Source organism: Ascaphus truei, unplaced genomic scaffold (assembly GCF_040206685.1).
Source record: "Ascaphus truei isolate aAscTru1 unplaced genomic scaffold, aAscTru1.hap1 HAP1_SCAFFOLD_758, whole genome shotgun sequence".
NCBI lineage: Eukaryota > Metazoa > Chordata > Amphibia > Anura > Ascaphidae > Ascaphus > Ascaphus truei.
The window spans coordinates 54,711-126,483 of record NW_027457093.1 but is presented as its reverse complement, the minus strand read 5'-3'; the positions used below and the strand labels follow the sequence as shown (position 1 = coordinate 126,483).

At 49.5% G+C, this 71,773-nt stretch overlaps 1 protein-coding gene and 1 long non-coding RNA gene across 2 annotated transcripts; both read right to left on the bottom strand.

Annotated features, from left to right (window-relative positions):
- Window positions 1-25,918: 25,918 nt before the first annotated feature.
- On the bottom strand, window positions 25,919-42,046 carry LOC142486158 (uncharacterized). The gene is made up of 5 exons (XM_075584816.1): window positions 41,675-42,046; window positions 40,616-40,684; window positions 30,509-30,562; window positions 28,229-28,282; window positions 25,919-27,349 (listed from the first exon to the last, which is right to left on the bottom strand). Exons 1-5 carry the CDS (start codon window positions 41,687-41,689, stop codon window positions 26,774-26,776), a joined length of 768 nt encoding a protein of 255 aa, XP_075440931.1. The 5' UTR covers window positions 41,690-42,046; the 3' UTR covers window positions 25,919-26,773.
- Window positions 42,047-42,238: 192 nt separating this feature from the next.
- Window positions 42,239-54,601, bottom strand: LOC142486156 (uncharacterized). Its single transcript, XR_012798826.1, has 3 exons — window positions 54,103-54,601; window positions 53,550-53,703; window positions 42,239-42,804 (listed from the first exon to the last, which is right to left on the bottom strand). It is a non-coding gene; the product is annotated as an uncharacterized LOC142486156 (long non-coding RNA).
- Between the last annotated feature and the right edge of the window lie 17,172 nt (window positions 54,602-71,773).

Genomic DNA, 71,773 nt, shown 5'->3' with positions numbered 1-71,773 from the left:
GAGTATGATTTCCCAGAGGTATTCATCTCATCTGCTGAGGAACCTAGAGCGTCATATTCAGAAAAGGAGACACTGTGTGTAGTGTAATCATTATCAGTTGTGTCCGAATCAACCGATTTATCACTTAGTTTTGTATTGGATTTCTTGAGAATAGATTTAGCCTGTTTCTTTGGTGTCTGTTTCCTAGGGACGTTTTTAGCATTTTTTCTTTGTTGTTGTGGTTTATGCCAAATATAAATTTGCTTACGCTCATAATCGAGCTGATCACGTTCAAACTTGTTTTGTTTGGTTTGCATTATATTTTTCTCAAATTTGTTAATGTTACTGGCTAATTTGTCATCTATAGAATGGGAACAAGTCCCAACGGGGTGCTACAGAAACTCTTCTGTGGATGGTGTAGATTTATAATGTACTGTGTCAATCAAATTGTCAGGTAAGGACGGAAAATAATCATTCCTCCAAAGGTTAATGTCCCGTGGCACTATATACTGTGGTATATGTACGTTGATAATGTTCACACATGGAATATACACAGGGGATAAAGGAGGGGGGCTGGCAATCTTCCCTGGTAGCAATTGTGAGCGTACCTAGTAACTATATACTGGAATCCCTTTCCCTCCTTCTATGTAATCCTCCTGCTCCGTGTAACTAACAAAAATTCTCAGATACACACTGGCCACTTGGAATGAACAAAGAACCATAAATGATATGAGTCAAATACTCACTGGATCACCCTGCATCCGTCCTGCTTGGCGTGCGTCGCTCCCAAAGTAAGAAAAAGCTAACGAAGGAGTCTGGAACAAGCACTGCAAAGAATCCGGGCTGGAGGCAGGTTAAAAATGAGCTAATTTAGGCGCTTGCGCGACGGGAACGGAGATGGAGGTCTGAACTGAGAGCTCCGTAACCCGCCGGCAAGAATTATATAAATTTTGATCGCAAAACTCAATTTAGCCGCAGCAAATTAACAGCAAGCAATATCGGAATACCCACAGCATAAAATTCCATGGCGGCCACACGAAAAAAATCAAAACAGAAGGTAGATGTCCGCACTTACTTCGTGGGGGCTAAAAAACCTAGGGAAACAGACAGTATGGCGGCATCAGACTCTGACTCCGCACCGGAGATAGAGGTAGGGACGGATGACCCGACAGGCGCTATGAAGCGGGAGATAGCGCAGCTTCTCTCCGATTTGAAAACCTTTTTCAGAGGAGAGGCGGAACACCTGCGGAAAGACATTTTAAATATCGGAAACCGCACGAATGACCTCGAGGAAAAAATGGAGGAATCCACAAGAAGCCAAAAAGAGACAGACTCCAGGGTCACCATACTGGAACGGAAAGTGGCAGAATTGGAAGAACGCCACGAGGATAGCGAGAACCGTGACAGAAGGAACAACCTCAGGGTGAGGGGGATCCCTGAAGAGATACAAGACCCTGAAGCAATGCTAAATAGGTGGATGACTTCCATCATGCCAGGAAAGACAGAGGCAGAATTGGTCATGGACCGGTGCCACCGAGCACTGAGGGCACGTCCCTTGCCTAACAATCCCCCCCGGGATGTAATCCTACGTTTACACCACTTCACCACAAAAGCGGAAATCTGCAAAATCACCAGGGCCACCCCTACAGTGAAATTCGAGGGAGTAGAGATGGCCATTTATCAGGACATTTCCCCGATCACGTTATCCAGACGCCAGGCCCTCCAACCGGTCACCAGAATTTTACGAGACAAAAACGTAAAATACAGATGGGCCTTTCCCTTCGCCCTGATTGTGATGCAGCATGGACGGTCTCATGTCCTCAAACATATATCGGACGGCCAGGAGTTCCTGAAAAGACTGGACATACCGAACATGCTGCAGATCGAACCCCCAGTAGAACGCCCCCCAAGGCAGGCAGATTGGGAGAAGGTGGGCCCCCCGGCCGGCCATCGGCAGGATAAAGCGAGACCTTCAAGACCTGGCTGGAAAAGGAGTCCCCTGACTGTTTTCTAGTTTCTGCAGAACTAGGCGTTACTGTTATCACCCCGGTTGTTCCACAAATAAAGAGACTATCACCCTTACTATAAGCTGCCTGACGACTACGGGCTCCGGTGTTACCCTCTAGCCCCCCCCGATGGTTCGGGCCCAAGCGGTAAAGTCCCTGCTGAAACACACGGAAAATCTGGGGAAAAAAAGACTAAGGGAAGAGAGACTCCATATACTTACCAAAATGGCGTCCCAGCAAGATCCGCGGGAAGAGCTGAGGAAGAAGCGCCAATTCAGAATGGCGGATGCAGTTTGGGCGCGAAAGCTGGGAGCTCCGGGCAGCTCCACCCCCGAGACACACCTCCTTCTTCAGCTGCGCGCAGGCGGTTATGCGCACTGGATCCGGCGGATGTCAGGAGGCGGCCCTTCGCTGAGCCCCGTCGCAGGGGAACTGACGTCAGAGACAGCGCCTACCAGGAAGAAGAGACAGCCGTCTGATGCGGCAGATCGAAGGAGGCAGATGAAAGACACGCCGAGCAGAGAGGGGGGTCTCAGCAAAGGGGTGCGCGCATTCCCCGGCTGAGGAGCAGAGGGGACACCTTAATGAGAATCATAGCATAGATAATACACAGTAGTCATGAATAGTCAGACAGCTACATAGGCTAAGATCAGGAGATAATCTCTAGTTAGTTAACCAATTATACAGTTGAGTTTGTATTTTAGAAGATTAAGGAATATTGTTATCATAAGGCAATGTTAACACTGCCGGCGGGGGGGGCTGGTGATTGCCTTTATCCCCACCCGTTGGCATGTGCCCCTGGGGCTGGTCTGCGGCCTTAAGCTGCAACCCGGTCAAAGTCCTGGGAACCCGTGATCTGGTACACATCCCAAAGTCCAGGACAGAAAAAGAAGAGTATCCAGAGTACTGGCGGATTTCCCAGGCAGCAAACCACAGGTCAGCTAGGACCAAGGTGGTTTCACCTGTACTTGTTACAGGATTATATGTTCCCTGTCATTTCCTTTTGTGTTTTCCCACCCCTTCCACAGGTACCCCACCAGGAGGCCGTACGACGACAAGAGGTCAGCAACACAGCAACTGGCAGTCGCAGAAAATCCAAGGCACGGGTAGGAGGCAAAAGCACCGCACCCACAGAGACTGACTACACACACAAGCATGGCTCTAAGGTTCCTATCACAAAATGTTAAGGGTTTCAATTCCCCCCAAAAACGCAGAATCGACTTTGCAGAATTCAAGCGTAGGAAAATTGATGTTCTGTTTCTTCAAGAGACGCATTATTGCTCTAATAAAAACCCAGGGTTTATAGACAAAAACTTTAGAAGGTTTTACCTCGCCTCAGCCAAAGAAAAGAAAAAAGGAGTTGCCATTTTACTCCATAACAAAGTCCCGTTTGAACTGGAAAAAATAAAACGTGATCCAGGAGGCAGATATATAATACTGGTGGGCCAGATACAACAATGTAGAATCACGCTGGCATGTATGTATGCCCCATGTGAACACGACCCTCAGTTCTTTGAGGGATTTTTTCTCAAACTCAAACAATGGGCTGTGGGCAATATAATACTGGCAGGGGACTTCAATAAGGTCCTGGACCCGTGAATAGATAGATCCCCGAGACAGGAAAAAACAAGACAAATAGGGGCAACAGCTCTTATAGAAGGGTTACGAAGAGGATGCCTGGTAGACATCTGGCGGGAACAACACCCGGGCGAGCGCACTTATACTTTTTACTCACACCCACACGACAGTTATAGTAGACTGGACCACTTTTTTGCATCGAGCAGAATGGTCCCACAAATTACCGAAACTCTAATCCATGACATCTCATGGTCGGACCATGCATCGATCGAGCTACGATGCACGCAAATTAGGCCAGTCAGCCCAGGGGCAAACTGGAAACTTAACGAATCCCTGATCAAGATCCCTGAATTAGCCCAGACAGTTAAAGATCCGATCAGGCAATTCTTTGTTACGAATACAGGCACAGTGGATTCCCATATAACACTGTGGGAGGCCCATAAGGCCACGATGAGAGGAACGCTGATTAGCCTAGCAGCAAGACAGAAAAAACAGAGGGAAATAAAATTGACACAGCTATATAAGAGGTTACATGAGCTCTCTATACTACATAGCCGATCAGGTAGAGGGGACATTCTTAAGGAGTTGAAGGATGTAAGGATAGAACTTAACCTCCTCCTCACATCCCAGGCTGAGAGAGACATGAGTTGGACTAAGAGGAAATTCTTTGAAAAAGCCAACAAACCGGATACCATGCTAGCTAACAGGATCAGGAATAGGCAACCGAGTTATAACATACAGGCCATTAAAACTAAATCGGGGGAGATGTCCTCCAACCCTAAACGTATAGTGGAAGAGTTTAGACTTTTTTATGAACAGCTCTATAATGGGGAGAAGGTAACACACAACCCTAAAACGAACAATTTATTACAGTCCTTCTTAAAGGAGGCATCCCTTCCTAGGCTGAACAGATTGGAGCGCGAGGCAATCCAGACTGATTTCACTCTGGAGGAACTGACCGCGGTCATTAAGAATCTGAAACCCTCTAAGGCCCCAGGACCCGACGGGTTCTCGAATTTATATTACAAAAAATTTGTCGGGGTTCTGGCAGCGCCCTTGCTCAAGTTATTTAACGGAGTTTTGGCGGGGGAGCCCTTTTCGGAACAGATGCTCCAGGCGTCGATATCTATAATTCATAAGAAGGACAAAGATCCCACAAACTGTCAAAGCTATAGGCCGATCTCCTTAATCAATTCGGATGTTAAGATATACTCCAAATTACTGGCCAATAGATTGAGCGGGATCCTGCCAAGGCTTATCCACCCGGACCAGGTTGGCTTTATTAGAGATAGACAAGCGGCCGACAACACTAGAAGGATAATCGATATAATTAACTACATCAATGCCAACGGGGTCCGCGGAATAGTGTTAAGTTTAGACGCAGAGAAGGCCTTCGACAGGATTGATTGGCCATACATGGAGTCCACGCTTGGAGCATTTGGGTTCGGAGGTAAAATCTTAGGGGCAATAAAAGCATTATATACAACTCCGACTGCCAGGGTGGTACACCAGGGTTTTCCATCAGAGTTGTTTAAAATTAAAAGCGGGACCAGACAGGGATGCCCGCTCTCGCCCCTGTTGTTCGCCTTATGCGTGGAACCGCTAGCGGCTCACATTCGCCGCAATCCCGATATTTCGGGAATACAAATCCACTCCCAAGAGCATAAAATAGCTCTATATGCAGATGACATCATTCTGTCTCTGACGAAACCGCTTACCTCGCTGCCTAATCTGTTTGCTCTACTGGAAAAATTCAGTAGCATCTCCGGTTTTAAAATAAATCAAGCCAAATCGGAGGCACTAAATCTAAACATCCCAAAGGAAACAGAGAAACTATTGGAAATTAACTTCCAGTTTAAATGGCAGTCCAAGGCCATAAAATATTTAGGGATCTATCTCACCAACCGTAGCTCCAATCTATATCAAGAGAACTATCCGAGATTATTAAGAGCCCTCACGAAGGAATTAAAGGACTGGTCCGAGTACGGTATATCCTGGATTGGCAGAATCTATTGTGTGAAAATGAACCTCCTCCCTAGGATACTGTACCTGTTCCAAACTCTTCCGATACCCGTAGTGCGATCGGACATTAAAGACCTGCAGAATGTAGTTACTAGATTCATTTGGAAAAACAAAACACCGCGGGTAAAAATGTCAATTATGCAAAGACCTAGGGAAACTGGAGGCTTAGCGGTTCCGAGTTTGATGGCATACTATAAAGCGGCACAACTATGCCAAATTACACAATGGCATGGTGATCCAGAGCAAAGGCGCTGGGTGGCACTGGAGCGGGAGGTATGCGCCCCGCTAGAGCTTAAGGACCTAATTTGGTACCCTAAATCTAGATTAAAAGATCTCAGAGATCCGCTGACCTCTGTGCTCAACTCGCTCTCGGTCTGGGATACGGCAAAAAATAATCACTCATTAACCTCAAAACATACCCTGATGACTCCCCTATACGGAAATCCAGACTTTGCTCCAGGGCTGATTGATAAGAACTTCATACGCTGGCAGAGATTGGGGTTGAGGAGATTAAAAGACCTGGAGGGGCGCGACCCGATTAAACCATTTAACCAAATTCAGTCAGAAACAGACCTACCCAACACTGAATTTCTTAGATACCTCCAGGTCCGGGCATTCTATACCAAACACCCAACTAGGCCGCCGCTAACCAATTTTGAGAAGCTCTGTGATCGGGGAACCGATACGCGGGGACTAATTTCTGCTCTTTACAGAGAGGTGGTCAGGGTAGACATTGACAGCTCACATAAAACCAGGTTCATGACACAATGGGAGACGGACTTGACAGGACCACTAGAAGACGATGACTAGACGGCAATCTTCAAGGCTGCGGCCAGTAGCTCGATATGTACGACATTGAAGGAGAACTCATATAAGGTACTGATGAGGTGGTATCTCACCCCAGTTAGATTGGCAAAATTTGTCGCGGGCGCTACCCCGCTCTGTCCCAGACAGTGCGGGGAACGGGGAGATCTGGTGCATATGCTGTGGTCTTGTCCACGACTCATCCCGGTCTGGACACAAATAAGAGATTGGCTACAGAGGATATTTTTAGGCCTCAAAATTCAGCTGGACCCATGGGTGTTCCTGCTGGGTAAGCCCACAGACGAGGTCTCTAGATCGGGCAACAAATTAATAGCACATTTTGCCACGGCAATGAGGTGCGAGACCGCAGCACTGTGGAACCAGAATGCAATTCCATCAATAGACAAAATTCGGAACAGAATTTGGTTCGCCTGCCAGATGGAGAAGTTGACAAGTCTGGTCAACGACACTGGTACAAATTTCCAAAAAGTCTGGTCGCTATGGTTGGCGCAGACAGATATCCCAGGGATGAGCAATGCCGCTGTCTGGCTTTAATAGCGACAGATGGGTTCTCCTTCGAGGTCGGAACAGAAAAGCAGGAAATATGACGCTAAAACTAAGCTTCAAAATAAAATAAGGCGATTTAAACGACCCTCCTCCTAAAATCAAGTCATGAGCAATACAAACACTGATCAATCCGAGTATACAGTGCCATGGAAAGACCAGCGAAGGAAGAGAACAAAGATACCTCCTCAGCGCTACCCTCCCTCCCCCCTCCCTCCACCCCTAGTACCCCTCCCCTCCCCATTTCCCCAACAATGTCGCGTCTACCCCTCCCATGTTTGTCTCGCTGTTGTTTGTCAAGCAAATTATTGAATGGTACAAATATGATACTTGTATGTAATATCTTGGAAAAACCAATAAAAGAAAGTTATAAAAAAAAAAAAAAATGAGCTAATTTATTCAGGCATCAAGCCTCAGGACATACAACAAAACCTGTAGGTTCCTCTGACGCGTTTCTTTCCGAAAGGCACTTTATCTTTGATAAGAAACTTGTCAGAGGAACCTACCGGTTTTGTTGTATGTCCTGAGGCTTGATGCCTGAATAAATTAGCTCTATTTTAACCCGCCTCCCGCCCGGATTCTTTGCAGTGCTTGTTCCAGCCTCCTTCGTTTGCTAATTTATCATCTAATTCCTTGAATTGATCCACGTCAATAAAGTCCTGCAATTTGGTTTGTAATTCTTTAACTTGTTTGAAAGCTAGATGTTTCTCTTTCATTCTGTGTTGTATGATTAAATCAATCAATTTGAAGGAACATTGGTCCAAGATCTGACTCCATTGTGCCTCAAATTCCCTGTCTTCAAATCCAAAGGTTGGTGCTTTAGTCATTCTCAACTCCCTTTTTTCCTGTTCATGCTGTCAACCAATCCTCTGCAGTGTTCTTACCTGGTATTTTAATTACCCAGTTATGTCACGTGGATCCTTTAAAAATGGCGGCGGTACCGGCACCCGATGCCCCATACCAGGGCCTGTAACTCGGGAAGCAGGGGGTCCCTGAGGCTGAAATCAAAGCGGTTCAGCTCAGGAGACCCCCTGCTCTTGCACATTATTAATAAAAATTACATTAAAGCAGCTTCATTACAATAGCAGATATCTGCTACGGTATGGTATTTAAAAACATTTTTTTATTTGTGTTTTAATACTAGTGTAGATGTGCAGGGGGTCTCCGGAGCAGACCCGCATTGATTTCAGGTCCGGGGACCCCCTGCTTCCCGAGATACAGGCCCCGTTATGGGGTGCCGGTATCTCCTATGCATTTGATTCCCACTGTCACATGACATGGGGCATTTAAATGCATAGGAGATCCCGGCACCCCATAACGGGGTCTGTATCTTGGGAAGCAGGGGGTCCCCGGACCTGAAATCAATGCGGTTCTGCTCCGGAGACCCTCTGCTCACCTATACTATTAATAAAATGTCAAAAAATGACGACGACATTTGCGCAGGGAGAGACAACTCTCTATCTCTCTGCAGCAGATAGAACCCACCGGGTGAGCTCCTTTCGGAGGGCAGATCCCATTGCCGCCGGCTACTCGCCATTTTTGCAAATGTTGCAATCAACAGTATTCAGGCCTTTCTGCATACCCTGATAGCAACGCTGCCAAAAATGGCGATTTAAAAACCCTGGTGATTTTTTTCTATCAGCCTTTACTGAATGACGCCCTTGGTTGGAGACTTTAGCCATAGAAACCCAATGCATGCAAAATATCTCCTATGGGAAGACCGGTTGACCACTACCAGTATGGTGGTCATTCCCTTAGATGGTGGCAATTACACTATGAAATCCATCACTAAGTGGGTCCAGGGGTGGTCAGGGAAAGGCAGGGATTGGGGAAGGCCAGAAGGAAGTGCTCTGGGTACCTTGGTTCTGCACGCAGAAAGTGCAAGCAGTCATGAACTGCTTAATATCCTTATTTATCTCAAGCCACCAGAAGGTGCGCTCTAGGAAGTTGGAAGTCTTCCTCTCACCTCGATGTCTCAAAATCTTTGAGCAGTGTCCCCAATGAAGAATCCTCATGATAGAGTAGAGGAAAAAAGAGCTTAGGGAGGCACACAAATGCTCACAGGGTTGTTGCGTGATAGAGGAGATGATGCGTGCCTGAGGGTTAATGGGTCATTTGTTAGTCTCCTCTTCTCCATCTGCCAGACATTGTGTAGAGAGAGCATCGGCCTTGATGTTCTTTGAACCTGGATGATAGGAAATGTGATGGGAGATGTTGTGCCCTCCAATAGATGTTGCCATTCCTCCAAGGCCATCTTGATTGCCAGAAGTTCTCTGTTCCAGATAATTCTTTTCAGCCTGATTTTTTTCCAAGAAAGCACACAGGGGTAACCTGCCATGGAATTCACTCTTTTGAGAAAGAACCTCATTAGACCCAAAGTCATAGGTGTCTACCTCTAGAATTAAAGCCTTTGAAGGATCTGGGTTAACCAAAATGGGTGCTGTGGAGAAGATTGTCTTTAGTGTCTGAAAGGCAGTGAGAGCCATTGAAAAGGATTTGCCCCCTTCGTGAGAGCCATGATGCGAGCAGTATCCTGAGAGAAGTTTCCAGATGAACCAGAGATAGTAATTCTCAAAGCCCTAGAATCTTTGAATGGGTTTTAGGGTGGTTGGAGTAGGCCATTCAAGGACAGGAGATACTTTGCAGGATTCATTTCCAAGCCGTCAGAGGAAATAATTTACCCCAGAAGAAAATCTTCAATTGATCAGAGGCACTTTTGTAACTTGGCAAATTTATGATGGAATACTTTGTGATTGAAGGACTGAAATACCACCGTGGCATTACATAAGTCGGCGGGCTTGACTAGGTACTCCTAGTGCCCATCCCTGGTGTTGAAGTCCATCTTCCATTTGTCACCCTCCTATATATATGAATTGGGTTGTAGGCTCCGCGGAGGTCAAGCTTCATGAACAGTGTAGCTCTTCTAAGTCGATCAAACAATTTGTGAATCAGGGGAAGATTATACCATATTTTGAGGGTGATTTTTATCACAAGAACCATTAGTAGCGCCTCAAGGCTAGTTGAAAGAGTTTGCAGAAACGTGGCGATCATAGTCAATTGCTGGTCCTGAAGAGACATACGCTTCTCTTGATCTCCCAGTAAACAGCCTTGATATGAAATGGTGCCCCTTACCTCAGCGAGGTCCACAGGACTTGGGGCTGACTCATGATTAAAGAGAATATCCAAGTCACAAGCCATGGTTGGGATCACGGTTCCAAGATCAGTGCAGGGTACAGCAGCGTAGTCGGGGTTTCAAGGTCAGGGCAGGAGAGAGGCAAACAGAGTCCAAGTACAGGCAGGGGTTCAGCAAATGTTCAGGACAGGCAAATCAGAAGAAGGATAACCAACGGTGTCCAAGAGCATAAATGATCAGACATTGGCTGCATGGAAATTGCTTCCTCATAGAGGCCAGGAACAGGTGCAGCTGATAACAACCTCCATCCAGGTTTAGGGCAGAATGAAGCCACTTCGGCCATCTACGCGGGGATGGTAAAATGACCTCAGATGTCTGTCATCTTGGTGGAGGCAAAAAAGGATGTGTTGGAGCTGAAGGGAAATGGCCGCAATGGCAAAACCTGACAGAACCAGGGCTAGAGTGGAACAGGAACGCATCCAGAACATCATTCCAGCACTTATTTTAGCAGCGTTCCAGCATTTCTGCAGCCACTCTGCCTCCTTTCCCTCAGCCCTACCTGGGGTACGTAGCTGCAGAGCCTGTCAGTGACCTACCGACAGCAGAGGGAGCCTGCCCTGGCAGTCTAAGCCTGCAAGTAAGGCCCAGGCAGAAGTTGGGGCCAATTTCTGGTATCGGCTGCCTGGGCACTGGGAAGCTCCGCACCTGGGGAACGTTGGCGCGGAGCTTCCCAGACTGTGCCCAGGCGGTGATGGAGGAGGGCCCACTCAGGCAGGCGATGCAGGGAGTTGCGCCTGACTTCCGGCTGGGCCCAGCTTGCAGGGTTAGACTGCCGGTTGTGCCCCTACTGCATCCGGGTAGGTCACTGACAAGCTGCGTACCTATGTTACCGAAGTAGGGCCTGGGGAAAGGAGACAGAGTGGCTGTTGAACTGTTGGAAAGCTGCCCCGGTTGCTAAAATAAGTGCCAGAATGATGTTCCTTCTCCAATCTAGCCCTGGTTCTTCCTAACATCGTATGTGCACTAAAAGCCATTGAGGTTAGCACAGGAATTTAACCTGACGTTAATTAATGTCTTACCTAAAGGTGGCTTCAGAGAGAGAGAAACTTGAGCAAGTCCCTTTATCTCCCTGTGCCTCAGGCAGCAACATTTGATTGTAAGGTTTTCACTACAGGTACTCGTGTCTGTAAAATTCTGTGGTGGGATAGGAGGATTATTGGTGAAAATTCTCTAGCCAACAACATGTCCTCAGTTGTCTACCCTCAAAAAATGCAAACAAATTCATGGTTATACTGTGAAAATATCAGCCATTGACCTCTGCATTGAGGGTCTATTTGAGGGATGTTGGGGGATCTATATGAGGGGTGTTGTGCGGTCTAATCAAGAGGTTAATGCCTGATCAATCACAGCTCTAGAACCCCTGATTACCAACATATTACTTACTGTATCTCTGTATCCTCTTCGGGATCCACGAGTTCGAAGTCGCCAACTGGGGTTGATGGCGTTTCCACGGGCTGCATAAGAAACGTGGGTCCTGTGAGCCACGACGTATTCTGCAGTTACGCTGCGGGTACTGATCTTGTGGCATGGTCTGCAGGATTTTGGTCTGTGGGCACATGGTGCCATTGTTCTGATCGGGTTGACTTCCTGATTCTTTCTACGCAGTTGGCCACGTATACGTAGAATCTTCTTTTCTTGTTACATATGTAACCTAGTACCACCTTGCTATCTGTGTAGAATTTGACAGCATCTGGTTTGCAGTCCATCTCATTTTCGATGAGTTCTGCCAGTTCTACCGCTAACACTGCACCACATAGCTCTAGTCTGGGTATGGTGTGGTCGGGTTGTGGCGCCAGCTTAGCCTTGCCAAGGATGAACCTGATATGGTAACTTCCACCCACGTCCGTGGTTTTTAGGTAGGTCACCGCTGCTATGGCCTTTGTGGAGGCATCTGAGAACACGCAAAGCTCTTTGCTGTGTGCAGCGGTGAGAGATATGGGCGAGTAGGGGCGTGGGATCTGAAGTTGCTCAAGGGTCTTTGTAGACGGACGTTCACAGAGGTACACACTTGGAGTCGTTTATAATGTGAAATTATAATAAGGCTTTATTGTGCCTTTTCCTTTTCATCAGGAAAGTATCCAAACACAGGGGGGGGGGGAACAAAGCTTCTATCCACCTGGGAGTATTTCTAGTGAACTCCTATGCAATTAATTCACATCTCCGTTAGTTAAGCAATTCTCCCCACCCCAAACACATAGCATGCAATAAGCAGATATAAGCAGTCTTTTAAGAATGAAAGTCTTATCTGTTCCTTGTGGTTTGGAGGAAAAAATCTTCACTGTCCCTGCTTCAGCTCCCTTGTCTCCAGGGTTGGTCAGCATACAGGTTTAGAAGTTTTCCCTGTGTCTTGAAAGCAGCTCTGCTATCTTTTTGGCAGAGCTCAAGACAAGTGTGTCTCCAAGTTCAGCTCAGGTGTCAGCTAAAGAGTCCTCACTTCCTGTATCAAAAGACAGGCTTTCTAAGCCATCTAATCAGGCAGGCAGGTGGTGTTTTGTTAATTGACTAAGAGCAGTTAACCACCACACTGCTGGATTAGAGGCACATTACCTGAACAGGGATAAGTCCCCTGTTACAGTCTTCAAGGAATACTTCCACGTTTCCCACTCTTTCCGTTTTTCTGGAGGTAGTGGGGTGTCCCAGTCCTGCTTCTCGAAGGACATTTCTCTGAGAAGAGACTTCCCTTGTATAGTGACAGGAGCTACAAATCCTAGCGGATCGTAAAGACTGTTAACAGTGGATAGGATTCCGCGTCGTGTGCAGGGTTTTTCCTCGATGGCTACCTGGAACGTAAATGTGTCTGTTTTAAGATTCCAGCTTATCCCCTGGCTCAGCTGTATGGGAGGCGTGTCGGTCCCCAGATCCAAATTTTGAGATCATTTGCGTGATCATCCGGTGGAACGCCTTCATCACTATGGCACTATTGGAAGCTATTTTGTGCAATCTTAGGTTGGCGTTTGCTAACATCTTTTGTGTCCTTTTGAGTAGGTCTATGGCTTCTTCTTCGGTGGGGACTGATTTCAATCCGTCATCCACATAAAATTCTCTTTCGACAAAGTTCCTCGCGTCTTTCCCGAACTCTGCTTCTCCGTCTTGAGCCGTTCTTCTGAGGCCGTAGGCAGCCACCGCAGGTGATGGGCTGTTACCGAAGACATGTGCTTTCATGCGGTACTCCATGATTTCTTTATCTTCCATTGATGGCGCCTGTCTGTCATCGTCTTTTGTTGTCTGGAACGCTGTAAACCCTAGGTCATCAGTGTATTTGTTTGTCACAAGCGCATCTCCATATTTCTTTTTGGTCTCGAGCTTCTCATGGACCTGGAAGTGGTTCGGACAGGGTTTGAAGTGGGATGCACGACCGTTCTCCAACAAGTTTGTTCATAGGGTGTCTACGTTGTCGGGTCCGCGTATCCTGCCTATGCATACTTCTCCCACTACCATCCATCCTAGATCGAGCCTTTGAGCGCTTGGGGCGTTGTGGTCCCCATTTCACTGTTCAAGGATCTTGTGTGCCCTCATGATGTCCCTGCCAAGTAGCAGCATGATCTGGGCACCTTTGCTAGTGGTGGGATACGATCGGCAATAGCTTTGAGATGGGGGTGGTGTCGCACCACGTCTGGTGTGGGGATTTCGCTCCTATCTACCGCCATGTGATTGCACTCGATGAGTGTGGGAAGGGGCATTTTCACTTTGCCGTCTATTGAGCATATGGTGTATCCATTCACTCTCCTCCCTGTAGTTTCCATTCGCCCTGAGCACGTTCTGAGAGTGTAAGGAGAGGCGCTGTCTTGTATGTTGAACATGTCAAAGAATTCTGACCTGACCAGCGATCGGTTGCTCTGGTCGTCGATGATAGCATACATCCTTTTAGCTCGTTGGGGTTGTCCCTCTGGGTGCACTGCTACAAGACATATTTTAGAGCAAGATCTACCGTCGCTTATTTCCCCACATACCTCTGTGCATTTGGACACTACCGACGTCGTGGGCGGTGTATCTCCCTCTTCTTCCTCCCTGCCCTGCTTTGTCGTAGGGTTAGGAGCCTTGCTAGATTTGGGTTTCATAGTCTCTGGGTGTAAAGCGGCTATGTGCCTGTCGCTATTGCACTCTGTGCATTTCATAGCTCCTTTGCAGTCCTTGAATAGATGAGCTGTGGATGCACCACATTTGAAGCAAGCTCCCCATTCCCTGAGTAAGTTCTTTCGCTCCTCTATGGGCTTCATTCTGAATCCGATACACTTGTTAAGCGGATGCGGCCTTTTGTGTATAGGAAATTCTTTGTTAAGGTCTCTTGGTTTCTTGTTCTTGACGGCTGCCTGATCGGGACTCACGTGGGTCGTAGGGGACCCGTCCGTCCTGTGGACCGAGATGGGTGTTCTGGCATTCTTGTATCTCGCTGCTCACCTTTCATTCCTCGGGTGGCTGGCACTGGATGTGGTCTGTGCACCTAAGATGCTTCATCATTTCTCGTCCTTGCTGCTTCGCGAAAGAAGCTTAAGAAGACTGAAAATGGGGGGTAGGCGACGTGCTTCTCCCTTTTGTATTTGGAGCCTTGTGAAATCCACCTTTCTTGGAGGTTGAAGGGTAGCTTCTCCAAGATGGGTCTCACTCCACGAGCTGAGTCTAGGATGTTGTGACCTGTTAAGGAATGGTATTTTCTTGCAAACTCCAGCTCTTGCAGCAGGTCCCGAGTTCTCGTAACTTCGAGTAGTCTCTAGCTGTGATCTTGGGAAAGCTGTCGACTCTTTTGAAGAGCGAATCCTTGACTGCTTCGGGGCTACTGTAGCAGTCTTCTAGCCTTTCCCATACTAGGTCAAGACCTACTTGGGGGTGGTTCGCATTTGCTGCCCCGAGTCTCTTCGCGTGTTCCATGGATTCTTTTCCCAGCCATTTGGCTAGCAGTCTGAGTTCTTCCCTAGCTGAGACGCCTAGGCTCTTGATTGCATCCTTGAATGCGAACTTCCACATACGGTAGTTCTCGGGACGGTCGTCAAAGTTGGTAAGTCCTGTTTGCACCAGGTCACACCGGATCATGTACTTGGCCATGTCTGTCAGGCCTGAGGCATCGGCGTGTTGGTCACGTTCTGAAGTAGTTGCTGGGAGGGTCCATGCGGTCGCCTCTTTCTTGGCGTGGTCGCGTGATGACTGCTGATCAGTGTGAGGGGCTGTGTTTTCCCGTGTGGGTGTACCTGGATTGCGAGCCTGATGTAGTGCATCCGTGTGCGCGCTGGCGTGTGGATCACTGTTGCGGCTGTGACTGTCCCAGGTAGCGTGTTCCCTTAAAGGAACAGCATCTTCTCCACGTGGACCTAGCAAGTCTTCGGTGTTGGTGGTATCGCTCCCGTCGTGTTGAGATGGTGTGCTGGTGTTTACACTGAAGAGGCTCCTTACGTAGTCTTCAGTGCGTTTGGCTGGATCCTGTGAGGCTATCCGTCTGTACGGTTGCTCCCCGCCATCCTGTTGCGCGGCTGCTTCTAAGACTTCGGCTTGGGTTATGGCGGCAGCAGCTTCCCTTTCTTGATTTAGGGCCTCTAGGTTGACGTCCACCTCTGTCTTTTTCCGTGCAGCGGTGGCAGTGGCTGCAGCGGCGGTGGCAGCAGCTGTCTGCTCCTCCTCTTCTATGCGGGCCCTTTCTAGTTTCATGGCTGCCTCTTTCTGAGCATATGCGGCCCTGGCACGTGCGGCCTCTGCGGTGGCTCGGTGGCATTTACGCTTGCGCTAGACACGTGATATTGCACTGATCTTGCTGACCTTGACGAGTGTCTGGATGTTATTTATTTATTTATAAAATATTTTACCAGGAAGTAATACATTGAGAGTTACCTCTCGTTTTCAAGTATGTCCTGGGCACAGAGTTAAGACAAATAATACATGTTTACAAATACAGTTACATAATGAGCAGGGTATACATTATATACAAGACATTGCATGCACAGTTAAAGATAATTCTTATTATGGGCATATGAAACAGTTACAGACCACATTAAAATGTGTGACAGCCTTAGATTTGAAAGAACTTAAACTGGTGGTGGATGTAAGAGTCTCCGATAGATTGTTCCACTTTTGGGGTGCACGGTAAGAGAAGGAGGAACGGCCGGATACTTTGTTGAGCCTTGGGACCATGAACAGTCTTTTGGAGTCTGATCTCAGATGATAAGTGCTGCATGTGGTAGGGGTGAGGAGCTTGTTCAGATAGCTGGGTAGCTTGCCCAAAAAGAATTTGAAGGCAAGACAGGAAAGGTGAACTTTGCGCCTAGACTCGAGTGATGACCAATCTAGTTCTTTGAGCATTTCACAGTGACGGTGTGTTATAGTTGCATTGGAGAACAAAACGACAAATTGAGTTGTAGAGGGTGTCAAGTTTGCTAAGGTGGGTTTGAGGTGCCGAGCCATATACAGGACTACAGTATGTCTCCATAGTCAATAATTGGCATTAGCATCTGCTGTGCAATACGTTTTCTGACCAGGAGACTTAGGGAGGATTTGTTCCTGTAGAGTACCCCTAGTTTGGCATACGACTTGGTTGTCAGGGTATTAATGTGCATCCCGAATGTTAAGTGGTAGTCAAACCATATGCCCAGGTATTTAAAACTAGTAACATGAGTTAGGGTGGTGTTAGTGTTGGTTGTAATCTGGAGCTCAGTCACTGGAAGCTTTACAAATTTAGTCTTGGTTCCAAACACCATTGTTACAGTCTTGTCAGTGTTTAAAAACAGTTTGTTTTGGGAAATCCAGTTTTCGAGTCTGAAAAAGTCTGACTCAAGTATGTATTGAAGGTCAGAGAGGCTATGGCTGTGTGCATATAGGATTGTGTCATCTGCATACATGTGTATTGAGGCTTCCTGACAAACTGTGGGAAGATCATTGATGAACACTGAGAAGAGTAGGGGCCCCAGAACAGAGCCTTGCGGGACACCACAGGTGATAGCCAGGGGGTTGGTTAGCGCCAGAGATGGACACATGTTGGGATCTACTTGATAGGTAGGACTGAAACCAGTTTAAAGCATGCTTCCCTATTCCAGAGCTCTGGAGTTTGTTAAGCAGGATAGCATGATCAACAGTATCAAAAGCCTTTGCAAAATCTAGGAATACTGCACCAGTGAGTTGACCCCGTTCCATTTCACACTGGATTTCATTGCAAACTTTTAGCAGGGTAGTTACGGTGGAGTGTTTGGGGCGAAAGCCAGATTGGAATTGGCTAGGAAAATTTGTCTTGTTATAGTAATCGCTTAATTGGGAGTGGACACATTTTTCCATGACTTTGGATAGGATTGGGAGAAGGGAGATTGGTCTGTAGTTTGAGACAGTGTTTTTGTCCCCACTTTTGAAGACTGGGACAACTCTGACAGCTTTCCAGGTCTTAGGGATATGGCCAGCAGACAGGATAACGTTGAATATGGAAGCAATTGGTTTGGCAACTACTGGGGCTCCAAGTCTTAGGAACCTAGATTGTAGTAAGTCAGGTCCACATTACTGCTCAGTTTTAATTTGAGAAGCGCTTGTGTAATCTCCTCTTCGGATACTGGGCCAAATTGAAAATTGTGGGCAATGTTGGGAGGGGGTGGGGCTATAGGGGTACTCCGAGGATGAGATTCAGGTTTATGGTTTGGGTTGCGTTTTGCTAATAAGTTAGTAGCACACCCCACAAAGTAATCATTGAATGCATTTACAATGTCGGTGGGGTTTGTCAGAGTAATATCGCCCTTAGTGATATTACTTGGCTGTTGGTGGTTAGAAGGCTGGAATATGTTGTTGATAACCTTCCAGAAGTTAGCTGGGTTTGATGTGTTCTGGAGGAGATTGTCACAGTAATATTGTGCTTTTGCGTGCCTTGTTTGCCTTGTGCACACGTTCCGCAGGCATCTGTAGTGATTGAGATCCTTGGTAGTGCTAGTTATTTTGTGGCTTTTTCACAAGGCATCCCTGAACTGGTAGAGTGTTATAAGGTCAGGTGTAACCCATGGAAGGTGGGCACCCCGTACCCTTATTCTGCGTAGTGGAGCATGGGTATCACAGAGTTTTAAGAACTCGGATTGTAAATAGTCGAGCGCAGAATCAGGATGTGCTGGAGCGCTACGATGCGGTCTCCAGGAGAAGCACTTTTCTCTCGCTTTGGGCGTCCTTGATGGTGGTCTGCAGCAAGCCGTCGCGCTCCAGGTCGGTTCCCTCCTGCTGGTCACGTTCGCTGAGGCTTTCTTCCGTGTTGATTCTTTCAGGTAGGCGAGATATGTTTGTGACAGCATTTGGTAGCGTTTGTGACTTGACCTTAATTGTGCTATCGCTTGCCTAATCTGTCTCTCCTGATCGCTAGTACTTGCAACGTTACATATTTCACAACCAGTGTCCTCCCAGGCCTTCTCTAACTTTTCGCGGTGTGCGTCAATGTCAGTTTCGTACTTTTTGTGGGCCTTTTGTGTCAGTGTGACTGTCCGTTTAGGCCTTGCATCTGCCTGTGCCTGTTGCAGTTGCGCAGCGGTCTATGTGTCTGAGTGGTCACCCTCCTGCGTGATGTCTGGTGAGGCTCTGAGTTCTGCCATGCTTTAGGTGTGTGTAGGCCTTTAGCCACTGCGTGTGGCGTGCGGTCTTTTACCTGCATCAGCGATGGGTGACTGTCTCAGATGATGCAGAGCAGTGTCCTGCCGCATTCAGTGTAGGGGTAGCTGTACTCACAGATGTCCGGTGGCTCTGACCCGTGTCCTGCCGGGTGTCCGATGGCGTGGCCCTTGGTGGCGCTAACAGGGGGATGTGCGCAGGGGTAGGTGAGATGGTAGCTCCTCACTACAGAGCTGGGCAGAGGGTGAACTCAAACAGAAAAAGGCAAACAAAGTTCTGTGTGCTATGAACTGTCTGTCTGCACAGCTGCTGCCTTGTGTGCAAAGTTGGTTGCTGGCTGTGTGCAGTGTAAGCTGACAGCTGTACTGCTGCAGGCTGTGTGCAGTGCAAGCTGATTGTTGATAGTAAGGCTGCTGCTTGTCAGTCTGCAGAGACTGCTCTGTGTAAGCATAAAGTCTTTGAGTAGCAGCTCCTGTATGTGTCTGTAAGGCACACGGTCCTCCTTTTCACTATTCTGAGACCAGTCACGTTTAGTATGAAAAGCCCAGATAGTTTCAACTCGTTCCTGTTACAAGCACAACAAGTACTTTGTCTTTTCTTCACTTTATTGGGGAAAGCAGAGATTCCCCAAGGTACTTGTGGATGATGGTGTTGTGGGAGAATGTCTCTATGGTGAGTGTGCTTGATAGTGGGGAAAGGAGAAAAGGATGAGGCCTTGCCAGTAGAGAGCATAACAGAAGGTACTCACTCAGCCAATGTAGAAGGTAAAAGGAAGTGAGAGCGAATCTGGGTAGCAGGATAGTCTGGGGACAGACCATCTGTGAGCAAGGCAGAGGGGGAGAGCAGACTAGCCCATTCTGAAAGAAAGGCTGAGGTTGCTATAGCAACTCACTGACTATGTCTATATAAACAACATGTGTATCAAAATGTTGTCTTTTACACATGCAGCAAGCTTCTGGGACAGGGAAAATAACAGGCAGCTAACTAGGGAGAAATGAATCCCATAAGCTGCAAAGGGAGACAGAGGAATATGGAATCTAGTTCCAGGACAATGGTCACCCTACGCCTTGCGCATCTGCTTGGGAAATGGGGCCACTGCCAGGACCGCATTGAACATCCGAAGGAGACAATTGCTCAAAGAACTTCTTATAATAGAGATTCGAGAAGCCATCCGGCCCCGGAGCCTTGGATGGTTTCAGCTTGTCGACTACCCGTGACAATTCTTCTATTGTAAAGCTTGCTCCCAGTACCTCCCTATCCTAACTGCCTAATCTTGGCAGCTTGGAGCTTTCCAGGAACTCCCTTAGAGCTCTTTTTGTTCTAGAATTGTGTGCCACTTTTACTCCATTGCAGCCCTTGTACCCTCCCCCCCCCTGCCTAAGTGAGATTGGGGGGTCTGCTTCTCTAACTACTTCACTAGTTGTTGGGCTGTACCAATTGGTAAACAGGAGGGCTGAGTGCTCCACGATGTTGTGGGCAGAAACAGGACAGGATCACAGGTTACTTTTGTTCTTGCTTGGTGCAGCACCTCCAGTCAGCATGGATCCTCTGTGAAGGCAGGGGATGGTCCATGCAGACACCTCTTCTTCTTTAAGCAGACAGTAAATCACACTCCATTATATTTTCTTGGTATTTATTGCATGCAGATTTCATAAAAGAGCCATTACATTCTTCCCTTCCAGCTGTGCCCTGACTCAGGCTTTAGGCCCAGGTCAGGCCTGTTGGACCTCTCCTCACATCTCCTTATGAGATGGGGGCAGATGTTGCTCACTCCACAGAGGGAGGAGAGAAAATGACAAAAGCCCAGAATTTAGGAAAGTACCATTATTTATATCCTTTGGGGAGTGGCTGTAACTCTGACTCATAACAAACCAGATCTGGATACTGATAGGCCCTCACATCCAGTGTGTGGTCCAATCAGTACCCACCCCTCAGGTTGGCACTCTCTTGCTGTTGCTAAGGCCCGCCCTTGGATACTCTGTTACAATCCAAGGATTCAAAACCACACAAGGCCTTAGGAAGGAATTATCCCCTCCACTTCCAGCACCTAACAGGGCTTACATTGGTACGGCCCAGGAAAAGACATAGCGCCCAGGAGGCTATGCTATACCATCATATAGATCTTCATAACATTTTTTAAAATTCCTCCACTATTAGTTTTGGGTTGGCCGTGGTAGATCCTGATTTGCGCTCACTTTCAGAATCGGAGCCTGCGTTCCGTGACTCTGAACTTCCCGCCTTAGCCATCTCCGATCTATTAAAATAATCCGTTAGTACCGGGGTCCCCCTTTTGGCCTGTTTGGATGTTCCTATGGTTGCCGCCGCTGTCGGATTTGCGATATTTATCTGCCGCTTTAGATTCTTTTTACTGCCGGTGGGGGCGGAGCCCAAGTTTTAGGCAACTATTTCCCTTGCCGACGCGCATGCGCTCCCCTTAGAACATTTTTAAAAGAGCAAAGTTATTCAATATTGCAGGTGACTGCTGTGTCACTCCTCTGAAGACGAGCCACTTTAATAAAACTGCAATTTGGTTTTCAGGCGTGGGCGTTGCCTAGTGGCAAAGGTATGTATAGCTGCTTTTGAATGTTACTATTTTGCTTCAGCAGCATCTTGTTTAGGATCAGGCTGTTTTTTTTTTTTTAAATTTTATGTTTGTTTATTTATTTTCCTGGGGAAGCTGTGCCTTTAATTCAAACTGGTGGTGGCCATCTTGGATCCGGCTGAAACGCAGGTTGGAACGCACAGAGCAAGACAGCTCAGTCAATCAGCTGCTCTGCTCTGTCCCCCTCCTCACAGCGGGGGCGCAGGAAGGCGGCGCAGGAAGGCGGCGCAGGAAGGCGGAGGGGGGTGTGGGCAGGGCTGAAGGTAAGCCCGGGCACACAGCTCCCTCTCTGTCACAGGGCAATGGCGGCCATTATAGATGCCACACAGCCGAACCAGAGCCTCGCACCACCACCGCACATACCGTTTACAGTCCAGCCCTTAGATGGGAGGCAAGTCTGAAAGCCCCGGTGGCGCAGATAGCCGTAGACCGCTCCGCCTATAGCCGCTAGCTCTTATCTTCTTTATTGGTGCCCAGTGTGTTAGGAGGTACTGGGAGCTCGGTGGTGCCGCAATGTCACTGCCTTTTTCGCCACTCACTTTTATTCTGCTCCCGTGGTGTTCGCCTCCTAGGTCATCCGACCCGTGGGTGATCCGGCAGGGGGGCACGAATAGCCCGCGATCGCAAGCAAGTCTGCTTCTGGGATTCTTGGCATATAATAATTATTATTTTTTCTGAGTTTGGACTAGTATTACTCAGTCAATGTTTATCTTAGGGAGCTTCAGCCAAACCCGACTATCCCTGTCAGGCTCCAAACCACGCCCCTCCACTCTTTCTTAAATCTGTCTCAGCGTTTCCCCTACTGAAATCCCTCTCCTGGCTTCCTATCAAATCCCGTATCTCACACTCAATTCTCCTCCTCACTTTTAAAGCTTTACTCTTCTGCCCCTCCTTACATCTCAGCCCTATTTTCTTGCTATGCACCATCCCGACACTTGCATTGTACCCCCTTTCTATCTAAAGCTCTCTCCCTCCTTAAACCTTTCTCACTGCCCCACACCTCTGGAATGACCTTTAAAACCCACCTTAAGACACACTTGCTTAAAGAAGCATGTGAGTAGCACCGTGGATAATACTAAACACATGATACATAAAGCTTGGCCCCCTGCAGATGCACTTACCAGAATGCCCTCCTACTGTCTCTGTAAATTCTTCCTACCAATTAGATTGTAAGCTCTTCGGAGCTCCTCTTCCGAAATATTACTTTTTGTATGAAGCACTTATTCCCATCATTTGCTATTTGTATTATTTGTTATTTACGGTATATGATTGTCACGTGTATTATTACTGTGAAGCGCTATGCACATTAATGGCGCTATATAAATAAAGACCTACATACATACAAGTCTGGTTATCAGGCATCTCAATGTTAGAACAGAAGGATTGTTGGGTGGGGACAGAAATCAGGTCTCTTCGGCTCAAAGCATGCTGGGAGCTGTAGTCTTAGCACCTCCTCCCAGCATGCACACATTTATTGGGGCAGTGTTAGGTGCTCAGGAGGAGATATGACACATAAAAGGAGCAGTTAGGGGAGGAGCTGCTTTGCGCGTTATTATAAAGGGAATATATGAGAGTTTGCACCTGTAACTGCCTCTGTTTCATATTTTCTTTCTGTTAATTACATGAAGGATCAAGGCACAAAACATGATATAAATTTAATAAGAATAGATATGACACGGCCTTCTCCTGCCGGCACCTCTTAGTTTTATTTCCTCTTCTGTTATCAATATTCTGCAGCTTTCTGCCTGTCTGAGAGTCACAGCCCGCAACTATCGTCTGTGCAAGTCTGTATAGTAAAGAGGGAGAGATGACCACGTATCTTGATAATAGTAATTTTGCCCATTACTGTGCTGTATGTGTTTGGTGGTGTGGGGGAGCTGTATTGATGTAAATGTAGGCCATGTTTTTGTTTTTTTAAATACAGGATTGGTACAGCAGGCCAGCGGGGACAACCCAAGGACCCCCAGCCACCCACAGGGACCACCTGAGGAACCACGGGGGACAGCTGCGGGGAAGAACCAGTGGCCCCACAGCTGTGGGGGTCCCAGCCACCCACGGGGCCACCCGAGGGCCCCCCAGACACCCGTGGGAATCACCCCAGGGCCCCGAGACACCCGCAGGGACCACCTGGAGGCCCACAGAGCCTAGCGGGGATAACCCAAGTCCCCCAGACACTGGTGGGCACCCCCAGGGTGAACTGTGGAACCTGCGGAAACCCATCTGGACTACCGGGGCCCCCTGCTGGACTGCGGTATTAATCCTGTGTGTAAAAAAAATAATGGTTTCATGAATATTGTAATGGTTTATTAGGGACCTAGGAGGTGGGTAGTGGGGCTGTTATGTGTATTTTTGTTTATTGTGGGTAGTGGGGGTGGGTGAATGGGGTATTGGTCCCAAGGAAGGGTGTTTAGGCCTACCGGGTGGGGGGTAGCGGGAGGGGTTAACCCCTTCATTACCTTAGCGATATTAACCGCTAAGATAAAGAAGAGGTTAAGTCATCCTGCAACCCCCCCGCAAGGCCTAAACACCCACCCAGGGCCAAATACCACCTTCACCCACCCCCGCTACAATAAGCCTGGCACGGGTGTATAACCCCTTCATTGCCTTGGCAGTAATGAAGTTGCCTGTAAATGCATTTTTTATGCATCAGATTCATGCCGGGGGTCTCTGGTGCTGATATTAATGGATTTCATCTCCGGGACACATGCATTTTATTTTCATCGCTGCTTCACCCCACCTTCTTGCCAACTTTTGTGGCAGGACAATTTGGAGAAGAAACAGCCATTTTAAAGTGGCGATCAGCCGCAATAAGCTGATCAGGGCTTATAGAATTGAGCGTGTTTGAAAAACCGGCGATCAGTGCCAAAAAGTGGCTTATCGCCGCGCGTCTGCCGATTTTTATTTTTTTTTCGGCAAAAAACCCGGTAATTTTTGCTCTTATCGCCAGCTTCTCTGGGCTTACTCGCTGCTTACTGCATTAGGGCCTTAGGGAGGATTTGTTCTTATAAAGTATACCAAGTTTGGCATAGGATTTGGATGTCAGGGTATCAATGTGCAACCCAAATGTTAAATGGGAGTTGAACTATATGCCCAGATATTTCAAACAAGTAACAGGGGCTAGGATGGTATTAGAGTTGGTTTTTATCTGAAGCTCTGTCATTGGAAGCTTTAGCAATTTAGCTCTGGTCCCAAATACCATTGTTACAGTCTTGTCAGTGTTTAAACTCAGTTTGTTTTGGGAAATTCAGTTTCAAGTCTCAAAAAATCAGATTGAAGTATGTGTTCAAGGTCAGAGAGGCGAGGGCTGCGTGCATATAGGATAAGATCTAAGGCCTCTCACAATAACCCGTTAGGAATATTAATTCCTCATCTATCCGACATAAGTATAAAATATACTCTAACCAAGACCCCTAATACAGAGTTACCCACCTTATACGGGAGCAGCTGCCAGACGAGTATAGTAAATATATCTTATTTCTTTTACCACTGGAGGGCAGCGTGGAGTTACAAGGAGTGGCGCCCGTAAGGACGACGTGCCAGTGAGACGGAAGGAGATGCGCGCACACTTTTATGTGAAACGGATATATTTGGGGAGGGATTTAGTAGTCTGAGTGAGAAAATTGATATTTTGTCACAATGGATAAATGTAAAAATTAACCATTTAAAAATGCACAGATTTTATCCACCTTTTGGAAATTGGGGATGTTGCCTAAAAGTCTGAGAATGCCACCCATGGGCTTTAATGAAGCAGCATTTGTGGGCTAAAGGGAACAGCATTATGTATAAAGGTATTTTGGACTCGATATAAATAATTGAAGCCAAAAACTAATATTAAGTAAATTGAGAATGGAAAAATCTTCAGCACAAACGTACAGAATGTGATATTCTGAGAGATCTTCCAGATGTTATCAAATCCCACAATGAATATATAGAAAATGTCTGTATAGAACGAGTCAAACAAGAATATGCCAATAAAACGTTTAATTGGGAGATACAGGGGCGACAATTCAGGTAATTTAGCCGGTCAGCCAGTAGAGCAGGTCAGCCGGTCAGCCGGTAGAGCAGGTCAGCCGGTAGAGCAGGTCAGCCAGTAGAGCAGGTCAGCCGGACAGCCGGTAGAGCAGGTCAGCCGGTCAGCCGGTAGAGCAGGTCAGCCAGTCAGCCAGTGGAGCAGGTCAGCCGGTCAGCCGGTCAGCCAGTGGAGCAGGTCAGCTGGTCAGCTCTGAGATCAGCATTACTTATATCCCCTACACGTTGCCCCCTGCATGTAATGCTGCGGAACAGCCCGCACTGCATATACTGTACATGAGATACTTAACCCTTTCTTTTCGCTCGACTCTAATCTGAATGATTTGCTAATTGGTTTGTAATTAGAGAGATATTTGTAGCAGAATCCCATGTATGTTCTTTTTACACTTTTAGAAACCGTTTTGTGTAATAAAAGATATGACAGATCAGAGGGGCTTCCTGTTTGCACGTGTGTTTTGGCAGAAGTGTATATGTGACCCTATAAACCTGTCTCACACCCGGGCTTGGCAGCGTGACACTAGTGCAGGATCCTGGGGAAGAATCACTGAGCTGTTAGCAATAGATACAACGGATAGAAAAGACACTACACATAGGTTGGATTAAAGAGAATATTTTATTGAAATAATTAATCTCTTTGCTGGTAGGGGCCTGCAGCACATTGCAGAGCGATATAGTAACACGCAGAGCAATGCATTGCAGGCCCCTCCGGCAGCAAAGGGGTGAAGATCAATGCAGGGTGTATAAAGATCTCACTGATAAGTCATGCACAAAGGGCAGTTTGTTGCTGTGATCCAGAGGAAGGCGAAACATAACCCCTGCTGTGCAATGGGGGAAAAAAATTCCTTCCTGACCCCATTAAATGGCGATCGGAGGGTCCCTGGATCACTGCGCAGTGAGATCAGATGGAGCAGCACAGATCAGCGTTATTATACACAGGGGCACACTCAGTATATAGAGATGCGGATGATGGGGCCCTTGTGCCCCTGTGTATAACTCACCTGCTCCCCCATCCCCCTGCATATCTATCCCATTCACCCCCTTTCCTCCCGCATATCTCGCAGGGCCGGCCGTCCATTAGACGGTCGCCTAGCGCGCAAAGGTTTTAGGGGCGCATTAATAATAATTATAATTTTTTACTCTTATTATTTTTTATTTATTTATGGGTTTTTTTAAAATTATTTTTCTTTTTTTTATCCAGTATTTTGGCGCCCTTTTATTTTTATTATGCGTCGCGCTGGGTTGCGGTCGTAGCCCCGATAGCTACGCCACTGTTTATTTTATTATTTTATTTATCTTATTATTATTTTTATACAACTGGGGCGCAAATTTTAAGTTTCACCTAGGGCGCATGAAACCCGTGCACCGGCCCTGCTCCTAGTTCTCTCACCCTCTCATGCCCAATATTCCTATCTCCCTCTAGTACCTGTCCCTCCCGCAGCCTTCCTGATCTTATCTGCCTCTCCTGCTGTTAAACCAACTTCTCAGGGCCCCTAGAATACCCCTGTTTCTATGCCCTGGCCCCTCTGCTACCTGCCCCCGGGATCTTCTCCCGAACCTGTGAAAGGGGAAGCAGCACATCCCTCCACACCTCTCGTATTCCCCTTCGTTGTTGTCCACCTCGTCACCCCACTTGTCGTCCGCCTTGAAGTCCGTCTCGCTTTCCGTCTCGCTGTCCACCTCGCTGTCCGCCTCGCTGTCCGCCTCGCTGTGTGCCTTGTTGTCCGCCTCGCTGTCCGTCTCGCTGTCCGCCTCGCTGTCCATCTCGCTGTCTGCCTCGCTGTCCATCTCGCTGTCCGCCTCACTGTCCGCCTCGCTGTCTGCCTCGCTGTCAGCTTCGCTGTCCGTCTCGCTGTCTGCCTCATAGCCCGTCTCGTAGCCCGCCTCGTTGCCCGCCTTGCAGCCCGCCTCGTAGCCCGCCTCGTTGTCCGCCTCATCGTCTGCCTCGTCGTCTGACTCGTCGTCCGCCTCGTCGTCCGCATCATCGTCCTCTAGGACAAAGGGCACCACCTTTGTGCGTCCGCTGACCTGCAGGAGACATGAAGTGTTTGTAACCAGGGACAGTGATACTCTGTATCGCAAGAGTTCCTGTGACACTTATACCCCCTCCCCAATACCCAATTATACCGCCCTCCACAGGGCCAGTACCTGTTATACGCACCTCCCCAGGCCCAGTACCCAGTTATACACCCCTCCCCAGGCCCAGTACCGTTGTACCCACCTCACCAGGCCCAGTACCCAGTTATACACCCCTCCCAAGGCCCAGTACCCGTTATACCCTACACCCCTACCCAGGCCCAGTACCCGTTATACCCACCTCACCAGGCCCAGTACTCAGTTATACACCCCTCCCCAGGCCCAGTACCCGTAATACCCACCTCACTAGGCCCAGTACCCATTATATACCCCTCCCCAGAACTCCGTTATATGCCCCTCCCCAGGATCCTTTACACAGACCCTCCCAGACGCAGGACCCCCTACGGTGGAGGTGTAATGCCACATGGGTAGTGGAAGGTTTCTCAGAGAAGGTGTCCATGTGTCACAGCTGTATCATCACCTTGGATGAGAAGTCTCCCTACTCTCTGCCTTTCCTATCTCTCTCCAGTCAGTCTCTCTCTCCACCTTTAATCTTATCTCTTTTATTTATCTCTGTCCCTCCTTACTTTTGTTTCTATGGTTTTCTCCACCCCCCCATGTAATAGGGGCACAAACCTCAGATTTGGGGAACACTCCCATCCCATGAGACCCGAGGAAACAGGGACGCACTAACCTTCATTAAAACATCTCCAGCAGGTTCTGTATTATTACACTGTAAAGTGTTGCAGACTTTTCCATAAATAGTGTCCTGTACAACAGCTAATAGCACAGTGTGTGCGACAGATTCACAGCTCCGCCATTCCCATTTACCTCTAAAGCGCGGTTTCTTGATTCTTCCTCGTCGCTGTCCTCATCCTCCCATGCCTGTGATACAGAGGATAGTAATGTGATCACATGTATTCCTCACTCCTATACATGTCCTGGTGCTGTATGGGGGGTTTGACGGTTAAGCCAATTGTCCACAGCACTCAAACAGTAATAATCTTCACAACCCAACGTTGCTTCGCAATGTTAGCAACGCTTCATAGTAATAGACTCCTTCACGGCCCGTTCCCCGACAGGGGGGATAGCCGGGACAGGTGTCCCGAGCCAGGTGTCTGTGGGGGGCCCGGCCGGCGCTGCAAGCTGGGTCTCTAGCCTGTCCAGCTGCCAGTACTCTCGTGGCCAGGTCCCGGATCTCCCTCTGCTGTAGGCCTCTTCTTTCTGTCCCACGCCGAGCTTCCAATGCCGGCGCACCTCTCTGATGTCAGCGTGCCGGAAGTAAGCTTGGCCCAGTTTCCCGCGTGCGCCAGCGTTAAAAGCACATGGGACAGAGAGACCTGCAGCTGCGGGGAGAGCCGGGGCCCGCAGAGAAGACCTGCAGAACTTGCAGGACCAGCCGGGGCCCCTGGAAGGGGGGGGAGAAGGGAGGGAAGGGGGTGAGAAGGGTGAGGAGGGGGGATAAAGGGCGGGGGAGGAGGGGAGGGGAAGAAAGGGGGGGAGGGGGGAAGGAGGGGGCTTTGAAGATGTGCTGCTCAGGGGTTTGGTGCTCTTGCGTCGGGCAAAGTGATGTCTTGAGGTGTACGGCAGGGGAGGTGAACGGGAGGGGCGGCGAACGGGAGGGGGGGTGAGGTGGAGAATGGGTGGGGGGTTGAGGCGGCGAACGGGAGGGGGGGTGAGGTGGCAAACGGGAGGGGGGGTGAGGCGGTGAATAGGAGGGGGGGTGAGGCGGCAAACGGAAGGGGGGGTGAGGCGGTGAACGGGAGGGGGGGTGAGGCGGTGAACAGGAGGGGGGGTGAGGCGGTGAACGGAAGGGATGTTGAAGGGGAGGCGGGGTGAGGCGGTGAACGGGAGGTGTGTCCGCGGTAGGGTTGACGGGGAGGGGTGGTGATGCGTGTGTGGTGGCAGGGTAGATGACCGCGTGCGTCTGCAGTTCCGAGAGGGCGTGCGTCGTGTGAGTAACAGAGGTTGGTGTGTGGGAGGCGCGGTGAAGGTGAGCTGGGTCGACATTAGGGTGTGCGGGCCATAGAGGGTGGCGGAATGGCATTGCTGAGGTGAGGGGAGGTGTGGGTAAGCGGTGAACGTGAGGGGTGCTGGCAGACTACAGAGGAGTGCGTGCGGTACCGAGAGGGCGTGCGTCGTGTGAGTACCAGAGGTTGTGGGGTGGCAGGCGCATTGAACGTGATATGTTCCAGGATCCACAGTAAGGTGTGAGGGACAGAGAGGGTGCCAGCGTGGCATTGGGGATGTGGTACAGAGGAGTGTGTGCGGTCCAGAGAGGGTGTGCGTGTTCGCAAGTGGTGAGGGAGGGAGTGAAGACGCGCTGATCGTGAGGTGTGGGGCCACGTTAGAGAGTACGGTGTGTGGTCCCGAGCGGCATACAAATTGGGTTGAGGTGGTGGTGAGGCGGTGAACAGAGGTGTCCGAAGAGGCGTGCTACCGTGCGGTGTTGGGTGCCGGGGGTGAGTGTTGTGTGAGGGTGGGGTGCAAATGCATAAAATGGCATATAGTTTGTTTCTAAGAAGAAACTGTACCTGAGTATTCGGCAGGGGATGAGCAGTGGGGTTATTTTATTTTCTGATGTGAGAGCAAGCAGTGAGGCGTCAAAATGGCTCCCAAAGCTCAGTGAATCTTGGGAGAGTGTGGCAGTGGTGTAGGTGTGGTGAGCGAAGGCAGCAGGCCAATGAGAGGTGTGCGGGGGCGGGGGTGCCGAGGGACCAATCAGATTGGCCTGAGGCTGAGTGACGGACCAACGGACCAATCTGATTGCCCATAAGCACTGCTAACATACAACGTTTTCAAAAAAATATATATAGATATGTTTGTATCTCACTCTCGCGCTCTCTTGCTCTTGCTCTATCACACACACACACACACACACACACACACACACACACACACACACACACACACACACACACACACACACACACACACACACACACACACACACACCTTTTTTAGGACTCTAGCACTGTAGCACTGAGAGTCTTCGCAAACACATAGAGATACAGCGAGACATGAAGGGACACAAGATACACTCAAAAGGAACATGAAAAATGACACACACCGTGTATGCGGCAGATTCACAGCTCCGCCATTCCTATTTACCTGTGAAGCGCTGTTTCTTGCTTCTTCCTCGTCGCTGTCCTCCTCCTTCCATGCCTGTGATACAGAGGATAGTAATGTGATCACATGTATTCCTCCCTCCTATACAGTACATGTCCTGGTGCTGTATGGGGGTTTTGACGGTTAAGCCAATTGTCCAAAGCACTCAAACAGTAATAATCTTCACAACCCAACGTTGCTTCTCAATGTTAGCAACGCTTCGGAGTAATAGACTCCTGCAAGGCCCGTTCCCCGACAGGGGGGGATAGCCGGGACAGGTGTCCCGGTCCAGGTGTCTGTGGGAGGGCCCGGCCGGTGCTGCAAGCTGGGCCTAACCTCTAGCCTGGCCGTCTGCCAGTCCTCTCGTGGCCGGGTCCCGGATCTCCCTCTGCTGCAGGCCTCTTCTTTCTGTCCCACGCCAAGCTTCCAATGCCGGCGCACATCTCTGATGTCAGCGTGCCGGAAGTAAGCTTGGCCCAGTTTCTCGTGTGCGCCAGCGTTAAAAGCACATGGGACAGAGAGACCTGCAGCTGCAGGGATAGCCGGGGCCCACAGAGAAGACCTGCAGAACTTGCAGGGCCGGCCGGAGCCCCTGCAGACACCGGGCCAGGCCGAACCACCCACAACGTAAGTCTGGTTTTTTTTTAAAGTATTGGGGGGGGGGGGAGTGGGTGTTGTTTTTATATGCATGGGGGGGGGGGGTTATATGTATTGGTGTCTTTTAAATATGCATTGGGCTATTTTTTCTATGCATTGGTTTCTTTTTTTTATTTGCACTGGGGTTTGTTTATATGCACTGGGGTTTGTTTATATGCATTGGGGTTTGTTTATATGCACTGGGGTTTGTTTATATGCACTGGGGTTTGTTTATATGCACTGGGGTTTGTTTATATCGATTGGGGTTTATTTATATGCATTGGGGTTTGTTTATATCGATTGGGGTTTGTTTATACGCATTGTTTTTTTTAAAATGTATTGAGTTTATTTTATAAGCATTGTTTTTTTTGTACACCGAGAGGGTGCATGTGTAGTGAGAATGAGAGGGAGCATATGTCTGTATATAACCATTAATGTGTGTATCTGAGTGAGTGTATGTTACTGTCTGATAGTTTCTATGTTTGTAAAGCATAATGAGAAGTGTGATTGTGTGTGCGCGTATGCAGTGGTTGACAAATCACCAAAAAAGCTACTCGTCACCTAGTACCAAATGTGTGCTGCTTGGGCCAATATTTACTCGCCCGGGGGTTAAATCCACTCGCCCGGGGCGAGCAAATGTATAGGTTTGTCGAACACTGCGCGTATGTATATATATATATATATATATATATATATTGTGACAAACGGCTTACTCCGGGGCTCCGTCGTTTGTCCGGGACTGTTTAGAACACGGTCTTTTAGGGTAGGTTAAATGATGAGGCGTCACGTACTGTTCCTTTAAACAGGCTATGCCTGGTTTATTCAGTCCCAGGCACTGAGACTGCCACAGTGCATACAACAGAAAACAGATCAAAACAAAAGCTGCTCACCTGAGCGATAACTTAACTTAGATATCCCTGACTCAGGGTTGGAAGTGGCTTTTCCACTTCCAACATCAAAACACGGTACTTTTGCAGTCTTACACAAATGAACAGAAAGATTGAACCTGTTTGGGGAAGAGGCTTCTCCCCTCTGTAGTTCAGCAGCCTTCCAGCCTCCTGGCTCTTGTGGGGAGACCAGAGCAAACAGGAAATCAGTCTTTCATACCTGATTCCTAATTAGCATGACAGGTGACAGAAATCAGGCAGCAGACAAACTCTGGTCTGGATCTCTCATCCCTCAGTTCCAGCGCTTGCCAAACTGTGGGATGGAGTGTATGTATTATAAGGCTGCACTCCCAGGCCAAACAGGATAGAAACTGTCTAGTATCCTGGGAGCCCTATATACGGAATTTATTACCATCCCCTGGTTTCTGTCACATATCCTCCCCCCCAGCTCAGACCTCGAGGGATGAGCGACCATGGATATTAGGGAGTGCATCCTTGACAACCCGTCAGCATTGCCATGTTTGTGCCCTGACCTGTGTTCCACAGAAAATTTAAAGGGTTGTAGGCTTAGGAACCACCTGGTCACTCTAGCATTCTTTTCCCTGTTTTGACACATCCAGGTAAGGGGTGCATGATCTGTGACCAACCGGAATTTTCTCCCCAACAGGTAGTATTTGAGCGTCTCTACAGCCCACTTTATTGCGAGACACTCTTTCTCTACTATGGAGTAATTTTTCTCCTGGGGATTTAGTTTCCTACTTAAATAAAGGATGGGGTGCTCCTCACCTTGAGACTCCTGGGAGAGTACCGCCCCCAGCCCTACCTCAGATGCGTCGGTTTGGACTACGAACTCTTTGGAGAAGTCAGGTGTGACCAACACTGGTTGGGCACAGAGAGCTTCTTTCAGGCTTCTAAAGGCCTGTTCGGTTTCGGGGGACCACTTTACCATTAGCGGTCCTCTTGCTTTTGTGAGGTCAGTTAGTGGGGTTGCCTTAGTTGCAAAATTGGGAATAAACCTTCTATAGTACCCAATTAACCCCAAAAAGGTCCTTACTTGTTTTTTTGTAACTGGCCTTGGCCAATTTTGTATCGCCTCCACTTTGAGTGTTTGGGGTTTGAGTAAACCTCTGCCAATAGAATATCCCAGATACTTGGCCTCCTCCAGACCAATAGTGCATTTAGCGGGGTTAGCAGTTAGTCCAGCAGACCGGACTGCGTCAAGCACAGCTTGGACCTTTGGAAGGTGGGATTGCCAATCTTCACTATGGATTACCACATCATCCAGGTAGGCGGCAGCATACCGAGCATGTGGTTTTAAAATTTTATCCATCATTCTTTGGAATGTGGCGGGAGCTCCATGTAAGCCAAAAGGCAGCACCCTATACTGAAAGAGGCCGTCTGGGGTTGAGAAGGCTGTTTTTTCTTTTGCCCTTTCTGTGAGGGGAACCTGCCAGTACCCTTTTGTTAGGTCTAGGGTTGTGAGATATCGGGCTTTGCCCAGTCTCTCTACAAGTTCATCTACCCTGGGCATAGGATAAGTATCAAATTTTGACACCGCGTTTAGTTTCCGGTAGTCATTACAAAACCTTGTTGTACCATCTGGCTTTGGGACTAAGACTATAGGGCTGTTCCACCCACTTTGGGATTCCTCAATTACACCTAGTTTTAGCATTTTTTTAACCTCTAAACTTATAGCCTTTCTTTTGGCCTCTGGGATTCGGTACGGTTTAAGGTTAACTCGGACCCCCGGTTCAGAGACTAGGTCATGTTCAATTACGCTAGTTCTACCTGGCCGTATAGAGAAGATTTCTTTGTTTCTTTTCACTAAATTCTGAACCTCTCGTTTCTGATGAACAGACAGGGTTTCAGCTATGCTAACCTCTGGGTCAGTTTCTTGATTCTCTGACGGACCTGGGGGTACTAGGGTTAACAAGACTTCTCTATCTTTCCAGGGCTTGAGTAGGTTTATATGGTAAATTTGCTCAGGTTTCCTCCTACCTGGCTGTCTTACCTTATAATTTACTTCTCCCACTCTTTCCAAGACCTCATATGGCCCATGCCATTTAGCAAGGAATTTACTCTCCACGGTGGGAACCAGAACTAGTACCCTATCACCTGGAGAAAAAATTGTGACCCTAGCACCCTTATTATATGTATTCCTCTGTGCTTCTTGAGCTTTCTCCATGTGTTCCCTCACTATGGGTAGGACTGCAGCAATGCGGTCCTGCATCTGGGCAACATGCTCTATTACACTTCTGTAAGGGGTAACCTCGTGTTCCCAAGTCTCTTTGGCTATATCCAGTAAGCCCCTTGGGTGTCGGCCATACAATAGTTCAAACGGGGAGAAGCCTGTGGATGATTGGGGAACTTCCCTAATGGCAAATAACAGGTACGGTAACAAACAATCCCAGTTTTTCCCATCTTTATCAACCGCCCGCCGTAACATGCTCTTTAAGGTTTTATTGAACCTTTCCACTAAACCATCTGTTTGTGGATGATAGACTGAGGTTCTGAGATGCTTGATTTTTAGGAGTTTACATAGCTCTTTCGTTACTTGGGACATAAATGGTGTTCCCTGGTCAGATAGAATCTCTTTAGGAATCCCGACCCGGGAAAACAGAACTACTAACTCTTTTGCTATGTTTTTAGCTGAGGTGCTACGTAGGGGAACTGCCTCCGGATATCGGGTGGCATAATCTAATATTACCAATATATGCTGATGTCCCCTAGCAGACTTTATTAGGGGTCCTACTAGATCCATAGCAATCCGGTCAAATGGTACCTCTATTATGGGAAGGGGTACCAATGGGCTGCGGTACGCCTTGAACGGGGCGGTGATCTGACATTCTGGGCATGAGGAACAATAATTCGTAATTTCTGCCAGAACCCCAGGCCAATAGAAGCTTCGAAGAACCTTTTCTTTTGTCTTTTCCACCCCTAGGTGTCCCCCCAATGGATGACTATGTGCGAGGTGTAATACTACGTTACGGAATGTCCGTGGTACCAACAATTGTTTAGTTGTAACTGATTTCCTTTTATCAACCCGATATACTAGGTCGTTCTCTACCTCGAAGTAGGGGTAAGCAAGTGACCTATCTGGTTGGCCAGGAGTACTATTCTGGTCCCGTATATTTCCCCTTGCTACCGCTAATGTGGGGTCCTCCCACTGGGCCTTCTTAAAACTCCCAGGACTGACCTCTATGTCAGCGAGGGTCTTATCCGGTTCTGGGGTGGTAAGTGTCTGCTCAACATCTTGATTTGGGGTATTCCCTACCAAAGTAGTGATGGGGAAGGGAATTTTACAGCACTCCTCCTTTTCCCCCTTCTTATTTGGGCCCTCGTCAACCTCCATTTCTGAAAAAGGGAAAGGATTTGTTTCTTCTAATACTTCATTATGGTCCGCTATTGAACTCTGGGCGCTATTCTGAGCGGGGGACCACATTTTTAGAAAATGGGGAAAGTCGGTCCCTATTAACACATCATGTGCCAGTTTGGGTACAATACCCACCTTGAAATCTAAAGAACCAAACTCTGTTTCAAAAAAAACATCAACAGTGGAATATTCATGATTATCCCCATGTATACAACAAATTGCCACTCTTTGTGAACTGTTTCCCTGTTTCTTCTTAATGGGCAAGAGGTATTCGGACACTAGTGTGACCATGCTCCCAGAGTCAAGAAGTGCCCGAACCCTCTTACCATTAACCTTTACAAATGCCCACAGATGGTTATTCAAGGGGTCCTCTGGGCTAGGGCCCATACATTGGGACAACAGCGAATAAGGTTCCACGCTGTTGCATTGCATGGGCTCATCATTTAGTGGGCAGATTTTTGCTGTGTGGCCCCTCTCATGACAATTTACACATTTAGGTACATAGTCTGTGTCCCACTTAGAGCCTTTTCCCGGCTCCCCATGTTGGCTATTGCCCTTAGTGTGCGAACCACTGTTGCTGGTGCTGCATGAAGGTGGTCGCCGCTCTTCAGCGCCCCTTAACCCCGGTACCCTTTTACCGTCTCTGGAAGAGTCCTGGAACCTCGGGTAGTGGGGTTGCTCCACGACTGTGGGTTGCGGGTGCTCTTCTGCTGCATTGTACCTTTCTACGAGGGCCACAAGCTCATCCGCATTGTGGGGGTCACTCCGACTGACCCAACGGCGTAAGGCAGAGGGAAGTTTCCTCAAGAACTGGTCCATGACCAACCGTTCCACGATGTGGCTGGCTGAGTTGATCTCGGGTTGTAGCCACTTCCGGGCGAGGTGGATGAGGTCATACATCTGGCTTCGGGTGGCTTTATCCATCGTGAAGGACCATGCGTGAAACCTTTGGGCGCGAACAGCCGTGGTTACGCCGAGGCGGGCGAGGATCTCGAACTTCAATTTTGCATAGACGTTAGCTTCGGCTGGCTCTAGATCAAAGTAAGCCTTCTGGGGTTCGCCGCTTAGGAAGGGTGCGATTAGACCAGCCCACTCAGCTTCTGGCCATCCCTCTCTCTGTGCCGTGCGTTCAAACGTGAGAAGATAGGCTTCCACATCATCCGAGGGTCCCATCTTCTGAAGGTAGTGGCTTGCCCTGGTCATTTTCGGTACTGGGGCTGCCGCTGCCAGTGGAAGGTTACTGATAGTCCCCCTCAGGATCTCGAGTTCCTGCTGTAAGCCCTGAGCGAACCGCTGTTGCTCCTCTCTCAGCAAGCGGTTTGTCTCTTGCTGGTTTGCATTCGCGTTTTGCAGGGCTTCATTCGTCTGTTGCTGGTTTGCATTCGCCTGTTGCTGGTTGGCATTCGCCTGTTGCTGGTTGGCATTAATCTCTTGCTGGGCTATTAGCAGCTGTTGATGAGCTGCATTCGTCTGCTGCTGGTTTGCATTAGTTTCTTGCTGGGCTATTAACAGCTGTTGCTGGGTTTCATTCGCGTCTTTCTGGGCAGCGACATTGCGTACCAGCGCACCCACCACGTCTTCCATCTTGTTTGCAGAGGATGAAAAAAACTTTTTTTTTTTTTTTCAAAGTTCTTCAACCCGCAGACCCCCTAGTGCTCTGCCCGCATTCTCCACCATATGTGACAAACGGCTTACTCCGGGGCTCCGTCGTTTGTCCGGGACTGTTTAGAACACGGTCTTTTAGGGTAGGTTAAATGATGAGGCGTCACGTACTGTTCCTTTAAACAGGCTATGCCTGGTTTATTCAGTCCCAGGCACTGAGACTGCCACAGTGCATACAACAGAAAACAGATCAAAACAAAAGCTGCTCACCTGAGCGATAACTTAACTTAGATATCCCTGACTCAGGGTTGGAAGTGGCTTTTCCACTTCCAACATCAAAACACGGTACTTTTGCAGTCTTACACAAATGAACAGAAAGATTGAACCTGTTTGGGGAAGAGGCTTCTCCCCTCTGTAGTTCAGCAGCCTTCCAGCCTCCTGGCTCTTGTGGGGAGACCAGAGCAAACAGGAAATCAGTCTTTCATACCTGATTCCTAATTAGCATGACAGGTGACAGAAATCAGGCAGCAGACAAACTCTGGTCTGGATCTCTCATCCCTCAGTTCCAGCGCTTGCCAAACTGTGGGATGGAGTGTATGTATTATAAGGCTGCACTCCCAGGCCAAACAGGATAGAAACTGTCTAGTATCCTGGGAGCCCTATATACGGAATTTATTACCATCCCCTGGTTTCTGTCACAATATATATATATATATATATATATATATATATATATATATATATATATATATATAATAGTGTGTGTCTGTGCTTCTACAAGAGTATCAATCTGTGTGTATTTTAGTGGGTGTGTGTGAATATAACTGATTGTGCGTTTGTATTTTAGGAGCAGGAACCTGTTGGTACTCCGTTCCTGCAGTTTTTTAGGAGCAGGAACATGTGTGTGTGTATACTGTAGGTGTGAATATATATATATATAGGAACGAAACTCTGTGCCGCTATCTCTCTCTCTCTCGCTCTCTTGCTCTATCACACACACCCCTACCTACACACACACACACACACACACACACACACACACACTTTTTTTTAGGACGCTAGCACTGTAGCAGTGAGAGTCTTAGCAAACACTTAGGGGGCTATGCAATAAGCAGTGATAAATAGTGATAAGTCATTTTAAGAGCGCAAAGTGCTCTTAGAACGTAACGTTACTCCGAGCGCTATTCCCTAAGCCGCGCAAACAGGCCCTTTGCGCTCTAAAACTGACTTTTTCCTGGAAAAAAGTCCAACTTTGCTCGTACGATGAGCTGTTTGCGCTGAATCCTGCCCTTCTGCGGGATTCACTAAGCAACGCAAACTTATTGTACTTATTCTAAACACATGAAACATAAAGCTTGGTCCCCTGCAGACGCACTTACCAGAACTCCCTCCTACTGTCTCTGTACGTTCTGTATGTTACTTTTATGTCTAAAGCACTTATTCCCATGATCTGTTATTTATATTATCTGTTATTTACTTGATTACCACATGTATTACTACTGTGAAGCGCTATGTACATTAATGGCGCTATATAAATAAAGACATACAATACAATACTTGAACGTTGTGCTGAATAAAGCTCACCAGCTAAAGCAGGTGATAAAAAAAGCAGGACTCTGAAAAAATTCTTTGTTTAACTTTTTACAGGCGCAAAACCCGTGGCCGTCCCGGGGTCCCCGCGGGCCTGCGGTACCAATCTTGTGCCTACAAAAATACTAAACATTATCTCTAACTAAATACACCCCCCTAACACATACAGTACAATAATGTGCAAAATAACTATTATCCAGATATGGATAATAGATTATTTGCTCATTATTAAATACTACATTAGCATACCTAAATAAAGTAAATAAAAACAGTAGCCAGCTAATCCAATGAATACAAGCAGTAATAACATCAACAATGAATTAATTAAACCATTTAACCAGAACGCAAACCCATTGAGCTTAGTGCAAAGCCCCCATAGAGATACAGCGAGACATGAAGAGACACAAGATACACTCAAAAGGAACAAGAAAAGTGACAGATCTAGTATAACAAGAGACAGACATACGCAGGGTTAATAAGAAAAGAGACAGTCGGATGCTCACAGAGAAATGATCAGATAGATAACCTGTTTCGGTGACAGAATCAGGACAAGTTCCAATAAAAGCCAGACACACTCCGGGTAACAACGTTTTATTTAAACACCTGGAATCTTGACCCCTCCGCCTGTAGTTTGGGAAAGGCTGAGGTTTTGGTATCTAAGTGTGTGGGGTTCTCTGTGTCTGGAGAGACCCCTAAATGTTCTCTCTGTGTCTAGGGAGACCCCTAAATGTTCTCTCTGTGTCTGGAGAGACCCCTAAATATTCTCTCTGTATCTGGAGAGACCCCTAAATGTTCTCTCTTTATCTGGAGAGACCCCTAAATGTTCTCTCTGTATCTGGAGAGACCCCTAAATGTTCTCTCTGTATCTGGAGAGACCCCTAAATGTTCTCTCTGTGTCTGGGGAGACCCCTAAATGTTCTCTCTGTGTCTGGTGAGATCCCTAAATGTTCTCTCTGTGTCTGGGGAGACCCCTAAATGTTCTCTCTGTGTCTAGTGAGACCCCTAAATGTTCTCTCTGTGTCTTGGTGACCACTAAATGTTCTCTCTGTGTCTGGTGAGACCCCTAAATGTTCTCTCTGTGTCTGGGTGACCCCTAAATATTCCCCAGTGTAACTTGCTTCAAAATAACCCAGAAAAGTAGCATTGAGCCTTCGGTGACCGGGCGCTATGACCAGAGGGACTAGGCTCTCCCTTACCTGTGAGTGTGGACTATGTCCCCACTGGCCTCTCCCTCCCCCCTCCCCTGGCAGTGAGGGTGACACGGCCGGGGGAAGAACCAGGGAGGTTAGAATTAGACAGAGGCGCGGGGTCAGCCTACGCCCTGCCATGAGAGTCCCGCCCACTCTGCCCTTTATTGTGAATATTGGTAAATATGTTGGTTGTACATGTTTAAAATAAAAAAAAGAATAAATAAACAATGAAAATGAATAACAGAAATAAAATAAAAGGTGGTGGGAGTGGCGAGTGGGCGCGGCTTATTAACACGTGTGCGTTCCTGGGGCCCATTCTCGCCAGACGGCCGGGTAGGGGGAGTTACGGCCATTGGATTAGGTACCTTTGGCCTTTACCCAATGAGCGAGCACTCCGGCAGGGGGTTGGCACTTATTAGGTTAATTGAAGTTTTAATAGAAAGCCGCGGCCTCGCATCGCCAGACCTCGTGTTTGTGGTTATTTATGTATTGGTTATGGTGGGGTTTGGGACGCCAAGTGTAGAAGGGAAGAGGGGGGGGGGGGAGGGGGGAGGGGGGTGGTCTCACAGTCTACGAGGTCATGTTTCTATTTTATCAAATGTTTCCCCAGGAAAAAATTCATTGAGTTACCTCTGGTTTTCAGGCATGTCCTGGGGGAGTTATCACAGAGACACAGAAACGTCGCTGAGTTTGGGTTAGTAACTCCCTTAACCTCTCAGCAGGTGAATTCCCCCTTGGCGCTTAACACGTTAAAAACAAGCGTTGCTATTTCTCTGCATGAAGTTGCAGGTAACTGGAAGAGTTACACAGTGACGGCTATTTCATCACTCACCTTCCTCACCCGAAACGGTATTCTTTTCGGTGTTATTTTCGGCTCCTCTTCGCATATCAATTCTTCGATCTGTATGCAGGACAATGCTTTAAGTCAGGGTTGTGCAACCTTTTCCCCCTGCTCCCCCCCTCCTCCCTCCTTACCTTGTCTCCGGCGTTCTGACGTATATATGTGATATCACTTTGCTATGGCAACGCCACATCATGTGACCTCACAGTGTCATTTGACGCCATGTTGCTGTCGCCAGAAGCCGCTGGAGACAAGGAAAGGGAGCTTACAGAGGCCTTACGCGCGATCGCCGGCATTTAATTTAAATGCTGTGGGGAATAGCGAGGGGCCTCTGTAAGCGCCAAGCCCCTCCTCCGCAAGAAAATGTTGCGCCCCTCGATTTGAGCACCCCTGCTTTAAGAGATATTCTGGGACCCTCCAACTCCTCCATTGGACCCTTCCTCATACTGACAGACCTTGCAGAGCTCAGTATTACCTGCTATGATGCCTCTCAAAATACCATGCTAACTCATTCTGAACATACGTGTCCTTTCTACATGTTACTCAGCTAGTATGACCAGGGCTACAGACAGCTTTCCAGGGGCCCAGGACTAGTTTCCACCGGGGACCCTCACCCATGGGTCAGCGACCTTGCGAGACATCCCCCCCCAACCTGTTTTCTCTTGCACTGCCATAGACTACAACATTTCGGCCTGCTGGCCTTTCCCAGGTAAAGTGGATAAACACACTAAAGCCAGTAAAGAAAGGCCAGCAGCCGAAACATTGTAGTCTGTGGCACAATAAATGATCTTTTTTGATTCAAATCCGTGTGCCCTTTTCCATCAATCATATTGTATATATTGGACGAAATGCCGGTCTTCCCTGAGACTTAGGGGCACCGGTAAAGGTATCACTACTTATTGTTTTTTTTTGGTGTGCAGCAAATCCCCATCATTTTTGCGTTCTCTTGCGCTGCCCCAATCTCACACACCACCTTGCTCTCTCACCCCCCTTTTACACTCCCCCGTCACCCTTTCCTTCCCCAAAAGTTGTCCTTTAATCAGATCTTACCTCAGGTGTCTCCATCTCCCTTGGAAATGTTCTGCCTTTAAACTATGCGGCTCCTCTTGATCCGAACTTTCTTAGCTGACCCCTTTTAGAAATCACTCACGGGCGGTTTGGGTCCGAGGGATCTAAAAAATAAGCGACTCCAAAAAGATGTGAAATGGGGCTCTGAGGGGGAGACTTAAATAGTGGAGTGGAGGGTGTGAGGTGGCGGGTCAGTGATGTTGGTGCGTATGGGCGGGAGGCAGCAGGTGTGTGGCGGGTGTGTGAGTGAGGACAGGTGTGTGTTGAGTGCGTGCGGCAGCTGTGAGGCAGAGGCGGCCGGGTGAAAAGCAGAGGCGGGAGGGGGGAGGCGGGAAGGGGAGGAGGGGAAGTGGAGGGGGGGAAGGGGTGGAGTGGAGTGGGGGAAGTGGTGGAGTGGAGGGGGGGAGTGGAGGGGGGGGACTGGAGGGTGGAGGAGTGGAGGGGGGGAGTGGAGGGTGGAGGGGGGTGAAGTGGAGGGGGGGGAGAGGAGGGTGGAGGGGGGGAGAGGAGGGTGGAGGGGGGGGAGTGGAGGGTGGAGGGGGGGGAGTGGAGGGTGGGAGTGGATGGTGGAGGGGGGTAAAGTGGAGGGTGGAGGGGGGTAAAGTGGAGGGTGGAGGGGGGGAAAGGAGGGTGGAGGGGGGGAGTGGAGGGTGGAGGGGGGGAGTGGAGGTTGGGAGTGGAGGGGGGGAGAGGGAGGGGAGGAGTGGAGGGGGTAGGGGAGGAGTGGAGGGTGGGGAATGGAGGGGGGACAGGGGAGGGTGGAGGTGGGAGTGGAGCGGGGGAGTGGAGGGACTTAAGTGGAGACTTAAATACTAGTTAATATAATCTACTTTACGAAGAAATATCTATTAAACTAAGAAATATAATCTATTATACTAAATATCTATTAAACTAATTAATATAATTATTGTACTAAGCAATATAATCTAATAAACTAAACAAAAATAATCTATTTAAAAACAATACAAGAAAAAGCTGGAGAAATACTGTAATACGTTAACCAAGCCACAGATTTGATGCCAATGAGCGTTGAACTCCTTGCAGATCCACCGTCAGCTGGTTGTGGCAGAAAGTGATGACATGCAGTAGAACCCAGGCACAGAGCGGTTCAGCTGTAACCACGGAAATCAGGTCAGAAATCAACACAATATTTTTTGAAATTTAGAATGAGAATGTTCTGTATGTCACACAGACTCTGAGCCCTGTCAGATGTTAGCAGCTTGTGATAATACTGTGTCCCATAACCTGCTTTATATGAAGTATCATTTTACACTAGTAGAGATGTTACATTTTGAAAAATAGCGACATTGTTCATTTTCTCTACAAATGATCAATTAAAAAGTTGAATAAAACGTTGTGTGTGTGGGTGTGTGTGCGCTATACAATATATATATATATATATATATATAGATAGATAGATAGATAGATAGATAGATAGATAGATAGATAGATAGATAGATAGATAGATAGATAGATACTACAGTAACACTGAAAGATGGCAAACTATACACATCTGTATACAAGAAACCAACTGACAGATGCAGTTACCTCCACAACTTCAGCTCCCATCCCACTCATACAAAAGAAGGTATCATACACATCCAGGCTATAAGACACCACCGCATATGCTCTGACACTGAAGACAGAAACAGGCATCTCACAACCCTGACCGAATCGTTCAGACAGAAGGGATACAAACCAAAGACCATTGCCAAAACTATCACATCTGCAATAAAAGCCCCACGAGAACACCTGCTACAATACAGACAGAAAGAACCTACCACACGCATACCACTAGTGACCACATACAACCCTACCCTAGAGGGCATACGAAAAATAATCAAAGATGTGCAACTCATGCTGACAGAGGATGCAACATTAAAAGAAATCTTTCCCAAACCTCCCATTCTTGCGTTCCGGCAACCACCAAACCTCAATCAGAAATTAGTCAGCAGAAAACTTCACAACGATTTTAAAGACATGGATAATGGCACAAAGCCGTGCAGCAACAAACGCTGCAAACTCTGCAAACATATTTGCCAAGATCCCACAGCCAGTCACAACCATAGAACATTCAATGTTAAAGGATCATACAGCTGCACATCCAGGAATATAGTGTATATGATTCAATGCAACAAATGTGACCAAGGTTGCTACATTGGGGAAACCAGCCAAAAACTACAAGGAAGAATGAATATGCACAGACACTCCATACTCCATCACGAAGAGGGAAGATACTGCTCACCTGTGGGACATCACTTCTCACAACCAGATCATTCCATAAATGATCTAAAATCAAAATCCTCAATGGAATGTTTAAAAGCACCCAAGAACGGAAAACATTTGAACTCAGAATGATAAGACTCTTTGACACCAAAACCAAAGGACTTAATGCGGACATGGGTTTTCTCACACCCTATCAAAATTGCTTGTAATTATCCTGCTTGCCTCTATTCTTATTCACACTTTCTCTCTCCCCCCTGTATCCCTACCCCTCCCCACCTTTCTTTGACACCGTTCCCTGGCTTCAAACACATTTAACACCCTACATTATCTACAGTAAATATCTGCTGGTTTTTCCCCCCCTCTCTCTACACTGTTTTAGCCATTGAAACCTTTGTATATCAGTATTGCCTGACCTGAAGAAGAGAGGATAAACTCTCGAAAAGCTTGTCCTATGACATAAATTGTTAGTCCAATAAAAAAGGTATCACCTAATACTGAAGAACTCATTTATTCTGCACTATCGCAACTGGACTAACACGGCTATTTTCTGCTTTATATATATATATATGTATATGTAGAGGTATCAGTACCGTGTTAGCCGAGCTTCAACAATCTCTCACATTTCCACACCTGCCCACACCATTTATATCCACTCCCACTCCACACACCTTTAGTAAAGCACTGTATATACTGTGGGCTCTCCATTCATTTATATTCACACACACACTCTTACATCACTTGCTTTCAGGAACCTTTTGACACCTCTAGCCATAAACACATCCACACTGGGGGAGGGACAAGCACAGATAACATTCCAAGAGACACTGGTTTTAAGTATACCTTTTGCTTGCTTCATTATTGTAACATCGCCGGAAGAAGAGATCAGTGTATCTCGAAAGCTCGCACAAATAAAAGCATTTCGTTAGCCACAGAACGTCGTATCGTCTATTTCTTTTTTGATTTTATATATATATATATATATAACAGTGTTCGACAATTATATACATTTACTCGCCCGGGGCGGGTGGATTTAACCCCCGGGCGAGTAAATATTGGCCCAAGCAGCATACATGTGTTTTTTAAATATCCCGCGCTCGCGCTGCTGCGTTTCCCGCGCTCGCGCTGGAGAAAAAAAATAAGCCGGAGGCGGGTTCATGTTGTTGGGGGAGATTACCCCGCCTCCGGCTCTCTGAGCAGTGGCCTCCCTCCTCAGCGCTTCCACTCCTCACCCTTCCGGCAGCCAGCCCTTCCACGCCTGTCTGCCTCAGGCCCCTGCAGGGCCATCTGTCGCCCCCCCCTCCCTCCCATCGGGCCATCTGTTGCCCCCCCTCCCTCCCATCGGGCCATCTGTCACCCCCCCCCCCTCCCACCCATCGGGCCATCCCCCCCCCCCTCTCACCCATCAGGCCATCCTCCCCCCCCTCCCATCGGCCACCAGCCCCCCCCTCCCATCGTGCCACCCACCCCCCCCCCCTCCCATCGGGCCATCCGCCCCCCCTCCCATCGGCCATCTGCCCCCCCCTCCCATCAGGCCATCCCCCCCCCCCCTCGTATCGGCCATCCGCCCGCCCTCGTATCGGCCATCCGCCCCCCCCCCCCTCCCATCGGGCAATCCATCAGCCCTGCTCTTCTCCTGCTCTGATTGCCAGCTCAGCTGTTAGCAGGGGAAATCCCTAACCGGAGCTACTCCCTGCTCTAAGCTCTAAGCAGGGGAAATCCCCTAACCGGAGCTACTCCCTGCTCTAAGCCTGCTCTAAGCAGGGGAAATCCCCTAACCGGAGCTACTCCTGCTCTAAGCCTGCTCTAAGCAGGGAAATCCTCACCCGGTGCTGCCCCCGCTGCCATGTGCGACCCCTCCTGCCACTGTGTTTGTGAGTGTTTGTGTGTGTGTGTGTGAGTGACAGACTGTGTGTGTGTGTGTGTGTGTGTGTGTGTGTGGTGTGTGTGTGTGTGTGTTGTGTGTGTGTGTGTGGTGTGTGTGTGTGTGTGTGTGTGTGTTTGTCTGAGTGAGAGTGAGTGTCTGTGTGTCTGTGAGGGTGTCACCTCCTCTCTCTCTCCCTGCCCCCACTGCCATGTGCGACCCCTCCTGCCACTGTGTTTGTGAGTGTTTGTGTGGGTGTGTGTGTGTGTGAGTGACAGACTGTGTGTGTGTGTGTGTGTGTGTGTGTGTGTGTGTGTGTGTTTGTCTGAGTGAGAGTGAGTGTCTGTGTGTCTGTGAGGGTGTCACCTCCTCTCTCTCTCCCTATCCCTGTGTCACCCTCTCCCTCTCCCTGTGTCACCCTCTCCCTGTGTCACCCTCTCCCTCTCCTTGTGTCACCATCTCCCTGTGTCACCCTCTCCCTGTGTCACCCTTTCCCTGTGTCACCCTTTCCCTGTGTCACCCTCTCCCTGTGTCACCCTTTCCCTGTGTCACCCTCTCCCTATGTCACACTCTCCCTCTCCCTGTGTCACTCTCCCTCTCCCTGTGTCACCCTCCCTCTCCCTGTGTCACCCTCCCTCTCCCTGTGTCACCCACCCTCTCCCTGTTTCACCCACCCTCTCCCTGTTTCACCCACCCTCTCCCTCTCCCTGTGTCACCCTTTCCCTGTGTCACCCTCTCCCTGTGTCACCCTCTCCCTGTGTCACCCTCTCCCTGTGTCACCCTCTCCCTGTGTCACCCTCTCCCTGTCACCCTCTACCTCTCCCTGTGTTCACCCCCTCCCTCTCCCTGTGTCACCCTCCCTCTCCCTGTGTCACCCTCCCTCTCCCTGTGTCACCCTCTCCCTCTCCCTGTGTCACCCTCTCCCTCTCCCTGTGTCACCCTCTCCCTCTCACCCTCTCCCTGTGTCACCCTCTCCCTCTCCCTGTGTCACCCTGTCCCGCTCCCTGTCACCCTCCCTCTCCGTGTCACCCTCTCCCTGTGTGACCCACCCTCTCCGTCTCCCTGTGTCACCCTCTCCCTGTGTCGCCCTCTCCCTGTGTCGCCCTCTCCCTCTCTCTGTCACCCTCTCCCTCTTTCTGTCACCCTCTCCCTCTCTCTCACTCTCCCTGTGTCACCCTCCCTCTCCCTGTGTCACCCTCCCTCTCCCTGTGTCACCCTCCCTCTCCCTGTGCCACCCTCCCTCTCCCTGTGTCCCCCCTCCCCCTCTCCCTGTCACCCTCCCTCTCCCTGTGTCACCCTCCCCCTCTCCCTGTCACCCTCCCCCTCTCCCTGTCACCCTCCCTCTCCCTGTCACCCTCCCTCTCCCTGTCACCCTCCCTCTCCCTGTGTCACCCACCCTCTCCCTGTGTCACCCACTCTCTCCCTGTGTCACACTCCCACTCCCTTTGTCACCCTCCCTCTCCCTGTGTCACCCTCCCTTTCCCTGTGTCACCCTCTCCCTGTGTCACCCTCCCTCTCCCTGTATCACCCTCCCTCTCCCTGTGTCACCCTCCCTCTCCCTGTGTCACCCTCCCTCTCCCTGTGTCACCCTCCCTCTCCCTGTGTCACCCTCCCTCTCCCTGTGTCACCCTCTCCCTCTCCCTGTGTCACCCTCTCCCTCTCCCTGTGTCACCCTCTCCCTCTCCCTGTGTCACCCTCTCCCTGTGTCACCCTCTCCCTGTGTCACCCTCTCCCTGTGTTACCCTGTCCCTGTGTCACCCTGTCCCGCTCCCTGTCACCCTCCCTCTCCATGTCACCCTCTCCTTGTGTGACCCACCCTCTCCGTCTCCCTGTGTCACCCTCTCCCTGTGTCGCCCTCTCCCTGTGTCGCCCTCTCCCTCTCTCTGTCGCCCTCTCCCTCTCTCTGTCACCCTCTCCCTCTCTGTCACCCTCTCTCTCCCTCTTCCTGTCACCCTCCCTTTCCCTGTGTCACCCTCCCTCTCCCTGTGTCACCCTCCCTCTCCCTGTGTTACCCTTCCCCTCTCCCTGTCACCCTCCCTCTCCCTGTGTCACCCTCCCCCTCTCCCTGTCACCCTCCCTCTCCCTGTCACCCTCCCTGTGCCTGTCACCCTCCCTCTCAATGTCACCCTCCCTCTCCCTGTGTCACCCACCCTCTCCCTGTGTCACCCACCCTCTCCCTGTGTCACCCACCCTCTCCCTGTGTCACCCACCCTCTCCCTGTGTCACCCTCCCTCTCCCTGTGTCACCCTCCCTCTCCCTGTGTCACCCTCCCTCTCCCTGTGTCACCCTCCCTCTCCCTGTGTCACCCTCCCTCTCCCTGTGTCACCCTCCCTCTCCCTGTGTCACCCTCCCTCTCCCTATGTCACCCTCTCCCTCTCCGTGTCACCCTCTCCCTCTCCTTGTGTCACCCTCTCCCTCTCCCTGTGTCACCCTCTCCCTCTCACCCTCTCCCTGTGTCACCCTCTCCCTGTGTTACCCTCTCCCTGTGTCACCCTGTCCCGCTCCCTGTCACCTTCCCTCTCCGTGTCACCCTTTCCCTGTGTGACCCACCCTCTCCGTCTCCCTGTGTCACCCTCTCCCTGTGTCGCCCTCTCCCTGTGTCGCCCTCTCCCTCTCTCTGTCGCCCTCTCCCTCTCTCTGTCACCCTCTCCCTCTCTCTGTCACCCTCTCCCTCTCTCTGTCACGCTTTCCCTCTCTCTGTCACTCTCTCCCTCTCTCTCTCTGTCTCCCTCTCCCTCCTCTGTCTCCATCTCCCTCTCTCTGTCTCCCTCTCTGTCGCACTCTCTTCTTCGCTCTCTCTGTCGCACTCTCTCTTTGTCTCTCATTCTCTCAGTGTGTGTGTCTCTCATTCTCTCTCTTTCACTGTGTGTCTCTCTTTCTCTCTCTTTCTCTGTGTGTCTCTCTTTCTCTCTCTTTCTCTGTGTGTCTCTCTTTCTCTCTCTTTCTCTGTGTGTCTCTCTTTCTCTCTGTGTGTGTGTGGGTGTGCCGCTCTCTGTGTGTGTGTGTCTGTCTATCTGTCTCTCTCTGTCTGTCTCTCTCTGTGAAGCGCCGACGTCCAGACACTGGTTAAGGGGTTCAGGAAACTAGTCATTCACATCTGGCTTTTATTTCTAGATCCGACATTGACACACACACACACACACACGTCTAATTGTAGTATAATGTAATACAATAAATACATTTATGTCAAAAATTAATGTTGTTCTGACTAGGAATTTATTAAATGTATTTTATTTATATATTTTATTTTAAAGCGGGGTTGGGAGCGGGACTAGGGGCGGAGTTGGGGGCGGGACTAGGGGCGGAGTTGGGGCGGGACTAGGTGGCGAGTAGATTTTTTGGTTGGGCGAGTAGATTTTTGGGTGATTTGTCGAACACTATATATATATATATATATATATATATATATATATATATATATATATATATATAGCATATATAGCAAATGGAAATTTCCTGTATGCTCATTTGCATGTCTTAGACAGGTCTGCAACCTGTATATATATACAGTATATATATATATATATATATATTATAATGTTTTATATATATGTATATACAGTATGTATGTGTGTATATATATATATATATATACTAGCTGATATACCCGGCGTTGGCCGGGATGTAAATACGTAATAGGTAGTATTATTTATAAATCGTGGAACAATAGGTGACTATTTGTTGTAAAGGTTGAATAATAATGTTGAAATGGTTTATTGTAAAGACACCACAGTACAATGTATATTTTGGTGACATAAGAGATGTAAAAATGGGATGAATGTGTCCTGCTAGGGTGTGAGGCGGCGGGTGGCGCATGGGTTGTGAATGCTGTCTGTGAGTGGGGGTCCTGCTAGGGTGTGAGGCGGCGGTTGGCGCGTGGGTTGTGAGTGCTGTCTGTGAGTGGGGGTCCCTCTAGGGTATGAGGCGGTGGGTGGCGCGTGGGTTGTGAGTGCTGTCTGTGAGTGGGGGTCCTGCTAGGGTGTGAGGCGGCGGGTCAGTGATGTCAGTGCGTATGGGCGGGAGGCAGCAGGTGTGTGGCGGGTGTGTGAGTGGCGACAGGTGTGTGTTGAGTGCGTGCGGCAGCTGTGAGGCAGAGGCGGCCAGGTGAAAGGCAGAGGTGGGAAGGCAGGAGGGGGGAATGCGGGAAGGGGAGGAGGGAAAGTGGAGGGTGGGAAGGGGTGGAGTTGAGGGGGGGAACGGGTGGAGTGGAGGGGGGGGAAGGGGTGGAGTGGAGGGGGGGAAGGGCTGGAGTGGAGGGGGGGAAGGGGTGGTGTGGAGGGAGTGGAGGGGGGAAGGGGGGGAGTGGAGGGTGGAGGAGTGGAGGGGGTGGGAGTGGAGGGTGGAGTAGGGGGAGAAGAGGGTGGAGGGGGGGAGTGGAGGGTGGAAGGGGGGAGTGGAGGGTGGAGGGGGGGAGAGGAGGGTGGAGGGGGGGAGTGGAGGGTGGAAGGGGGGAGTGGAGGGTGGAGGGGGGGAGAGGAGGGTGGAGGGGGGGAGAGGAGGGTGGAGGGGGGGAGAGGGTGGGAGTGGAGAGGGGGAGGGGAGGAGTGGAGGGTGGAGGGTGGGGAATGGAGGGGGGGAGTGGAGGGTGGAGGGGGGGAGAGGAGGGGGGAGTGGAGGGTGGAGGAGGGGGGAATGGAGGGGGGGACAGGGGAGGGTGGAGGTGGGAGTGGAGGGTGTGAGGCGGCGGGTCAGTGATGTTGGTGCATATGGGCGGGAGGCAGCAGGTGTGTGGCGGGTGTGTCAGTGAGGACAGGTGTGTGTTGAGTGCGTGCGGAAGCTGTGAGGCAGAGGCGGCCGGGTGAAAAGCAGAGGCGGGAGGGGGGGAGTGGAGTGGGGGAAGGGGTGGAGTGGAGGGGGGGAGTGGAGGGTGGAGGAGTGGAGGGTGGGGGGGGGGAGTGGAGGGGGGTGAAGTGGAGAGTGGAGGGGGGGAGTTGAGGGGGGGAGAGGGAGGGGAGGAGTGGAGGGGGTAGGGGAGGAGTGGAGGGTGGAGAATGGAGGGGGGACAGGGGAGGGTGGAGATGGGAGTGGAGAGGGGGAGGGGAGGAGAGTGGATGGGAGTGGAGGGTGGAGGGGGGGGAGTGGAGGGTGGAGGGGGGGAGAGGAGGGTGGAGGGGGGGAGTGGAGGGTGGGAGTGGAGAGGGGGAGAGGGAGGGGAGGAGTGGAGGGGGTAGAGGAGGAGTGGAGGGTGGGGAATGGAGGGGGGACAGGGGAGGGTGGAGGTGGGAGTGGAGCAGAGTGGGGGGGAGAGGAGGGTGGAGGGGGGGAGTGGAGGGTGGGAGTGGAGAGGGGGAGAGGGAGGGGAGGAGTGGAGGGGGTAGGGGAGGAGTGGAGGGTGGGGAATGGAGGGGGGACAGGGGAGGGTGGAGGTGGGAGTGGAGCAGAGTGGGTGGGAGTGGAGGGTGGAGGGTGGGAGGGGGAGAGGTGGAGGGGGGTAGGGGTGGAGAGGAGGAGTGGAGGGGGAGATTGGGGGGGAGTGGAGGGGGAGAGAGGGGGGAGTGGAGGGGGGGAAAGAGGGGGAGTGGAGGGGGGGAAGGAGTGAAGTGGAGGGAGGGGTGAAGTGGAGGGAGGGGTGAAGTGGAGGGGGGGAAAGAGTGGAGGGGGGGAGGAGTGAAGTGGAGGGAGGGGTGAAGTGGAGGGGGGAGAGAGTGGAGGGGGGGGAAAGAGTGGATGGGGGGGAAAGTGGAGTGGGGGAAAGAGTAGAGGGGGGAACTGTGGAGGGGGGAAAGAGTGGAGGGGGGTGGAAGAGTGGAGGGGGGTGGGGGAGGGAGATGTGAATTGGAGGGGGGAGGGAGTGGAGGGGGGGGAAAGAGTTGATGGGGGGAAAAGTGGATGGGGGGGGAAGAGTGGAGGGGGGGAAACAGTGGAGGGGGGGAAGAGTGGAGGGGGGGTGGAAGAGTGGAGGGGGGTGGGAGGGGGAAGAGTGGAGGGGGAGGAGGTGGAGTAGGGGGAGGGTGTGGATTGGGGGATGAAGGTGGGGGGGTGAAGGGAGTGGAAGGGGAGGAGGAGGGGGGGAAGGGGGAGGAGGGGTGGAAGGGGGAGGGGAAAAAAGTGTAGGGGGGAAAGAGTGGAGGGGGGGAAAGAGTGGAGGGGGGGGTGGAGGGAGGTGGGGTGGAGGGGGAGGAGGGGAGGGAGTGGAGGTTGGGGTGAAGTTGGGGGGGTGAAGGGAGTGGAAGTGGAGGAAGGGGGAGGGGGGAAAGGGGAAGGGGGGAGCAGGGGGCATATGTATTGTCATAATTTATGTATCCGCTTGCCCCCCCCCCATCCGGGCGTCCGTTCCCCTGCTGGCTCGATGGCTGGCCGCCCCCCCTGCTTGTTCTCCGATGGCTCGGGCCTCTCCTCCCCCCCCCATTCCCAGAGGGTTCGCCCGCTTCCCCCCCGCCGGCCGCTTGCTCCCCCGATGGGTCGTCCGGCCAATGGAGGCGCGTGCAGGCGGCGGCAGGAAGCGCCATGTGTGGTCCTGGCCTGAGGCAGGAGGTAATGGTGAGCTCCTGCGGCCGGCTTCTCCGCCACTTGTTCCTGGGCGGTTGAGGTGGGACGCGCAGGGGTGTTCTGCGGCAGGGGTTTAAGGTGTGAGGCAGGAGGGGTGTGAGGTGTAAGGTGTGAGGCGCAGGGTGTAAGGTGCAGGATGTAAGGTGTGAGGAGGCACGCCTGCGGGAGGGGTGTGAGGCAGGAGGGGTGTGATGTGTAGGGTGTAAGGCGCAGGGTGTAAGGTGTGAGGCGCAGGGTGTAAGGTGCAGGGTGTAAGGTGTGAGGCGGCACGCCTGCGAGGGGGTGTGAGGCGCAGTGTGTACTGTCTTACCTAGGCTGCTGCACATTGTGTGGTAGGCCATCTTGGAGAGGAGCACGCGGGGTGAGTGAGTGTGTGTGTGTGTGACCACACCGGCCAATGAGAGGTGTGCGGGGGCGGGCGGGCCAAGGGAGCCATCTCATTGGCCTGAGGTGGAGTGACGGGCCAAAGGTCCAATGCGATTGCCCCTAGACACAGGGAGACACAGGACAGACAGACAAACACACATACGACGGTTTGAGAAATATATATATAAATATATATGTATATATTGTATGTTTTATATAGATATACATATATACATACACACGCACAATCACAATTCTCATTATGCTTTACAAACACAGTAACTGTCAGACAGTGACACACTCACTCAGATACACACACTAATGGTTATATTCACACATATGCTCCCTCTCATTCTCACTACACACGCACCCTCTCGGTGTACTAAACAAACAATGCTTATAAAAAATATACAATACATACTGAAAAAAAAAACAAAAAAAAACAATGCATATACACTACCGACACACTTTATTGAAGTGTGGTCGGTACCGCAAGCCGGGAAATCTCCCGGCTTGCTAGTGGCCGCCCCTCGGCGTGCCGCGCGTCATAGACGCGCGGTCACGCGTCATCGGGAGCGTGCGCCCCCTGCACGCGTGTCCAGGGGCTCCCCGAGGGAGCCCTGGTGTCCCGCGATCGCGGGACCGGCAGGGGGTTCCGGGGGACCCGGCGGACCCGGCAGCGGTAGGGAGAGCGCCCCGATCGGAGGGCGCTCTTCCGCTGCTTCGGCGTGCGCCCGTCACACTCGGGCGCGCGCCAGGCTACTGCTGCGGCACAGAACGGGCAAATGCTCGAATAAACTGTGCCGCAGCAGTAAACAAACCCCAGTGCATACTGTATAACAAAACCCAATGCATATAAAAAAAATGCGTCTTCCTAAATATGTACTGTATGTATGTACAGCTCAACCCCCTTACTGTAGAGATAAGGGAAAAGCAGAGAGGTGAAAACAGACGCACTACTGCAGGGGCGGCCAACTCCCGTCCTCAAGGGCCACCAACAGGTCAGGTTTTCAGGATATCCCTGCTTCAGCACAGGTGGCTCAATCAGTGACTCAGTCAGAGGACTGCCCTAGTGTACAGAGAGAGAGGGAAATAATTACAAAACATGCAGGGGGAATAGCCCCTTTAAATCTTCAAAGGCAAGATAGATGCACAGTATATTTGATAGGCTGTGATATTTGATATTTGTATAACGCTGTGCTTGGGGTCCAAACAATCACATCGCGTTATAAGCGGATCGCGTTAGAAATAATGTACAATTATATGCATTGTGCAATAAGGTATTTAAGTGTTACGCCGGTGCTGCCCGCAGACCAGACCCGTCCCCTGAGCTGAAGGGGAAGTGGTAATACACGCACCCGCAGCAAAGGGAGCGTGTCCGGAGTGTGGTATGAAGCGTTGCCAGGCCAGGTGTAGTAAGGTAGACAATACTTGCCGGTACTGGTTGTAGAGATAGAGTGAATGCTACCTTGCCGAAGTCAGGGAGTGGAGAGTGGAGATAGGTCGTAGTCCAAGCCGTGTTCAAGGGGTTACCAGAGAGAGCGTTGTTCAAGGGGTGCCGAGATCGAGAGCAAGAAGGGGTAGTCGTACGAGCTGCGTCAGAACCTGTGAAAACACTGAGAGAATCCAGAAGTACTTCCATACAGAGATTATGTCGAGCAAAGACTGAGAGCAGAGAGGAGCTAGATAAAGCAGGAAGGTCCAATCAGGAACGGAGGCGGGACAGGAAGAGCTACAGGGAGACACTGCAGATTGGTGCAGGCATAACAGGCCAGGTGAGTCTTGTTAGTAAAATATACTGGACACCTAACAAGCTCCTATTGAACCCCCAAAATAACCACAACATATATATAAGCATATGAATGTCACAGAGGAGTGCTACTGAGCATGGCAATATATATTTAAAACCAGAGACAGCACATAAAACACAGACACAGCTCAGTTTTAGCACATCCAGTGAAAATCATACACGGTACAGTGTCTAAATATATATCTATAAATATCTATTAAGTAAAATGGTCTTTTAGTTTGACATTTTTGGCCAAAATTGTTGTAAGCCCCTGAGCCAACGTCACGGCAGACCACAATTCAGGGGTCCCTAACGCTAATATAAATTCTTAATAACCTGTGTAATAACAGGAAGAATGATTTATAGTAAATCTGTCAATATTAGTTGCAAAGTTCTAAGTCTGATTGAAGCCTTTATTAACCTGTACATTACCAGGAAAGGCACTCTGTATTAGAGATGTCACAACCATCCTGCAAGCAAACAAGTTCCCCTGTGTGGAAGATGCTATGGAGTGAGCCCTTAACCATTTAAATGTGGGAGGGGGTGAGCTTAAATTAAGTAGGAGGTTGCCAACCTCCAATCAGCCAGGACTAGCTGAAACACAATTGTAAAATATACTGGACACCTAACAAGCTCCTATTGAACCCCCAAAATAACCACAACATATATATAAGCATATGAATGTCACAGAGGAGTGCTACTGAGCATGGCAATATATATTTAAAACCAGAGACAGCACATAAAACACAGACACAGCTCAGTTTTAGCACATCCAGTGAAAATCATACACGGTACAGTGCCTAAAAATATATGTATAAATATCTATTAAGTAAAATGGTCTTTTAGTTTGACATTTTTGGCCAAAATTGTTGTAAGCCCATGAGCCAACGTCACGGCAGACCACAATTCAGGGGTCCCTAACGCTAATATAAATTCTTAATAACCTGTGTAATAACAGGAAGAATGATTTATAGTAAATCTGTCAATATTAGTTGCAAAGTTCTAAGTCTGACTGAAGCTTTTATTAACCTGTACATTTACTTATTAGATATTTATACATATACATATTTATATTTATACATATACATATACATATACAAATATTTCTGGCTGGGTGGAGGGCATTCTAAAACCACTTGTCAGGAACACACCCAGCTATAGCCAGGATACCACCGACCTGCTAAACAAACGGAATGTCATTGGCCCCCTCCCTACAGGAACACTACTAGCAACTATTTCCGGAGAGTCACTTTATACAAACATCCCCCACGAGGATGGGATTTCAGCCTGCAGATACTTTCTGGGATCGCAGGAGCCACTCACAGAGACAGTGACTAAATGCATTGAATTTATTCTGACCCATAACTACTTCACATTTGGAAATGACACATACCTCCAGACAACCGGGACTGCTATGGGTACTCGGATGGCGCCACAGTATGCCAATCTGTTCTGCGCAAAACTGGAAAGTGACTTTCTGTCCACCTGTCACTTGAAACCCCTTACATACCTTCGCTACATCGATGACATCCTCCTGATTTGGACCTCTGGCGAACAGGACCTCCTACAGCAGCGGTGCGCAAACCGTGGGGCGCGACCCCCAGGGGGGGCGCGACACTGCCGACGGGGGGCGCGGGGTTTACAGAGGCCCCGCGCGCTTCCCGAAGGCACTTAAATTAAGTGCCGGGAGAGCTGCAGGGCCTCTGTAAACCTAACTTACCGTGGCTCCGGCGGCTTCCTCCCTGCGGCGCCATGGCAACGCGGCGTCAAAATGACGCTGCGAGGTCATGTGACGTCACGTTGCTATGGCAACGTGACGTCATTACGCCGGAGCGCGGGTAAGTTGGGGTTGGGGGGGGCGCGGGAGCGAGGGGACAGCCGTCAGGGGGGCGCAGGGAAAAAAGTTTGCGCCCCCCTGTCCTACAGTTCTATGACAACTTCAATACTTTCCACCCGACCATCAACCTCAAACTCACCCATTCCCCGGATGAAGTACATTTTCTAGACACCACCATTACTATAAAAAACAACCAACTACAGACTTCTGTATACCGCAAACCTACAGACAGAGCCAGCTATTTGAGGGACAACAGTTTCCACCCGACACACACCAAACATGCAACCATCTACAGTCAAGCCATACGATACAACCGGATATGCTCCGACACAGCAGACAGAGACTAGCGGATTAAAGCCTTGAGATCAGACTTTATAAACCGTGGATATAACTACAGAATTGTAGACCAGCAAATTCACAAAGCCACCAGAATACCAAGAAGTGATCTCCTTGAATACAAACAGAAGGAGACAAGCGACAGGGTTCCTTTGGTGGTCACATATAACCCACACCTAGGAGCCCTACGCAAGATCGCCAGGAAACTACAACCCATCCTCCAGGAAGATACAAGACTGCAACAGGTCTTCCCTGAAGCACCCTTATTATCATACAGACAACCCCATAATCTCAAGAATATTATGGTGAGGAGTAAAGTATTCAGCAGTACAACTGAATGCGGGACAAAACCATGCCAGGACCCAAGATGCAAAACCTGCGCAATGCTCTACACAGCGGACACAATACAAATACCACACAAGAATCGGGAATACAAAATCAGAGGAGGGTTCACCTGTTCCTCCAGCAATGTCGTGTACCTCATCATGTGCATGAAATGCCCAGGGGGCTGCTACTACATAGGTGAGACAGGACAGGGGCTAAACAAGAGAATGAACCTGCATCGCCACAGCATCACACGCGGAACAAGAGACAGTCCTGTTGGCGAACATTTCTATGACTCTGGCCATAAGATGAACGATCTGAGGGTTGCCATACTCAAAGGTAATCTTAAAACCCCGAAAGAGAGACGTTGCATGAATACAAATTTATGCAACTGTTCGGGACACTTAGCAGTGGCCTAAACAGAGATCGAAATTTTATGAGTCATTACTGACAGTAGTGAACTCTCGTCCCATAAGCGCTAAAGGCCATGTCTGTGCATACTGTGCTATATGTATGCACACACAGCTGTCTCTCACACATACTAATACTCCTTGTTTTTCCATCCCTATACACCAATAGGGACCACTAAGTATCCACACACACTTTTAGTTGTGCTACTAACTCTCACATTTCCACACCCACCCACACCATTTATATCCAGTCCCACTCCACACACACCTTGTGTAAAGCACTGTATATACTGTGGGCTCTCCATTCATTTTGATTCACACTGATACACATACACACTCTTTCTTCACTTGCTTTCACAGTAACCTTTTGACACCTCTAGCCATAAAACACATCCACACCGGGGGAAGGAACAGCACAGATAACATTCCAAGAGACACTGTTTTTAAGGTTACCTTTTGCTTCATTCATTGTACAGTAACATCGCCGGAAGAAGAGATCAGTGTATCTCGAAAGCTCGCACAAATAAAAGCATTTCGTTAGCCACAGAACGGTATCATCTATTTATTTTTTTATTTTTTTGATTATATATATATATATATATGTATATGTAGAGGTATCAGTACCGTGTTAGCCGAGCTTCAACAATCTCTCACATTTCCACACCTGCCCACACCATTTATATCCACTCCCACTCCACACACACCTTTTGTAAAGCACTGTATATACTGTGGGCTCTCCATTCATTTATATTCACACACACACTCTTTCTTCACTTGCTTTCAGTTACCCTTTGACACCTCTAGCCATAAAACACATCCACACCGGGGGAAGGAACAGCACAGATAACATTCCAAGAGACACTGTTTTTAAGTAATGCTTGCTTCAATTATTGTAACATCGCCGGAAGAAGAGATCAGTGTATCTCGAAAGCTCGCACAAATAAAAGCATTTCGTTAGCCACAGAACGGTATCATCTATTTATTTTTTGATTATTGAAGCTCGGCTAACACGGTACTGATACCTCTACATGTATATATATATATACATACATGTAGAGGTATGTATATATACATGTAGAGGTATCAGTACCGTGTTAGCCGAGCTTCAATAATCAAAAAATAAATAGATGATACCGTTCTGTGGCTAATTATGCTTATTGGTTATCGTTTGTGTAGCATGTTTTGGGCATGACCAGATTAGCTGGCTGTCCTGTTAGTAAGGGCTCAAGAAGTGAGTTAGTGTCCCTAACGGGACTAGGCTTTAATTTGCAAGAAAGTAGTTTCTTAAAGGGACAGTGCACCCGTACTTATTTTGGTTGTGGCTAATAAACCACTAGTGTTTAAAGTTTCCCATCGTGTCAAGCGTCTTACTGACCCCGCCGCGAGGCCGTCCTGCCACAGGTGGTGTCAGAAGTGGGATGCTAAGCCTCTGGGGGTCAGTAGATGAAGATGTGTTGAGACACTGAACTCAAGCGGGAAAAAAAAATGATTTTTGCTGAAGCATGGAAGTTACTGCTAGCAAGTGCTGAGTGTAAATTTTGCCCCGTCGGGTATGAAAGGATTGCTGTGTAAAGCTAATGCCTTTTGCTGAAGTGAGTGAATTTGCAGCTAGCAAGTGCTGTGAGCAAAGGTTGCCCTGTCTGTTAAAAAAAGAAAGTGAAAATGAATTTTTGCAAAGAAGTTGCCCTAAGAAGAACCCAGAAGGTTCAAATATTGTAAAGCAAGAACAACTTACGTGTGTTGTGCAAAGTCTGCCTCGTCGGGCGTGGAAAAAAAAAAACGGGGTTTTAAAATGGCCACCGTCATTTGTCAGTTTTGCAATGTACATAACCATACAAAACAGTGTCCCTTCAGGCCATATGATGATTATGATGACGACGCATATGTGGCCCCGAGAAGAGAGACGTACCCGCAGATGGAAGCTGCAAAAGTGTCCAGTGTGTGTGTGTGCCCAGTACCACTGATGTCTCTGGAACTAATAAAACAAAGAGAAAGAATAAAAATAAAAATATTTCTCAAGTCACAGAGGAAGTGACCGAACCACTTGAGCCTGCGATATCAGGACAACAGGCGTCAGCAAGCCACCGAGATGTGCAAAACTTCATCAAAGACTTAGAAGTTTCTCACCAAGAAGCTAGCGCGCTCAAAAAAGAGCTGGGTACTTTGAAGAAAGCCAATGAGACGGTCCTAAGGGATATAGAGACTGTGAAAATGGAGAATATAAACCTGAAAGAAGAGGTTTTAAACCTGACCGGTCAGGTCAGTGATGGGACTGAGAAGCTTCACCAAGCGCAGAAAGTGAAGGCGCAATTGGCGCAAGAAAAATTAGAGGTGCAGGAAGCACTGCAGAATGCAGAGAGGATGCAACGTGTCTCCCTGGCGCAGCACACACAAGCAGCGCACCTATGGCAGAGCCAGCTGCAAGAGCTACATGCAAGTCTGCAAGCGGCCAAGGAGAAGCAGCAAGTGCTACAGGAACGGCTGAGTACCCAGTATGTCCCCACAGAACAGCATGAGGAGCTGAGGGCCACGCTGTACGCCACAAGAGCATCGCTGGGGGCGGAGCTTGAAAGCCAGGTGATTCTGTGTGAGAGGGAGCGCGAAAAGGTCCAGAGACTGGAGCAAGAGCTGGAGAAGCAGAGAGGCAACTCCATCTCCATGAGTCAGTATGCCAAGGAGAAAGAAGCCTGGAAAACAGAAGCAGCGGCGATACTGGCGACAAAAACTACAGAGCTCCAAAAGATGAAGGCAGCGCTGACGCAAGCCCAGAGCAAGCACCGGAAAGAGGTGAAGGCCCTGAGAGGGGATTTGCAGGATCAAATTGAAGAGCTGCAGACGCAGATTGCTGAGCGCAAAATACAACTCGCCGAGAGGGAGGAGGTGACCGTCCGTCAGGTGGCTTGCCTGACATTGCGCTATGAAATCGAGATGGCTGATACCCACAGGCTGCTGGACGACACGGCTAATGAGAGGGACCGACTGCAGCTGGAGCTGGACAATGTCTGGGAGGAGCACAGGCAATTGCAGGTCAGAAATAGAGGAAAATAAACAGATTTAAGCCTTGCGCTGAACCTGCTAAGAGATGTGGAGTCGCGACTCAATGCCAAAGAGGATGAACTGGCAGCGGCACTGAGTGAAAAAGGATATGCAGAAGCACAGCTCCTTGACCTGAGGAAGGACCTGGAGTCTGAGCGTGCTGGCCGCAAGTTGGCGGAGAAACAAAAGCGTGACCTGGACGAGATACTCGAGGCCCTAAAGACTGAGCATGTGGCTATGTTGGACACCGCTCAGTTGGAAAATAAGATGAGAAAGACATCACAGGTTATCCAGCAACACTCCCAACAGAGTAAATTAAAGGGACAAGAAAGAAAGGCCCAAGCCTACGAGTCTGCCGACGGTAATAGAGCGGCATCATGGGGTGCACTTAGGGTTGATAAGACCCCCACCCAAATTGAAGTTATAAAGATAAATGAGGTGAAAACCAACACTAAAAATACGCTGATGGAGAAAGGTCCAGAAGCCATCACCACTGAAGCGGAGTTGCTGTCTTCACAAGAGAAGGCTAAGCTTCAAGGTAGCCCTCTAAGGAAGCTTTTCACTGGATCAGGTTTAAAGAAGCTTTCAGGCAAGAAGCATAAAGGAAAGAAGGAAGAAGAGACAAAGGCAGAGTATGTGACAGAACAAGTACCTGTCTCATTGGAGTCTCGTGATCCTGCAGAGGTAGATGGAGGAGACAGTTCGCCCTCTTCTCCTGATGAGTCTATAGAGACCTCTCCTACAGAAAATGTAATGGGAGACACAGCACAGACTGTTGAAACAGAAGGTGAAGGGGCCACTTCTGATGGAGAAAGAAAGAAGGCATTACACCATGGGCCTCTTTTAAAAAAATGGTCACCTCTAAAAAGCGTGCAAAGCTGCCTTCTGAAAGTGACAAAGAAGATGAGGTTGAAAAAGCAAAGAGTGCTACCATGTCCTCTACTGGTAGTGCTGGTTCTGTTGAAAATGAAGAGGAAGCTAAAGAAAATGGTGAGGAACAAAAGCTGGAAAAGAGCCCGGAAGATAAGAGAAAGTTTGACAGCTCTGTATTATGGGAAGCTTTAATCTGTGTGGGTTCTTCTAAGAAAAGGGCCAGGAAGACTTCTGATTCAGACGAAGAAGTACAAAAAACCTTTGAGGAAGGTCAAAAAACAGAGGGAGAAGCAGGACAAGCACTGGTGAGTGAATACTATGAGCTATCTGAGGTCTTGGCTCTTCTACAGGGTAAGGGAGACTCTGAGCCCAAGAGGAAGAAGGCAGAGATAGCTGATAGACAGCAGGAGGCTTGGGGACATTTGCAAAAGGGGACACAACAAAGGCGGAGCTTCAACCCTAGACTCAGGACGGCACAAGAGAAAGAGGTAGAGAAGGATGAGTGTTCAGGCCCAAATGGCCTGGTAATTACCCAAAAAAGAAAATGCCTAAATTGGAAGGCAAGAAAAAAAAAGGGGGAGGGAAGGGCCGACGTCAGACATTGGCGACGAAGATGCTGGTGCACGGGAATGGTGCACGGGCCGCTCCACAGGACAATGTTTCGCTGGGGAGAGGGATATGTGACAGAGTCACTGACTCAGTGGGCTGTGACAGTGAATGGAGAGATGCTGCAGCCAGATCACTGAGTGTTAATCTCCTCAGACAGAGAAAGCACATCTGCAGCCTAATTAAACAGGGGCTGAACTATCAGTGAAACAAGTGCTTTAAAAAGCAAGAAGTTGCTCACACAAGGTGAGCTTGTTTTTCCACAGGAAGGTGGAGAGAACTCTCCCGGCTTGGAAGCCGTAGCAGCTGTTGCTGCTCTGGTCCCCCAGTGCTGCGAGGAGCTAGGCTGCTGGGACCAGCTGGGACCCCAACCCAGGATAAAGATACAGATTGCTGCGAGGCTAGACACAGCCTGCTCGCTGGAACCGTGTTCCTGTTTGCTGTTGGAGCTGAAAAACAGATAAGACTTTATTCTTATTATGCTTATTGGTTATCGTTTGTGTAGCATGTTTTGGGCATGACCAGATTAGCTGGCTGTCCTGTTAGTAAGGGCTCAAGAAGTGAGTTAGTGTCCCTAACAGGACTAGGCTTTAATTTGCAAGAAAGTAGTTTCTTAAAGGGACAGTGCACCCGTACTTATTTTGGTTGTGGCTAATAAACCACTAGTGTTTAAAGTTTCCCATCGTGTCAAGCGTCTTACTGACCCCACCGCGAGGCCGTCCTGCCACTATATATATATATATATATATAATACTGAGTTAAGTTATGGTGAGTAAAAAAAGTGACAAAAACCCTCCACAGGAAAGCAAATATGCAAATATAACTGTATGCTCATCTGCATGTCTTAGGCAGGTCTGCAACCCCGCCTTTCCCCATTATCACCCAGCATACAGCACTTCCACTGCAGCAAGGGATTCTGGGAAATGACATGCAAATGAGCACACAGTGTCACTTTTTGCCTCAATAACCATTTTTAACATGGTTCCCTATAGGCTTAAGCTTGCTGCATGGTCACAGCTTTGAGCACAGCCAGGGTTAAGGTGCATACCCAGAAAACCACCCACAGACAGCCGTTTCGACCTTGATGGGTCTCATCAGTGTGGGGTTGATTTTACTGGGAATGCAAGAGAGGCTATGGGATAGGCTAAACCATAATACTGAGTTAAGTTATGGTGAGTAAAAAAAGTGACAAAAACCCTCCACAGGAAAGCAAATATGCAAATATAACTGTATGCTCATCTGCATGTCTTAGGCAGGTCTGCAACCCCGCCTTTCCCCATTATCACCCAGCATACAGCACTTCCACTGCAGCAAGGGATTCTGGGAAATGACATGCAAATGAGCACACAGTGTCACTTTTTGCCTCAATAACCATTTTTAACATGGTTCCCTATAGGCTTAAGCTTGCTGCATGGTCACAACTCAGTATTATGGTTTAGCCTAAATTTACCTCCGGGCTACATTCTCCCCCTCGCAGAATCCCAACGACCTCGCTTGGGTAGCAACCATGCAACAGAGGATTATATAATGGAAAATGCATTGTAACTGTTACTTCACATACATTAGGCATTTGTTCACTGGTACCCAACATACCCGCATGTATACCCGAGGCCAGCTGAGTCTCAGAGTGGAGTGCCCCTAACTGATTGGGTGAGGGTATCCCACCTTGACTCCTGTGAGTCTTTTGGAGCTCAAGACCAGTCCCTTGCACCAGCCCACCTTCTCCCCCTTGCCGGATCCTCCGGTCTCGTCTCACGGGAGACAGGGAGGCTCAGTCTCTTGCCTCGGTCCACCACATGGTGAACATAGCGCTCCATCGCGCACCTGGGAGAGGCCACAACTACCAGAGCGGTCTCAACACAGTCTTTGTCCGCTCCAGCAATCCCTTTAACGGTGACACCATCGTTGGGCAGCACAACCTCTTCGTGCAGGCCCGGGTCTCGGGAAGGCCGAGCTTGGAGACTCCTCGTGCAGGAGTATGTGTCGCTCCGGTCCGCTACACCGGATACCTTGATGAGGTCGAGTTCGTTCCATGATCTGCAGAGATCTTCTGGGGGAGACACCTCCACCAGGACGCGATGACGGGGTGAGCCCATCGCCCGGGTGACCCTACCTTTGGAGTCACCAGGCTCCACGATCACCGGGGAGCTCACACCCGACACCCCTTGGGGCAGTCAACTTACCCCTATCGTTGTCGGCAGGTACTGATCCCAAGCCTGGGACCGCTGGTACCTCGGTGGTAGGCCGGACTGGCCGTTGCAGGTCACACAGGCCCACATCATGGTCTGCATCAGTTGAGGTGGTTGGCTCAGTGACCTCACTGGAGTGGTCCGCCGGCAGGCGCATCACCACTCTCGGTTGGTCGCTAGAATCACCACACATGGGCGGGGGTACAAACACCTTACCCTGGGCCTCCGGGATCTGTGGTTCTGGCATCGGTGGTTCCTGCTCGGGAACCGGGTCTGGAACCGACATCTGGGGTTCCGACATCTGGAGCTCTGCCTTCAGAGGCTCCGGTTCAGCGTCTGGAAAGTCCATTTGGGCACACAGCCCCTCCTCTTCTTTCTCTGCTGGTTCCGCCGCCTGGGGTAGGATAGGCTTTAGGAACCAGGCCCCGCAACACTCACATTGAGGCTCCCACGCCAGTGCCTCCCTCCGGGAACAGCCACATTTGAGGCCAAAACACTGGGTAAACGTTTCTCCGTCCACCTCAGTTGACCTGAAACCTAGCTGTAACTGGGACGGTTCGACTCCCTCTTTAAGGGCTTCACTCAGGCAGGGGCACATTAGCACCGTGACCTCTATTCCTGGCAATTTCCAGGGCTCATACACATCAGGGTGTAACCCCTGGCAGTCTCTCTCATCCTCGGGGAGGGAACACTCCATTTCTGCAACAGTGTCCTCTGCCGCTGGCGGTTTGGGTTGCAGGAACTGCGCCGCACAGTCAGGACACTTAGGCCCTTGGGTCAGCTCCCCAACGGCACACTCACATTCATTCAGACGGCCGTACAGGCATTCTTCCCCGTCTACCACGGTCATCGTGAGGGCAACTGGTGACTCAGATGCTCCGTCCATCCAGCCACCCGTCACCTTCCATTCTTTTAACGCACACGGGCACACCACCATTGGCAAGACTAAATGGGGGGCCCGTACGATTCTATACAGCCAAGGGTGCTTTTCTCGGCATCCCTTGCTTTCCTTAGGGGGAACAGAAATGGCTGATTTCTGCTCACGACACTCCCTCCCCCTGGTGGACTCTAGAGGAGGAGCAGCACAGTCTTTTGGGGAATGTTGCGAACTCGGTACTGAGTCACTCACAGTGTGGGGGCGGGGCTCTGGTTTTCCCGCCAGTCCTGGGCAGGGGTTTGCAACATTCTTCTGTGCAGGCTGGCAGTCAGCCGCACACGTGCCATGGTGATTTGGCGGGAGTCGCCATTTTGGGTGGGGCTCACTGTCAATGTCAATAGGGCTCTCGGTGCAGGCAGATACTGCCAAGTCAGGGTAGATAAAGGGGCACCCATCGGTCGGACCCCCGGGCAAATTTAAGAATTTAGGGCCATCTTCCTCGCTTAGGGTCTGGCCTGCATATATCAGGACAGTACTCCATTGCACGGTGTCATCATACCTTTGCCCTCTGACCCACGTACCCGCCAGTCCAGGGAGCTTCCGAACCTGCGCCTGGACATCTAACAAGGGCACGCCAGCCGGGACTGCCCCCACGGCAACCACGCGGTTAGGAGTCACGTTCACTTTCAAGGCCCATGCGTAGACCTCCTGCTTTGAGAGCACCCACATGGTGGAACAAAAATAGGACACAATTTAGAAAAAAAACATACAGGGCACCCCAGGTCTGATATCTCAGCAGCGCCTCCAAATGTAGCCTTTTTTGTGAACCGGCCTGACCCACCCAATCTCACATTGGCCCCTGTGGTCTAACCGGTCCCTTTCCTTGCGGCACACCTCTTCTAAGGGACTACTGGTAACTGTATAACACCTGTGGCTCCAGAAGATTTGAGCCTCCGCTAGCTGGGAGCCTGGGGAAACCCTTACCATTTACCTGGTGCAGCGCCTCCACTTACCCAGGATCCCCGTTATGAAAGATAGCCCTGGGTAAGAAATACAATAACACACGTATACGATAAAACAATAACTAACACTTTACTTGAGAACATATAACACATTACATAACATCATGCTCTATCCGCATCACCTTAACCATATCACCTCAGCCCAATGTCTGGTGTTCACACCCAGTGTCCTGTGATCCCCCACACCCAATGTCCCGTACTCCTACGGAGGTCGTGGGTGACTGCGCAGTCACTAAATTATCTATTAGGCCTGTTGGTGCACATGTGTAGAAATACCTTCCGAGCACTCCGATGCTCGGGCCTGCTACACTCTTCTAAAAGGGTCAGACGTGCGAAGCCTCCGTCTGATCCTATCCAGGTACTTCTCCAGGACCCCAACGAGGGTCCCACCACTTCACGGGAACACAAACGTCTCTCGGTAACACACCATCTCACGGGAACAGCAACCGCCGCTATCCCTATCCCTTAACGTGACAGGAACCCTAACCTAGGGCCTGTCCCTGATGAACCGCAACCTGGGGTGGCTTGGGGAAAACTCCTAGGGCCTGCGGAGTAATAACCTGCCCCCTCCCCTAGCTACCCAGTCCTATCTGTAACTACTAACTACTTGCTACTCCTAACAGCCTGCAGCAGACACACAGCTCTCACCGTCAGCCTGCAGACATCCACCCACGCTGCACACACTGCGCCCAGCACATGCAGCAACACACACACACAGCTGCATTCGTACACAGCCACCTGAATCCCCGCAGCAAATCCACTGCACACACTCTGTGCCTATTTGCCAGTGCACACAGCACTACCCGCTGTGGCACTGCTAAACCTGCACCTACACACCTACGGGTGACCTTCCCTATCTAGGGCCGTCCCTTTTCAGTTACCCCCTGCCCTTACCGGGAATTGGGACCTGCCTGGGAACCTAAGGAGAACCCTTACCTGGTGCAGGAGCCACGCGCTCCCTACACCCTTCCTACTCCTTCCTTCTCCTCTGCCTGACTGCCTGAGCAAAGCCCGGGAAAATGTATCTATTTTCCCGGGCTGAGCTTCCTTCAGCCCTATTGGCCGCAATGGAGCACCTGATCTCTGTCTCCCTATGCCTGCCCTCGCGCGATCTCTCCCTAGCTCTGGGGATCCTACCTGCGCATGCGCGACCTGTCTGGAGCCTTCCCTGCGCTTGCCGCCTACTGCGCATGCGCGAGCTAACGCGCAATGGCGGCGCCCTCTACTTTACAAGCCGGGCCGGTGGCAACGCGATCGCGGCCCTAGCGACGGCCCGATCGCGTCCCCGGCAACCGGCCTGCACCGCAATACCTCGCGCTGCTCCCTGCACTGGCCCCCCCCCTCGCGAAGTGCCGGCGGGTCCGTCGCAGCCTCCGGCGGCACCCGCTACCACACAGCACTCGCGGAGGGGGGCCAGAAAGTGTAAATTTACCTCGGGGCTACATATATATATATACATATATGTGTGCATGGCCCCTATATATATATATATATATACACACACACACACACACACACACACATACAGACAAACCCCGTAATAATGCGATCCGTTAAAACGCGAGTCCGCTATTTATGGGTTTTACCGGGCTATGGGTTTACCTGGTAAATCTCCGGGCGGCAACGTGGCCCCATTTGACGTCACGCAGCCATGTTGATGGGATTTGCAGGGGGTGATGCCGGGAGGAAGCCGGGAGGAAGCCGGGAGGAAGCCGGGAGGATGCCGTGAGGAGCCGGAAGACGCCACCGCCGAAGCTAGGAGAAATAAACATGTATAAAGAAGATAAATGTAACAGATGTTATCTCCGGGTTAGCCTTCAATAGAAGGTGTCAACCTCGGGCCCTAATGCAGCATCTGATGCTCTTTTACCACTGCACATATTTAGTAACACACTGATACACACACATCATGGGGAGCTGGGATTTGGGAGGGATGTCACTGTGTTCTACAGGTGTTTGCACAGGAATAGCCCCCTCTCTCCATCCCTTATTATGATTGGCCCTAGGATTAGGGGGGAGGGCTCAGTGCAGAGGAAACAATTGACAATCCCACCCATTTAAAGGCCATCAACAAATTTTTTGCTTTTAGCCCGTTTACATTTGGTAAAGTATCAACGTTCTTTACAGAGATTGTCTTTGGATAACTACGTGGGTTTGCACCTTTTAAATGACATCATCAATTTAAAGAAACAAGATACCGTGGGGCAGCGCCAGGAATTCTGGGACCGTTTGCTCTGTGCATAATGGCCCCCCCTCCCCTCCATCTCCCCATCTGCCTCATTAAGGGGATTATTCCAAATGCTCCGCTCACGTGAATGGGAGTTTTCGGACACTGCTTCAGAGCGGATTTAACCCTGTGCGTGCCCCAGGACATAGTGACACGTGTGTGCGTGTTGTTTTTCCGGGTTAGATCACTTCCTGTGTTCCCATGGAGCGCGATCTAACCAGTGAGGAAATGGAGGAGGATCGCTCTTCATCTGTTTCCTCCAAAATGGCCACTGTGATCACATGACCACACTGTGCCGTAGCGGCGGTGGCACTCAAAGGGTTAATAAGTCCCTTAAACTCCAAAAACATAACAGCAAATTCCCCAGAACACACAGTATGCAGGGATTTTATTAGGGGCTGGTTATACTCCAATGCTCTATAAGCAGCTCACACCCCCTATAATGGCCCTTCTAATAGCCCCATACCCCTGTTCTTCCTCATGAACGCTGGCACTATTTTGTGAAGCTGCTGTATATTAGGATTTACCAAACAGATAACATGCGCCGGCAACCGCGGTTACCCAGAATTCCCCAGGTGCTGTGACGTTTGCAGACTCGATTTTATCAGTTTACAGCAACATTTCCACCTTGTAATTTTTCCCAAATAAAGCGATTCTCTGGCTGCTATACATTACGTTGTGCTTATATATGTTAATTACGTCCATTCATGGCCAGGTAATGTCCTGCCCTTCTGGGATTATTACTATTATAATTTCACATTCTTTCTATTTGTTATCATTTAAACAACAACATGTCTCTCGTGCAGCACCTCCTCCTTATCCTCTAATGGGGAGAGAGAGGGGATGGGGGAGAGAAAGAGGAGGGGGGAGGAAAGGAGGGGGAGAAAGAGAGAAGGTGAGAGGAGAAATTGGGGGGGGGGGGTGGAGAGAGGAGGGGAGAGAGAAGGGTGGGGGGGAAAGGAGCCCACCGTATACCTGCTCCCCTGGAGGATTAAGGGGGCCTGCAGAGCTGCCCAGAGAGGTGCCTGTCGGGGAAGCCTCCCTCTTTAGACAGGCAGCCCTAAAGACAGCCTCCAGCAGGCCCCCTCTGTAGCACCTTCCAGGAGGCCCCCTCTGCACCAGGACTGGAGTCCCAGCTGTCGCCCCCTGGTGGAGGCCCGGGCTGTGGGCGCAGGCTCTAGTGTGATATGAAATGTCTGTGACGTGTGATCATATTTATATATACTTTCTTACTGTAATTCCAGTGAATGTAAAAAAACACTAGATTGCGCTCTACTGCACCACAAGCAGTGAAAGTGAAATCTTATGCAAAAATTGTGCAGTGATAACAAAATACAAATAATATACAGTGAATAATATTAATGACAGTGAAATAAAGGCAAAAACAACTTCTCACTCGACCCCGACAAAAGACTGTTCCAGAAGTCTTGCCGCAATGGTGTAGAAGAAGTTCCAGGGGAGCGTCGCCGTATGCACATAAAAAGAAAAAAACAGTGGATAGTGTAATATTGTAATAAACAATAAAAAGTGAAAGTGAATAACGAGTTCCTACTCACAAAAGTAGCAGGAATATAGGCATGTGAGTCAATAGTACTCTGTGATGCAGCTCGTTCCGGAGGTTTGGTATATGGGTCAGCACATCTTGGAAAAATGAAATGAAGAAGACGTCATCACGTCGAAACGCGTCGAGTCGGGCTTCCGCCGCCATCTTGGTAGAGGAGGGAAAGAAGCAAGGGAACTCTCACGATCCTTAGCTCCGGCGGGAAGTGACGTCACGATCCGGAAGTGACGTTCGCGGACGCCGCCAGCGGGTAGAAGCAGACGAGACGACCTATGCTGCATCTGAGATAATATCCCCAATGCTGTATTTCCGTCTAAAGCCGTAAGCCTCCAATTGACTTACTTATTAGATAAAGTTTATTTCCATCTACACTATGGCTGTTTTCTATTTTTCCAAGATGTGCTGACCCATATACCAAACCTCCGGAACGAGCTGCATCACAGAGTACTATTGACTCACATGCCTATATTCCTGCTACTTTTGTGAGTAGGAACTCGTTATTCACTTTCACTTTTTATTGTTTATTACAATATTACACTATCCACTGTTTTTTTCTTTTTATGTGCATACGGCGACGCTCCTCAGGAACTTCTTCTACACCATGTAATTCCAGTGAGTTAGGCTGTCATTATATGTGTATATACATAAATACATGCACAGACATATGCACCCAATGAGGGTTATTCATTATACTGCAATAGTGCCGATTAGGTCACTATCACACAAAGACTTACGATTTTTTCCTTGCCACAGTGTCCTGATCGGAACTAGCACAGTTTAAGGACATGGCCTCAATGACACATGCGCAGATTCATCAAGCACCGGTACAGGGTCAGCACACCTGATCCATTAACTCCTATTCAAGTCAAAGAGAATTAACACCAGACTGGGTGCACTGACCCTGTACCGGCGCTGGGTGCATCTGCCCCATTGTGATTATAGGTCTATGTATGTATCTGTGTGTGCGCTTGTGTCATTGAGGCTGTGTCCTTAACTGCGATATGATACAAGATGGGGCAGACATTTTTGTTTGGCAAGGGTGTATTTTATTTATACTGTATAATGCCAGCAATGTACGTAGTGCTTTACACATGTAACAATATAATACAGGGGATTATAACACAATACGGGAAACATACATAAGATCAGACACTGGGGATGAAGCCCCAGACCCTGACGCGGCCGACTGATCGCTCATTGGGTCTTAGGGTCAAGGGCGACTATTCCTAATGTCTGATCTTATGTTTAATGCTGTGCAAGATAAAAATATAGTAGAAAAAAAGGGGGGGGGGATACGAGCACTGCAAAAAAGACACTCTGGCTAGGGCATGTGCAAAAACGTAGAAAAAGGCTTTATTGTGGCTGGTACGCCATTAAAATTACATGTTCACCTAGAGGACGGTGAACATGTAATTTTAATGGCGTACCAGCCACAATAAAGCCTTTTTCTACGTTTTTGCACATGCCCTAGCCAGAGTGTCTTTTTTGCAGTGCTCGTATCCCCCCCCCCCCCTTTTTTCTACTATACCTCTCATCGGGACGGACGCACGCAGTGGAGCGGAGCTATTCTCTGTCACACAGGATACGGAAGCAGCAGCAGCAGGTACATCCGGGGGTCACAGGTCGCTGTGTACCCCGAGGGCTGCCAGAAAGGACCGCCAGTGGAGGACAGGATCCCCGGACAGGAAGCAGCTGTACGGAGTGCTGCAGGATATCGCAGACCACGGAACACAGAGAGGCCCACCAGAGAAGGGACCGCCGGTTGGATACACGCTCACCGGTCAGGTTAGAAGGCTTCATGTCCGTGTACGGGTCATTTAACCCACTGCTATAGACTGACTGCATACTGCTTATCATTCATTACCGTTTACCTTAGATGACAGAGTACTCCGCTTGTTTAATACTAAGAAACAATTCAGACTTGCCAGCAAGGTTTTCTTTAGAGCACCCAATTTAGGGGTCATCCCCTTACTCACCCACTTCCAAGATAAAAATATACATACATCCCCAAATATAAACAGTATACCTCTATATGTGTGAGACACGTTTCTG

Bases quoted from the DNA above. Each gene is read 5' to 3' on its own strand.
- LOC142486158 (XM_075584816.1), bottom strand. The intron at 30,563-40,615 runs GTGAGTGATGAA...TCTGTATCACAG, and splicing joins TACCGTTTCGGGTGAGGAAG to GCATGGAAGGAGGAGGACAG. The intron at 28,283-30,508 runs GTAAATAGGAAT...TCTGTATCACAG, and splicing joins CAAGAAACAGCGCTTCACAG to GCATGGGAGGATGAGGACAG.